This window comes from Musca autumnalis, unplaced genomic scaffold, assembly GCF_047663935.1.
Source record: "Musca autumnalis isolate F117 unplaced genomic scaffold, ASM4766393v1 scaffold_1, whole genome shotgun sequence".
NCBI classification, from domain to species: domain Eukaryota; kingdom Metazoa; phylum Arthropoda; class Insecta; order Diptera; family Muscidae; genus Musca; species Musca autumnalis.
In genome coordinates this window covers 299462803-299534891 of record NW_027411644.1, presented here as the reverse complement: position 1 = coordinate 299534891, position 72089 = coordinate 299462803, and the positions used below count along the sequence as shown (strand labels likewise).

Sequence of the window (72089 nt, the reverse complement as noted above, 5' to 3'; positions counted from 1 at the left end):
ATGTGTTGATTTACTTAAAAAATGTAAACAATCGCCTTGGAAGTGACTCCGAAGTGTCGGCATACGTGATAAAAGGTAATCCTAATAATGCTATGGAAATTGTTTATGCAATGAACTAACCATCTTCCTTGGCGGTTCTCCGGAGTGACGTTGTAGGTGAAGGAGTGTGAAACTCACTTCTAAATGCTTGCAGAGTCTCAGGGTTTCCGATGTTGCACAGTGACCGGTAACATAGAACATTAGTCCTATAAGTCGTACTATGAAAAACTTTCCATTCTTCTTTATTTTTTGTTTACTTCACTTTTGAATATAGTAAATATCTGGTCAATTGTAGATTTGCCTGGTTTAAAGCCACGTTAGTATGTTCCTATTATTTCAAAAGCCATCAGTTTGATGATTCAATCTTTGCTAAAAGTTTCGGACTTCTTTCTGGTTCCTGTACATTTCGATTTTTCACACTTGCGAAAAATAAACTTTTATACATATACTCCTCTTTTCACCCGATACCTCTCTCGTACGCTACACATTGCTACTGATTGTATTGTAGCCCTATATGGCACATTCTTCTTTTCGGTAGCAGCACGACATTCCTGGTCATACCTCGTGTTCCTTGATGAAGTCCTCTCGTATCCAAGTATGGATTTTACGGCTGTTTGCATGGGCGGACAATAGTTTGCAACCATGGTAATATGTTATTGGAGCGAGGAGTGTTTTCGCTAAGCAATTGGACCAGTTAAGTGAAATACGCTGCGGCTATCTGTTCTGAATGAAGCTTAACGATGTCCACTTACCGCGTTGTGTCTGTTCGTACTTTAGTTGCTACTTTTTTCCATTTAAGTAATAAAAAAGATCCCTCACAAAACATTTTAAATTGACATAACACCATTCTAGGTATAGGGCCCCAACTTACTTACTTACTTAGGTGGCCCATTACAGAACATTTGTTCCATAGATCGAACTAAGAAAAGATATCCATTCCTCTCTGTTTTTCGCTTGACTTTTTGGAATACCACGCCTTTCCATTTCTTCATCCACTTATATGCTCCATCGAATCTTAGGCCTGCCGATTCTGCGTGCACCGCCCCAACGCCTTCCAAAAATTTTGCGACAAACGTAGTATGCAATAGTTGCTTTGAAAGCACTATGATTCTAAGTATGGTTTTTGTAGTAAAAAGCAGCATCTCAGTACTTCCTGGGATCCCCCCTAAACCACTGCTTTGGATACAGCTCCCATATATATTTTCGCCCGATTTCACGTATTTGCTGCACCAAACACGCTATATATGTTTGATTTCAATGAAATATGGAATGTGTCACTACTGCATTCGGTCTAAAAATAAATGTGCCAAATTACATCAAAATCGGTTCAGATTTGATTATAGCTCCCATATATATTTTCGGTCGTTTTCATTTAATTTTGATGAAATTTGGAATGTGTGACGGAATTTTGTTCAAGTTAATATATATCTCCTATATATATTTTACATATTCACAGTGGTGTAGGGTATCATATAGTCGGCCCTGCCCGACTATGATCCTTTCCTTCCTGGTTTTCTATAACATTTAGCCAACATAGCAAGCGAAGGGGAAAAGAAACAAAATGGTACGAATTATTTTTGCAAGAAAGACAGACAGTATTTTTCTTCAGTTTCCCCAAGGCAGTCGTTGAGTAAAGACGATAAAGTGAGTGAATAAATAATTTTTTTGTGTTTTTAGAAAACACGGTTGGAAATTGGAAATTTTATAAATGAATCAAAAAGGTGAATGGAAATATTTTATTGGACAAGGAAGAAATCGGATTTAATATTGGTAATAACATTAACACATTTTTCATATACATGCATATATTTATAATAGGGATGTACATATTTATTACATTACATAATCATTTGATTTCAGATGCCGATTTCCCGTTGAGGATTTCAGTTTTGATGAGAATGTGCTTTATTTTACAATTAATGAGAAGCGTTCAACGATGTTTCAATATTTTATAATTAGTAGTTTTTATATGTTTTTCTTTCCAAAAGTGTGGCACTATGTCTTGTATTTGGAATTGTGTATGTATCTACGCGTCTGTTGTTAGTTTTGTGTTTGGTATTTCTATGCATTTAAAGAAAAGAAAAAAACACCACCATTTATAATGTGTTTGTTTTTGTGGATTTTGGGTTTGTATTTATTTATATTTCATCTAAAAAAATGTTTGTTTGCACCCAAACATATTTGTTGCAGGACCCAAACATATGTTATGTGAAATATGTTAGAGAGGCCTTTTTTTCCTCCGTTTATGGAGTTCGTCGATTTACGTGGCCTTGTGGCATTATTGTCTTTACTCTGCAGCATTGTCGGTATCCAGCTACTGATGAATGGTCCCACGCTGGAGTTATCTAGAGATCGTTATAATGCTGAGGTACTAACGTTGATGCCCTAAGAACTTGTCAATAGTCCTAATCAGAGCTCCGATTTGCTTAATTTTACTCGCTCGGTTTACTCCCTATTTCGGTGGTACATATTGCCGACAGCGATCTTCAACGTATTAGTTTTTATACCCTCCACCATAGGATGGGGGTATATTAAGTTTGTCACTACGTTTGTAACTACTCGAAATAATCATTGTAGAACCCACAAAGTATATATATTCTTGATCAGCGTGCAATTCTACATCGATATAGCCATGTCCGTCCGTCTGTCTGTCCGTCTGTGGAAATCACTCTAGCGTCCGAACGGATTGACGTAGGTTGATGAAATTTTGGGAAAATATGTTATATTTACGAAGGACTTTTAGTATTAAAAGCGGGCTATGTAGGTCTACGCTTTCGTATAGCCCCCATACAAAATGACGCGTGACGCGTCGTCGTTTTAAGGAATTTTTAAGATATTTGGCCCATTTTACCACCGAATTGGTTGTAATTTGGTACTTTGTGTCTCCAGAGGCCAAGACATATTCCTACCAAAGTTGAGTTATATAGGTCCACGTTTTGGTATAGCCCCCATATAAGGCCCCATATAAAGTACTCGTTATTTTAATATATTTTGAATGTATTAGACCCATTTGCAAACAGAATTGGTTGTAATTTGGTATTTTGTGTCTTCAGAGGCCAGAAAGCATTCCTACCAAAGTTGGGTTATATAGGTCCACGTTTTGGTATAGCCCCCACATAAGGCCCCTTATAAAGTACGCGCCATTTTAATATATTTTGAATGTATTAGTCCCATTTGACAACAGAATCGGTTGTTACTTTGTATTTTGTGTTTCCAGAGGCAAAGAAACATTTATACCATAAATTGTTTATATAGGTCCACGTTTTAATATAGCCCCATAGGACGATATCTCCCGATTTTCGGTATTTTGAAGGTTTTGGCCTCATTGTCACACCGAGATGGCTGAAATTTGGTACTATGTCTCCGTTGTGGGTATAAAACTTTCCCCCAGAAATTTGTAGGTATAGGTCCACGCCATCATATAGCCCCCATAGAACGGTACCTTCCGATTTTCGGTATTTTGAAGGTTGTGGCCACATTAATCCACCGAAATGGCTGAAATTTGTGGTGGAGGGTATAAAAAGTTCGGCCCGACCGAACTTAACGCTTTCCTACTTGTTTATGTTGCCTTCCCATCACTAGTTCAGCTTTCGACATGGACTCCAACACCACTCCATTAAAAATGTCCGTCTCGTGAATTACCGCAAAAATTTTCGCAACTTAAGTTGTTATTTCTTTATTTTATAACAAATTCTTCGAAATGTATACAGTCTTGTTTATCTTTTGAAGAAATGTGTAGGGATCAACCAACTGTTTTTTTGCTGTAGGGATCTCTACAGCAACTGGTTATAAAATGTATCGAACGGAGTGCATTGTTCATAACTCTGTTGGACTACATCGAAAGATGTTGTGAAATGATAACTCCAATTGCACAACTTCCAAAATTTTTTGCTGGGTATTGCATCTTTAGATTGACTAAAAATGCTGGGAATATACGGTGATCAACCGTACTCTATTATAGAGTACAGTACTGTATTATTAGTACAGTACTCTATTTCCGGCTAGGTACTCTATTTTCACAAATAGATGTGAATGCAATGGTAATCCAATGAAATCAGAGAACACTAGGCAGAACTGAAACAAAATTTTGTTTTGGTTTTGAATGAAATCACTGATTGGTCTGTTGATTTTAAAATATTGGAAGTTAAGTTTTTGATAAAGAAACAATAAAATTTCGTGAATTTTTTATTGAAGTATTACAAAATTCCCGTCCGCCTTTTTGGTTACGTACGACTATCTTTTAAACTTTTTAGAAATTTCTTGCAACAATCGACACGGAATCCAACGAGATCAAATCGTTTTTGCGGCCAGGTTTTTATGCAGTATCGAATCAAGATGCCTCTATCATGGCGATCTTGCATTATAACTTTACGCACGGCTTCAATATTTTCTGGCACAACTGCCGTTTTTGGACGACCTTCACTATCTTCGTCGTTGAGTGAGCGTCGGCCACCATTGAATTTATAAAACGAGTTTTTCATCGACATACAAAGATTTGAGTTCATCGATGCACGCTTGCCGTGATAATCAAGTTCCCAATGATAATGTGAAATGGCGCTTTGCAAACACGTATTGTTGCCTAGGCCTGAAACTTATATAGTAGACCTCGTATGTGTACTCTACTTTCATCAAAAAATATTGGTCACTGCAAGTATGTACCATGTCGTATGAACGGGTTAATTCGTATACGTAATTGTGAGAGCGAACAACGTACTGATATGAACATGGCATTAGCAGCGTGACCGTTGTGCCACTAAAGTATAAATTTTGATACTTTTTTCCGGCACTGATACCTCTGTGCCACTTTTTTATATTGATACCAAATGTACCACTTTGTTATATTTTGTGACACTTTTTCATACCTTGTGCCACCTTTTTTAAACTACATACATTGTAATGTAAACTTCCCGGCAAGCATCGATAGATGCGACAAACTGTCTGGTGTAAACGCCTAGTAACTAAGAACCAGTCAAGCATCAATGAATGCGATTGTCGAAATCTTATCCAAAATGATCAAGCCCACTGTGCCACTCATCTGATTGTGGCACAGTTCTTCCGGTGGGCTTGATCATTTAGGATAAGATTTTGACAATCGCATTCATTGATGCTTGACTGGTTCTTAGTTACTAGGCGTTTACACCAGACAGTTTGTCTTCAAATAAAACTCTGATTTACTAACACATACATACATTTGTCGGCTGTATTCCAGCTGTCCATCATTTCCTCACAGACAGTAGGGTTAACAAATTTTTGACATTTTGTGTGGAAATGTGTTAGATAATAATTGAAATGTATTAAAAAAAAGAACATGAACAAAAACAAAATATGTGAACGAAAAACAAAAAGAAATCGACGATTTTCATTCATAATTTTACAACTGTTTTTGCAGTTGTCTGGACGTCTACGTTACACAGGTAAGTTTTGGGTTTTTGACAATCAATACATGTACTCAACTGTCCTGTCATGTGTAAACGCAGGGTTAGGTAGGTAGTCTCTAATTGTGTGTTGTTGTATGTGTGTGCGTCGACTATTGGAATTTTTCGATTAAACGCCTTTTAGGCTATACACTTATACGACGATACATTATCCATTATCCTGATTTATTTGACATATATTGTATGAAAACAACAACTTAAATCGTTTGGATTTGCTAAATCCAGCATAGTCTTTGTCCACTGTAGCTTGAAAACAGATGGTTCGATCGTCATATCGAGTGACACATCTCGAAAAATCAAGTTTCGAGAAAAACGCGTTTTAAGTTGGCGATTGAAATTTGACTTCCCAACTTAAAAAGATTATTGCACTAAAACTAAAATAACTACTTGGACCATATTTGCAAACAGCTAGCCAGATATCAGTGCTAAATTTCTGTGCATGATCAATCATGATGTGAAGTGTTTTAGTGCTTCATAAACTCAAAAAACGTTTGTGTTGAATTATGCGAAACTCGTAGTAAGTGAGCTGTAACGCGTCGAGTTTTAGAGATATCAGCATGAAAATTTGACACAATACAAATTAGAAGTCGTAAAAAAATAGAAATTGCTAACTCATAAAACGCATTTTTTGAATTTTGTCAATCTGTGAGTAAATGAGCGATATGTTTTTGTGGGATTATTATTAACATAAAAATCGAGCGAGGGACTTTTATTAATTTTTTGACCCATTTATGACGAAATCGACATTTTCCGTTTCGCTTAAGGACAAGAAATTGATCCCACAAAATATGTGCTTATCGGTTTATTTGTTTTCGAACTACGCACAGAGGGGAAACATAGGCCTAAAGTTGCTCAAAACCCAAAATATGAAAATCGTTTTTTATAAAAAAATGTTGATAAACGGCAACCAGACTCTTTTCTACATTTGCTTCAACCATCCTCGATTTTGTAAGATTAACCAATCGAATGCAGCAGTCGATTGAACTCAGCCATACTGAAAACAAAAAGTAAATTTTCGAAAACTAAGAAATTAGGTGAACATTAAAATAACATTATTTTCGCGAAAATGTATAGTTTTCAAGATTTATTGTTTTTGTACAGTCTCCGAACAAGATTAGCATTTAAAATTTTCAGATTAATTTTACATCTTTGCTCTTTAATAATGGTTTTTAAGATTACTACAATTTCAATAGTGAAAAAGTCTATTTCCCCGTCGTTTCCCGACCATAGTTTATTCTAATGTTTTATGCGCTTGCGTCTCTAATATTAGATTCAATCATAAAAAATTGCGCATATTTGCGCCATTCCGAAAAAATCTAATTTTTCTCAACTAAAATATGAAATACTAGCAAAGTACCCGCTACTTCGTATGCGAAAAGGATATAACAACAAATAAACAATATATAATATGAAAATGGCGAATTTTTATCAATTTTTATTTTAGTACTGTTCGTCTCTTTTTAATTCGATTTTCAAAAAGATCAGCCGTATCTTACCCTTACACATTAACAGCGAGACAAACGTTGAATAGCAATACTCACCCTAACTCCAAAACATACAGATTCCAGCACAGTCTCTACACCCAACAAATTGAGTACCATTAAGTACTTTTCGTATACTCATGACACGTTTTCGACAACATATATCAATCCTACACTGACTTGAATACAAAATAAAAACAGTAATCGTAATTCTAAATCTCAAGATTCCAGGTGTATCCGTTCATCCAATTCCAAATTGTACCATTTCGTACTCTTCGTACCCATAAGTAAGGTTTTCGAAAACTACCTCAATCCTTCACTTTAACAGTAACATAAATTCCACATTTCAGGATTCCAGCTCTATCCGTTCATACAAATACAAATTGTACCAAATTAAGTACCATTTAGAATTTTTGTTCCCATAATTACAAATTTTCAAAACTACCTCAGTACTATGTTCAAACAATAAGCTTAATTCCGAATTTCAGGATTCCAGATATATCCGATCACTCAAATCCAAATTTGGTACCATTCAGTACTATTAGTATCCAAAGTACGAATTTCTAAACCTACATCTATCAACACTCCAACATCAATTTTATTTCCGAATTTCACGATTCCAAATGTATTCTATCACTGAAATCCAAATTGTACCAAATTTAGTACTTTTCCTACACATAACAAAAAATTTCCAAAACTTTATCAATCCTACATTCCAACTCCTTATTCCAAATCTCGGGATTCCAGCTGTATCCGTTCACCCAAATCCAAACTGTACCAAATTTGGTACCATTTAGTACTATTCGTACCCATGAGTACGAATTTCCACAACTACCTCAATCCTACACGCCAACAGTAATCTTAATTCCAAATTTCAGGATTACAGCTGCATTCGATCACCGTAATCCAAACTGTACCAAATTTGGTACCATTTAGTACTTTTCGTATCCAAAGTACGAATTTCTAAACCTACCTCTATCAACACTCCAACAGTAATCTTAATTCCGAATTTCAGGATTCCAAATGTATCCGATCACACAAATTGTACCAAATTTGGTACCATTTAGTACTTTCGTACCCATAACTAAAAATTTCAAAAACTTTATCAATCCTACACTCCAACAGTACTCCTTATTCCAAATCTCGGGGTTCCTGCAATATCCGTTCACCCAAATCCAAATTGTACCAGATTTGGTACCATTTAGTACTTTTCGTATCCGTAAGTACAAATTGTCTAAACTACCTCAGTGCTATGTTCAAAAACTAAGCTTAATTCCGAATTTCAGGATTCCAGATACATCCGATAACTCAAATCCAAATTTGGTACCATTTAGTACTATTCGTATCCAGAGTACGAATTTCCAACCCTACCTCTATCAACACTCCAACAGTAATCGTAATTCCGAATCTCACGATTCCAAATGTATCCCATCACTGAAATAAAAATTGTACCAAATTTAGTACCATTTAGTACTTTTCCTCCGATAACTAAAAATTTCCTAAACTTTATCAATCCTACACTCCAACAGTACTCCTTATTCCAAATCTCGGGGTTCCAGCTATATCCGTTCACCCAAATCCTAAATGTACCAAATTTGGTACTATTTAGTACTATTCGTACCCTTGAGTACGAATTTCCACAACTACCTCAATCCTACACGCCAACAGTAATCTTAATTCCAAATTTCAGGATTACAGCTGCATCCGATCACCATAATCCTAATTGTACTAAATTTAGTACCATTTAGTACTTTTGTTCCCATAGGTCCGAAGTTCCAAACCTACCTCTATCTAACACTCCAACAGTAATCTTAATTTCGAATTTCAGGATTACAGCTGCATCAGATCACCGTAATCCAAATTGTACCAAATTTAGTACCATTTAGTACTTTTTGTTCCATAGACCCTAAGTTCCAAACCTACATCTATTCAACACTCCAACAGTAATCTTAATTTCGAATTTCAGGATTACAAATGTATCCGATCACCCAAATCCAAATTGTACCAAATTTGGTACCATTTAGTACTTTTTGTAGCCATAAGTACGAATTTTTAAAAGTATCCCAATTCCACACTCCAATTGTAATCTTAATTCCAAATTTCACTATTCCAGGTCTATCCGATCACTTAAATTCAGATGGTACCAAATTTGGTACCATTTAGTACTTTTCGTACCCAAAAGTACGAATTTCCAAAATACCTCTATCCTACATTCCGACAGCAATCCTAATTCTACATTTCAGAATTCCAGCTCCATCCGTTCCCCCAAACCCAAATTGTACCTTATTTGGTACTATTTAGTACCTTTCTTACCCATATGTACGAATTTCGAAAACTACCTCCATATCTCAAACCTACACTCCAACAGTAATAGTAATTCCAAATTTCAGAATTCTAACTTTGTCGGTTCGCCTAAATTCAAATTGTACCAAATTTAGTACCATTTAGTACTATTCGTACACATGAGTACACATTTTCAAAACCACCTTCTTATATCAACTCATCTTCTAAACCTTGATTTTCATTCCAAATTTCAAGATTTTAGCTCTATCCGTTCACGTAATAACAAATAGTACTAAATTTAGTAACTTTTAGTACTTTTCGAACACTTATAGTTCGAATTTCCAAAAACTCTTTGGTACACCTTTCTAACTCTCCATCAGTGATCATTATTCCAAATTTCAGAATTCTAGCTCTTTGCGTTTGCCTAATACAAAGGGTACCATATTTAGTACCTTTTAGTACTTTTAGTACAGTTCTAGTTCGAATTTCCAAAAATCCAGCCTTATCTGACACCTTCGGCCCAAGAGTGACCCTCACCCAAAATTTCAAGATTCTAGCTTTAGCCGTTTAGTCTGGGCGTTGATTATCAGTCAGTCAGTCAGTGAGTCAGTGAATCAGTGAGTCAGTGAGTCATCATTACTGAACTCTTTTATAAGTATAGATTTGTATATGGAATTGCAAGGTTTACTCACACTAAATTTTGTTCCGCCTCATAACCGGGGCTCTTATTTATCAGACTAAACCAACACCTATCAAATATGTTTGCATTATTCAGAAATATTCACGACTTTTCTCATGTGAATTGAGAAAAATTTAGTTTAAGTGAGTTTCAAAAAATAAAATTTGGAATGAAATATATGTATATGGGACTATATATACTTCTGTACCGATTTGTTTGAAAATTGGCTCAATGTTTTTTTAGGCTAGTTCAGGTTGCATGTGTCAAATTTCAGTGATTTTGGTGCATTTTTATCTTATATCAGATGCGAATATATATGGAATCTGCATCCAAATCTGGACCGATTTTCATTATTTTCTATAGGATTAATCCTTGTACAGAAGATATGCTTTGTGCAAAATTTTATATCAATCCGACTATAAATGAGCTTTCTAGGGCTTTTGATCAACTTTTAACACAAATTTCCCCTCTGTGCTACGGTTGGCATCGCAAACAGTTTAATAAAAACAATGTTTCGTAGGCGGGCATTTGTCAGAAAAATATGCAATATAGAGCCACCAACGCTCTATTTAGATTTCTTTAAAAAAAATCATGAATAATAAATTTTTTGGTGCTTAATAAGTGCCTATAACCCCTTAACAATAGTAAAAAATGTGCCACTTTTTGAGCTACTTTTTCAAAAAAATTGTGCCACTTTTTTCCAGAAATGTACTTTTTGTGATACTTTTTCAAAATTCCCAGCGGTCACGCTGAGCATTAGACCAGAGTGAGGCAAAGAAATTTTTTGGATCTCCCTTGTGCTCTCAATGAGCGTAAATTTTTTGATGCTCACAACGTGTTAGCATCTACACAGGCTGTGAGCGATAACCAATTTACGCTCACTTAGAGCACATGGTCTCTCTTGTGAGTCACAATGCCTTCCCCTGTTTTAACCCATTACCATCCATTGTACTCGCTTGAGTACAGAAAAAAAGGTAAAATTTATACATTCACAATTTGTATATTAAACAGAATTACCGTTGCGTTTACTTTGTCCGTGTTTAGACACACAAATTTCTCGGGAAAGTAAATTCAGTTTTTAGGCAATAGGGGGTAGGAAAGAGTATTGAGGAGCTCTTTCCTCTCCGCTCTCTCCCAAAAAACTCAATTTACTTTCCCGAGAAATTTGTGTGTCTAAACACAGACTTTTGCATTCCATACAATGCATTAAATAGAGAAATGAAGATAAAGGTAGACAAAAATGCACCGTTATTGTGCATGTTGTTTTGTTTTTGTAGCACTTTGTCATTTTTGCAAATGTTCGATAGGAAAGTAATAACTGAGTTGCGTGGAGCAAAGACGGCTTTGATGAAACAAACGTTTTTATTACTTTTGTGAAGAAAAGTGCTTGTTCTTTTTACATAAAGTTACATAAATTTTTTTGGAAGAAAGTTATGTGAGTAGGAAAGTCGCTGTACCCAACGGAGTACAATGGGCTGATAGGTATTTTTTTAGAATTTTCTTAAAATGGAAGCCTTTACAAACTTGAACAGCGCTCTTGATTTTGTGGAAAGTGATTCTCACAGTAATTTCGGTATAGGTATTATTCTTCCAAATCCTCACTATATTACAGATGAGAGGGAGGGTAATCTTCGTATGTGTCTTGAGTGGAAGGTACACAGTCTTACATAAGTATACGTACGCCCCACAAATCTCGGGTTTTAGGATAAATAATGATATTTATGAAATTCCAAGTAAACAGTTATATTTCTTCTCACTAATAAACAATGTTCAATACAACAAAAGTATATTCCATAATATAAATAACGGTAAATTTTACAAAAACCAAAAAATGAAACTTACAAAAGTATACGTACGCCCCAAGGAAATATGAGTAGGTATTAACGTACAATTAATAGAATTAGCAGCAAAATTAATATACTTATTTTATTGTTTTGGCGAATGTGTATGGGTGTCTGAGATATAGTTTAGAGAAAAAAAAATTTTTTTGGGGGCTTAATACCTTTATATAAGGTCGGACTTCTTGTATAGCTCATTAAACCTGCCCTTGCTAAATTCTTTTCGCTTTTAGGTAATACACTTTATAAAAAGCACAGAATTAGTGCCAGATTGTAAATCTTGAGGCCCTAGAAAGCTTTGTAGGTGTTCTTGTGCAAAATATTCCTTCCTGGACGTCGATAAATGTACTTTTTTCCTCAGATTTCTCAGGAAGTTAATAGATTCAGCGGAATTCTAGGCCAAATTACATACAGAAGGTTTTGAATTGTCTTGTAATATGGTCTGATTCAATCCTTGGGCATCAATTGAAACAGAAATGTAAAATATTCTGTTACAAACCTGCTCCCAAAGCTTCCAAAGTATCAAAATATAAGCAGTACTAAAAAAGCATGAAATTTGTACCGTGAACAACGTCGTTTTCGTATTATGATCGTTACCGTCACTATAGGGGCGAAAAGTTTCGTATACTTGTTCATTTCTGAGTCAATTGATGTCCAAAGATTGTATCAGACCATATAAGAAGACATTTCAAAGCCTTCTGTATGTAATTTGCGCCTAGAATTCCGCTGAATCTATTAACTTCCTGAGAAATATGAGGAAAAACGTACATTTATCGACGTCCAGGAAGGAATATTTTGAACAAGAACAACTACAAAGCTTTCTAGGGTCTCAAGATTTGCAATATGACACTAATTATAAAGTACAACAACTAAAAACGCAAAGAATTTTGCAAGGGTCATCTTTAATGAGCTATACAAGAAGTCCGACCTTATATAACGGTATTAAGCCCCCCACAATTTTTTTTCTCTAAATATATCTCAGACACCCATACACATTCGCCAATACAAAAAAATGTATAAATTTTGCTGCTAATTCTATTAATTGTACGTTAATACTCATACATATTTCCTTGGGGCGTACGTATACTTTTGTAAGTATCATTTTTTGGTTTTTGTAAAATTGACCGTTATTTATATTATGGAATATACTTTTGTTCTATTGAACATTGTTTATTAGTGAGAAGAAATATAACTGTTTACTTGGAATTTCATAAATATCATTATTTATCCTAAAACCCGAGATTTGTGGGGCGTACGTATACTTATGTTATGCTAAGTTTACATTTACGAAATCCACTCGATTTCAACTGTCAATTCCATAGCTCAACGTCAAATGAAATCTCATCTGGATTTCATTTGACGTTTAACCTATGGATTTGACAGTTGAAATCGATTGGATTTCGTAAATGTAAACCAAGCATAAGACTGTGTATGTTATTTGAGTTATCCAAATTTTCTTGAACATGCTCAGCGATGAGTTTTTCCAGCGTTTTAAGCAGAAATTATGAAAGGCTTATGGGTCAACATTTTTTAGCATTTTCGTGACAACCTACCTCTCTCTATCTTGCTCGGTCATTTGCTAAAGCTCTTATTTGGTTTATTTTTAATTGAAAAGGAATCGAATCCATGTGCCAGACTTTCTATAGCCCTGTGGGTTCCTTTCTGGAGCTATGGTGTTGTTTCGTTTTGAAAGGCTGGCAGTATGCTAGCGAAAGTAGTTGGTTATTTGTAATCGAATTGGGCCAGAAACTACGTAGAGGTTGATTGGATTTTTATTCTGGAAAATTTGTAGTCTCCTTCTGGAAGTTTGGTTTGATCTTCCTTCCCTACAATATTATTGATTTTACAAAGACGTCAAATATTTGATGTTTAGTGTTGGTTGTGATGTTATTTCTGTGCAGGTCGTGAACGGAATTTCGGGCATTTTTTATAAGGGCAGTTATATCTGCATGTCAACTAGCCGATAGCATAATGCAGCAAATGCAGCAGGCAGAGCTCAGATAAGTACTGTACAGTCAAAAATTAGCTGAGAAATCAGCTCAAGAAAGAGTAGATTCATTGTGATTTCTATGTAACATCGATGTTTGAAAAGCGGCTTTCTCAAAATGGCATTTTGGAAAACGTATTATCCGATTTTCATATGTTTTTGTGGGATTATTATGCATATAAAAAGCTTGTACTTAAGCGAAAGACTTTAAAAAAATACTTTTTGGCGGATTTATGGCTAAAAAAATGTAGATTTTTTTAGTTAAAATCGATTTTTCGACTTTGACAGTTCACAATTTGTTTTAAATGGGTATTTTTTAATTCCGTTTCGCTTAAGTACAAGCGTAGTAGATATATGCTGATCGGTTCATTCGTTTTCGAGCTACAGTGGGTACCGCAAACTGCTTTAATAAATATAATGTAAAAACAAAATTCCGAAAATAGCTCAAGGTGTGATCTAACAAATGAAAACAAAATCTTCTGAAAAAATTTGGTAGATTTCTTGTAAAAAATTCATGAAATATGTAATTTTTCGTCCTCAATAAGTGGTCATAACCCCTTAAATCTTAAAGATGTGCTGTTGATTTCGCGTGTTAATATTTATAAACTGCGAAAGAAAAACAGATACATAATTTCTAAAAATCACAGAGTCCTTACAAAATATATAAAAAACACTGCACAAAAATATCCAACATCTCGACACAATGAAATGAATGAAACCTTTATAAATCCCCCTACAACTTACAGAATGCTTAGCATTGAAATTTTCCGCCATTTTGGAATTTTCTTAAAAATTAACAACAACAGCAATGCCGATAATAACGACGTCAACAACGGGGACTACGGACAGCATTTTACGACGCGAATAACTACAAAGCCATCAACGAATAGCAGCATTAAATTTTCAAAAGCCACAAAAGAATCCAAAGGATCTTAAAATGACAATGCCTGGCTGGCACTCTATTCAGACAAAATGAAGTGAAGAGAATCAAATTTGTGAACACACAAACAGACACAAGAGTAGTAGTACACAGACACACTACATGAACATTTTCATAAAACTCAATATAAATCCTTATGTGTTGTACATTGATGTATTTTAATGGATAAAGTTTTCATTTACACATGTGCACACACATGTATTTAATACTTTCATATGTATATAAGTGTGTGTAAAAATCACGTATCTTGCACCATCCATACACCTCCTTTAAAATCGTAAAAGTTTTCTATGTCCCAATGTAAAGAGAAAGCCAATGACAATGTTTCCTCGTTATACCCTACACCACTATGTGGTAAGGGGTATTATGTGTTAGTGCATTTGTATGTAACATACAAAAGGAAGCGAGATAGACCCATAGTTCCTTCTAGGGATATACATAGAATCACTTTCTGAGTCGATTTATGCATGTCCGTCCGTCCGTCCGTCCGTCCGTCCGTTCGCAACGTACAGGTCGCATTTGTTGACCGATTTCGCTGAAAATTGGGGAATACCATTTTTTTAGCCGTCGGAAGATCAAGTTCGAAGATGGGCTATATCGGTCCAAGTTTTGGTATAGCCCCCATATATATTTTCGGCCGATTTCACGTATTTTCTGTAACACACACGCTATATATGTCCGATTTCGATGAAATTTGGAATGTGTGACTGAATTTGGTCTAAAAATATATGTGCCAAATTATATCGAAATCGGTTCAGATTTGGATATAGCTCCCATATATATGTTCGCCCGATTTCTCGTATGTGATGTACCAATCACGCTATATACGTCCGATTTTAATGAAATTTGGAATGTTTGACTGAATTTGGTATAGAAATAAGTGTGCCAAATTATATCGAAATCGGTTCAGATTTGGACATAGCTCCCATATATATTTTCGGCCGATTTCACGTATTTTCTGTACCAAACACGCTATATATTTCCGATTTCGGTGAAATTTGGAATGTGTGACTGAATTCAGTCTAGAAATAAATGTGCCAAATTATATCGAAATCGGTTCAGATTTGGATATAGCACCGATATATATTTTCGGCCGATTTCGCGTATTTGCTGCTCCAAACACGCTATATAAGTCGGATTTCAATGATATTTGGAATGTGTGACTGAATTCGGTCTGGAAATAAATGGGCCAAATTATATCAAAATCGGTTTAGATCTGGATATATCTCCGATTTATATTTTACATATTCACAGTGGTGTAGGGTATCATATAGTCGGCCCCGCCCGACTTTGATCCTTTCCTTACTGGTTTTTAAAATATGAAAATAAAAAACGATGTAAAAGCTTCCCCATTTCAATGGAAATGTGGTAGAATTTTGCAATTGTGGATAAGACTGAAACGTCACATAAATGCATATGACGACCATTAGGATCACTACTCTACAGTTACTAGAAAAAGTATGCGACCTTAGCTTTTGGGGGTTACTCAGACTATGGATCTCTTATACGCGTACTTTGGGGGAAGAACAAGCTCTACACTATTTTTAGATGTAATTCGAAACATTTCACTTGTAATTTGAGATTTCCAGTTAAATTTTGAATTATTTAATTTATAATTTGAATTTCTCATTTGTAATTCGAATTATTTAATTTGTAATTGGAATTTGTCCATTTGTAATTTAAAATTTTCCATTTGTAAATCGAATTTTTCTATTTGCAATTTGAATTTTTGTATTTGAAATTACAAATGAAAAATTCGATTTAAAAATGAAAAAAAAAAAAACTAATTACAACTAATATAATTCGAATTACAAATGAAATAATTCGAATTTCAGATGAAAAAAACAAATTATAAATGAAATAATTCGAATTCCATTTGGAATTCTCAACTTATAAATAAAATAATTCGAAATTCAATTACACCTTTTGCACATGTAATTCGAAACATTCCAGTTGGAATTCGTAACATTTCATTTGTAGTTCGATTAATCTATTTGTAATTCCAATTGTTTTATTTGTAGATCGAATTATTCCATTAATAATACGAATTATTCTATGTGTAATTCGAATTATTTTTTTTGTAATTCGAATTATTCGATTTGTAATTCGTTTTAATCATTTGTAATTCGATTATTCTTTTTGTAATTCGTAACATTTTATTTGTAATTCGAGAATTCCGTTTGTAATACAAGTTATTCCTTTTGTTACAAGATCATGAAGTTCAGAAGACCCTGGCCGGTAGCACTTAGAATGCAGACAAAGAAATCATTTTGTGGTAAGCTATGCCAGAATGCCATTTTGAGGACTGCAACAGAGTTCCTTCTTACACCACCAGTGGACCAACTTCATGAGGAGACGAAGATTTTACCGGTACATAAGCACAACAAGATGTTGTCCATGATCATCACAATTTAGGGAGAGAAGTCCACGATCCAATTCAACGAATCTGTCATGAGTAGAATAAACAAGCATGATGTTTTTGCGCAGACAGTACAAAGGTACAGTGTGAATGCCGTACCCGGGACCGCCCCCACCCATCGCAGCAGAAGAACACCAGCTGCCAAGGCAAACACGAATGGTTTTAGTCCACTGCCGCCTCAATATGTATTGGACCCGAATTTATGGCACAACACCCAACACATGCCCACATGTAGTGCATGTTGAGACATCACGACTCTTTGTCGTACCCGGGACCGCCCCCACCCTTCGCAGCAGAAGAAAACCAGCTACCAACGCAAACACGAATGGTTTTAGTCCACTTGTATCCGGACGATGCTGCCGCATCAATATGTATTGAAGCCGAATTAAAAGCACGACACCCACCATATGCCCACATGCAGTGCATGTTAAGACAGCACGACCCTGTGCATATGTTTAATTGCCGAGATGAACCCATTCACCTGCCTCCTGATTCTTTATGGACGCAGTCAGTCTATTTTTGAATCTGAACACTTGGGAACCAGAACCATATAACTTAAAAAAGTCATACCAACGAACATATTTGCGTTGCTACAACAACAACTACTATCAACCGTGGACTATACCAGTACACTCCTTTGGGTACCTCGGGTACGAGTACACAAAAATTTCAAAAAATGTTCGCAAAAGTACAGATCTCAGATCTTGAATTCTTCCGCAATGATTTGTCCGCCAAGACCCCATTACGACGGTACAATTTCGGGGGCAAGACCATACTTCCTGAGATAATGATTCAAAGGCTGTAAACATAATGACTTACGAGCGGAGGAACATAATGACTTACCAGTTAGGGATCTCATTGGTCGAAACTTTGGTTATCGTAAACGCACAAAAAGTTTCAGGAGAACAACATTGGGAACATCGCTGACAAAATTTCAAATTTAAAAGTTGTTCGAGTATAGTTTTGACATTTTTACGGAAGCTACTAACGGTGGTCCTATTTAGAGATATATGTGTCTTTCGTGGACAAGTCCCTGCTTCCTGACATATTGAGCCAAAAATTCTAAAAAAAACACTAAATGGCTTGTAAGCACGATTACTATTGTAATACTTTTCTCAGGCATAAGTCGAGTTGGAAGATGGATTATATCGGACAACTTCTTAATATAGCTCCCTCACAAGAGGGTAAAATATCCGTTTTTAAGACTGTTCGAGGATTGTTTTGAAATTTTTATGGAAGGTAGTCCTGGTGATTCTGCTTACAATAATATAATTTATTCGTGGACATGTCCATGCTTCCTGACATTATGACACGATAATTAACCAAATACCCGCTTGCAAGATGAACTAGTTCGGCAACGGTAACTCGTCGATTCTTAGGGCTACTGTAACTAGTTCCACTTTAGACCCCTCACAGTGCAATCAACTGTAAACTTTAACATGGGGATGTCATAGGAGGTAACCTATTGACTCTTTATGCGTTACCTGTAGATAGTATTGTACTATTTCCAAGTTTACAGTCATATACCTGTATGTTGTTCAAAAAAGTGGTGGATTTAAAGTAAGAGTAAATACCCGCTTGGGCGATGGGCTAGTTCGGCATCGGAAACTCGTCGATTCTCAGCGTTACAGTAACTAGTTCCACTTCTGACCCCTCACAGTGCAATCAACTGTAAACTTTAACATGGGGATGTCATAGGAGGTAACCAATTGACACTCTATGCATTACCTGTAGGTGGTATTGTACTAGTTCCAGGTTTACAGTCATATACCAGTTTATTTATAAAAAAAGTGGTGGGAAATAGTCACACAACTGACGCTTCGTCGTTTACTTGGGGATATATAGGTGTTAATTGGTTCCCTTCGCATTACTTATGGGTCAATTGTGTACTAGTACCACTTACCTCTAGTTTAGGACTATTTAAATTGCGACTAGTGGGTAGAGAGAAGAAGAGGGCGATTTGCATATTTCCGTCGTATTCCTTTTTTTACCAGAACAATATGAATAATATGAACGAAGATATTCATTCCATCAACACTAGCTTCTGTTATTGGATGCTTCATTTATATTAAAGTTATGAAGAAAATGTAAATGTGAATTATTTATACAACTCGTCGTTTAAGTTAAGTTAATTAAGTCGCAACTGACGCCTCCTCGTTTACTTGGGGATAAAAAGGTGACAATTGGTTCCCTTCGCATTACTTAGGGGCCAATATTTGTACTAGTACTGATTAGAACTAGTTCTGGACTACTTAAATTGCGACAATTGGAATTTTCGTCCCCACAGGGTAGTCGCAACTGACGCCTCGTCGTTTACTTGGGGATAAAAAGGTGTCAATTGGTTCCCTTCGCATTACTTTCTGGAGATTTGGTACTAGTTCGGACTAATTGTGATAATTGGAATTTTTATTGGTAGTGGGTAGAGAGAAGAAGGTGGGCAAATTGTATATTTCCTTCGTATTTCTTTTTTTATAACAGAACAATGTGAATAATAGGTACGAATATGTTCAGTCCATCAGCACTAGCTTCTGTTATTAAATGCTGCATTTATATGTAACTTATTAAGAAAATGCAAAAGTGAATTATTTATACAACTCGTCGTTTAAGTTAAAAAAGGTGGATTTAATTTAGTCGCAACTGACACACTTTCGTTTACTTGGGGATAAAAAGGTGTCAATTGGTTCTCTTCGCATTACTTTGGGTCAATATTTGTACTAGTAGGGTTAGAACTAGTTCTGGACTAGTTAAATTGCGACAATTGGCATTTTCGTTGCTAGCGGGTAGCCAGGTTGAGATAAATACTCGTGTATTAACTCTATTTATACCCTCAGCATTTATGCTAACGAGGGTATATACACTTTCATACGGGCAAAATGTGCCTCATCGAAATAATGATTTTAGACCCCAAGTATGTTTGGACTAAATGTGTTTCAGACAATTTGGAGTCGATTGAGCAATGTCCGTCCGTCTGTCTGTCTGGCTGGCTGAAGCGCACGATAACTCTCGAATGGATCAACCGATTCGGTCCAAAATTTGGCTTTCGTAATATTTTGCCCAAACTTAGTTTAAGTTCGAAGATGGGCTATATCGGTCCACTCCTTCCGTTACCTCCCCCACAAAAGTTCGAAAATGTTCGGAAAATTTGTGCGCACGATAACTCTTGAAAGAAGTAACCGATTTGTTCCATACTTTGCACATCGTAAAATTTCTACCAGACTTAAATGAGGTTCTATGGACTCAATCGGTCCACTCCTTCGGGTACCTCCCACACAAAATTTCGGATAAGTTCAGATTAGGACCTGCTATCGTATCGCTTTGATTTTTGTTGCAACAACTTATGTTCACTGCCCCCATACGACGGTACAAGTTTCATAAGGGGCAAGTCCATACTTCCTGAGAAAATAGCCTGAAAGATGCAAAAAGCCCTTATGACACCGTGTGAAGTTGTTGGAGCCCAAGATAACTCTCGAACGGATCAGCCGATTCGGTCCAAAATTTCGCCTTCGTATTATTTTGTCCAAACAAAGTTTAAATTCGAAAATAAGCCATATTGGTCCACTCCTATAGTTACCTCTAGGTAATACGAACTCTGTAGAAAGTGTTCTTAAAAGTCAAAATAGCAAAACAAAAGTGATTTTTATCTAGTTATCTAGTAAATGTACCTAAGATTTCCAAAAAAAAAAAAAAACTTTCCAGAACATATGAACCTTCTCGAAATGACGGTTTAAGCTAAAATTCACAAAAAATCAATTATTGTAAACGTTTTCATTTTAACAAATAAAATTAAATAATGCATTACTGAATTTCAAGGCATTTGGTGCGGAAAATTTTTTCGCGATGGAGAAAAAATGACACCGTATTTCATAGTAGTTTTTCGTGTTCTATGCCGCTATACGGTGGTATTTTCGATATTTGCAAAAATTGCTAAAAAGTTATAACCCTAATGTTTATTGGTAGCTATTCTAACAACCACTGAATGCTGATACAAAATATGGAATATTTTGATACTTATTTTTGTCAATATATAAAATATTTTATCAGTTTAATATAAAAGAAATTGATAAATATTTTAGTCAATATGTGAAATATTTTATCAGTTGTATTTTTATATGACAATTTTTTTTTTCGCCGGAAAATCGATAATTTTTTTTCTGTGTAGACCACAATCCGAGAAAAAATTTTTAAAGAAATTTGATCTTGGCGATTTTGACCTTGCCAATAAAGTTTGACGGATTTTATGTGTTCCCAATTGTTGTTCTTTAAGACAAGAGCTACAACTTTGCCTCTAAGAGTAAATCAAATTTCTTAAAGGTTTGGTAGATATGATCCTGCCAAAATGATCCATTTTGGCATCAAAGCCTCAACCCTTTGGTGTCCTACACGTGTCTTCTCACGGTGCTCTTGAATCAAATTTAAATCGAAGGTGCTTACACCTGGGACGTTCGAAGATGGGCTATATCGGTCCAAGTTTTGGTATAGCCCCCATATATATTTTCGGCCGATTTCACGTATTTTCTGTAACACACACGCTATATATGTCCGATTTCGATGAAATTTGGAATGTGTGACTGAATTTGGTCTAAAAATATATGTGCCAAATTATATCGAAATCGGTTCAGATTTGGATATAGCTCCCATATATATGTTCGCCCGATTTCTCGTATGTGATGTACCAATCACGCTATATACGTCCGATTTTAATGAAATTTGGAATGTTTGACTGAATTTGGTATAGAAATAAGTGTGCCAAATTATATCGAAATCGGTTCAGATTTGGACATAGCTCCCATATATATTTTCGGCCGATTTCACGTATTTTCTGTACCAAACACGCTATATATTTCCGATTTCGGTGAAATTTGGAATGTGTGACTGAATTCAGTCTAGAAATAAATGTGCCAAATTATATCGAAATCGGTTCAGATTTGGATATAGCACCGATATATATTTTCGGCCGATTTCGCGTATTTGCTGCTCCAAACACGCTATATAAGTCGGATTTCAATGATATTTGGAATGTGTGACTGAATTCGGTCTGGAAATAAATGGGCCAAATTATATCAAAATCGGTTTAGATCTGGATATATCTCCGATTTATATTTTACATATTCACAGTGGTGTAGGGTATCATATAGTCGGCCCCGCCCGACTTTGATCCTTTCCTTACTGGTTTTTAAAATATGAAAATAAAAAACGATGTAAAAGCTTCCCCATTTCAATGGAAATGTGGTAGAATTTTGCAATTGTGGATAAGACTGAAACGTCACATAAATGCATATGACGACCATTAGGATCACTACTCTACAGTTACTAGAAAAAGTATGCGACCTTAGCTTTTGGGGGTTACTCAGACTATGGATCTCTTATACGCGTACTTTGGGGGAAGAACAAGCTCTACACTATTTTTAGATGTAATTCGAAACATTTCACTTGTAATTTGAGATTTCCAGTTAAATTTTGAATTATTTAATTTATAATTTGAATTTCTCATTTGTAATTCGAATTATTTAATTTGTAATTGGAATTTGTCCATTTGTAATTTAAAATTTTCCATTTGTAAATCGAATTTTTCTATTTGCAATTTGAATTTTTGTATTTGAAATTACAAATGAAAAATTCGATTTAAAAATGAAAAAAAAAAAAACTAATTACAACTAATATAATTCGAATTACAAATGAAATAATTCGAATTTCAGATGAAAAAAACAAATTATAAATGAAATAATTCGAATTCCATTTGGAATTCTCAACTTATAAATAAAATAATTCGAAATTCAATTACACCTTTTGCACATGTAATTCGAAACATTCCAGTTGGAATTCGTAACATTTCATTTGTAGTTCGATTAATCTATTTGTAATTCCAATTGTTTTATTTGTAGATCGAATTATTCCATTAATAATACGAATTATTCTATGTGTAATTCGAATTATTTTTTTTGTAATTCGAATTATTCGATTTGTAATTCGTTTTAATCATTTGTAATTCGATTATTCTTTTTGTAATTCGTAACATTTTATTTGTAATTCGAGAATTCCGTTTGTAATACAAGTTATTCCTTTTGTTACAAGATCATGAAGTTCAGAAGACCCTGGCCGGTAGCACTTAGAATGCAGACAAAGAAATCATTTTGTGGTAAGCTATGCCAGAATGCCATTTTGAGGACTGCAACAGAGTTCCTTCTTACACCACCAGTGGACCAACTTCATGAGGAGACGAAGATTTTACCGGTACATAAGCACAACAAGATGTTGTCCATGATCATCACAATTTAGGGAGAGAAGTCCACGATCCAATTCAACGAATCTGTCATGAGTAGAATAAACAAGCATGATGTTTTTGCGCAGACAGTACAAAGGTACAGTGTGAATGCCGTACCCGGGACCGCCCCCACCCATCGCAGCAGAAGAACACCAGCTGCCAAGGCAAACACGAATGGTTTTAGTCCACTGCCGCCTCAATATGTATTGGACCCGAATTTATGGCACAACACCCAACACATGCCCACATGTAGTGCATGTTGAGACATCACGACTCTTTGTCGTACCCGGGACCGCCCCCACCCTTCGCAGCAGAAGAAAACCAGCTACCAACGCAAACACGAATGGTTTTAGTCCACTTGTATCCGGACGATGCTGCCGCATCAATATGTATTGAAGCCGAATTAAAAGCACGACACCCACCATATGCCCACATGCAGTGCATGTTAAGACAGCACGACCCTGTGCATATGTTTAATTGCCGAGATGAACCCATTCACCTGCCTCCTGATTCTTTATGGACGCAGTCAGTCTATTTTTGAATCTGAACACTTGGGAACCAGAACCATATAACTTAAAAAAGTCATACCAACGAACATATTTGCGTTGCTACAACAACAACTACTATCAACCGTGGACTATACCAGTACACTCCTTTGGGTACCTCGGGTACGAGTACACAAAAATTTCAAAAAATGTTCGCAAAAGTACAGATCTCAGATCTTGAATTCTTCCGCAATGATTTGTCCGCCAAGACCCCATTACGACGGTACAATTTCGGGGGCAAGACCATACTTCCTGAGATAATGATTCAAAGGCTGTAAACATAATGACTTACGAGCGGAGGAACATAATGACTTACCAGTTAGGGATCTCATTGGTCGAAACTTTGGTTATCGTAAACGCACAAAAAGTTTCAGGAGAACAACATTGGGAACATCGCTGACAAAATTTCAAATTTAAAAGTTGTTCGAGTATAGTTTTGACATTTTTACGGAAGCTACTAACGGTGGTCCTATTTAGAGATATATGTGTCTTTCGTGGACAAGTCCCTGCTTCCTGACATATTGAGCCAAAAATTCTAAAAAAAACACTAAATGGCTTGTAAGCACGATTACTATTGTAATACTTTTCTCAGGCATAAGTCGAGTTGGAAGATGGATTATATCGGACAACTTCTTAATATAGCTCCCTCACAAGAGGGTAAAATATCCGTTTTTAAGACTGTTCGAGGATTGTTTTGAAATTTTTATGGAAGGTAGTCCTGGTGATTCTGCTTACAATAATATAATTTATTCGTGGACATGTCCATGCTTCCTGACATTATGACACGATAATTAACCAAATACCCGCTTGCAAGATGAACTAGTTCGGCAACGGTAACTCGTCGATTCTTAGGGCTACTGTAACTAGTTCCACTTTAGACCCCTCACAGTGCAATCAACTGTAAACTTTAACATGGGGATGTCATAGGAGGTAACCTATTGACTCTTTATGCGTTACCTGTAGATAGTATTGTACTATTTCCAAGTTTACAGTCATATACCTGTATGTTGTTCAAAAAAGTGGTGGATTTAAAGTAAGAGTAAATACCCGCTTGGGCGATGGGCTAGTTCGGCATCGGAAACTCGTCGATTCTCAGCGTTACAGTAACTAGTTCCACTTCTGACCCCTCACAGTGCAATCAACTGTAAACTTTAACATGGGGATGTCATAGGAGGTAACCAATTGACACTCTATGCATTACCTGTAGGTGGTATTGTACTAGTTCCAGGTTTACAGTCATATACCAGTTTATTTATAAAAAAAGTGGTGGGAAATAGTCACACAACTGACGCTTCGTCGTTTACTTGGGGATATATAGGTGTTAATTGGTTCCCTTCGCATTACTTATGGGTCAATTGTGTACTAGTACCACTTACCTCTAGTTTAGGACTATTTAAATTGCGACTAGTGGGTAGAGAGAAGAAGAGGGCGATTTGCATATTTCCGTCGTATTCCTTTTTTTACCAGAACAATATGAATAATATGAACGAAGATATTCATTCCATCAACACTAGCTTCTGTTATTGGATGCTTCATTTATATTAAAGTTATGAAGAAAATGTAAATGTGAATTATTTATACAACTCGTCGTTTAAGTTAAGTTAATTAAGTCGCAACTGACGCCTCCTCGTTTACTTGGGGATAAAAAGGTGACAATTGGTTCCCTTCGCATTACTTAGGGGCCAATATTTGTACTAGTACTGATTAGAACTAGTTCTGGACTACTTAAATTGCGACAATTGGAATTTTCGTCCCCACAGGGTAGTCGCAACTGACGCCTCGTCGTTTACTTGGGGATAAAAAGGTGTCAATTGGTTCCCTTCGCATTACTTTCTGGAGATTTGGTACTAGTTCGGACTAATTGTGATAATTGGAATTTTTATTGGTAGTGGGTAGAGAGAAGAAGGTGGGCAAATTGTATATTTCCTTCGTATTTCTTTTTTTATAACAGAACAATGTGAATAATAGGTACGAATATGTTCAGTCCATCAGCACTAGCTTCTGTTATTAAATGCTGCATTTATATGTAACTTATTAAGAAAATGCAAAAGTGAATTATTTATACAACTCGTCGTTTAAGTTAAAAAAGGTGGATTTAATTTAGTCGCAACTGACACACTTTCGTTTACTTGGGGATAAAAAGGTGTCAATTGGTTCTCTTCGCATTACTTTGGGTCAATATTTGTACTAGTAGGGTTAGAACTAGTTCTGGACTAGTTAAATTGCGACAATTGGCATTTTCGTTGCTAGCGGGTAGCCAGGTTGAGATAAATACTCGTGTATTAACTCTATTTATTACCCTCAGCATTTATGCTAACGAGGGTATATACACTTTCATACGGGCAAAATGTGCCTCATCGAAATAATGATTTTAGACCCCAAGTATGTTTGGACTAAATGTGTTTCAGACAATTTGGAGTCGATTGAGCAATGTCCGTCCGTCTGTCTGTCTGGCTGGCTGAAGCGCACGATAACTCTCGAATGGATCAACCGATTCGGTCCAAAATTTGGCTTTCGTAATATTTTGCCCAAACTTAGTTTAAGTTCGAAGATGGGCTATATCGGTCCACTCCTTCCGTTACCTCCCCCACAAAAGTTCGAAAATGTTCGGAAAATTTGTGCGCACGATAACTCTTGAAAGAAGTAACCGATTTGTTCCATACTTTGCACATCGTAAAATTTCTACCAGACTTAAATGAGGTTCTATGGACTCAATCGGTCCACTCCTTCGGGTACCTCCCACACAAAATTTCGGATAAGTTCAGATTAGGACCTGCTATCGTATCGCTTTGATTTTTGTTGCAACAACTTATGTTCACTGCCCCCATACGACGGTACAAGTTTCATAAGGGGCAAGTCCATACTTCCTGAGAAAATAGCCTGAAAGATGCAAAAAGCCCTTATGACACCGTGTGAAGTTGTTGGAGCCCAAGATAACTCTCGAACGGATCAGCCGATTCGGTCCAAAATTTCGCCTTCGTATTATTTTGTCCAAACAAAGTTTAAATTCGAAAATAAGCCATATTGGTCCACTCCTATAGTTACCTCTAGGTAATACGAACTCTGTAGAAAGTGTTCTTAAAAGTCAAAATAGCAAAACAAAAGTGATTTTTATCTAGTTATCTAGTAAATGTACCTAAGATTTCCAAAAAAAAAAAAAAAACTTTCCAGAACATATGAACCTTCTCGAAATGACGGTTTAAGCTAAAATTCACAAAAAATCAATTATTGTAAACGTTTTCATTTTAACAAATAAAATTAAATAATGCATTACTGAATTTCAAGGCATTTGGTGCGGAAAATTTTTTCGCGATGGAGAAAAAATGACACCGTATTTCATAGTAGTTTTTCGTGTTCTATGCCGCTATACGGTGGTATTTTCGATATTTGCAAAAATTGCTAAAAAGTTATAACCCTAATGTTTATTGGTAGCTATTCTAACAACCACTGAATGCTGATACAAAATATGGAATATTTTGATACTTATTTTTGTCAATATATAAAATATTTTATCAGTTTAATATAAAAGAAATTGATAAATATTTTAGTCAATATGTGAAATATTTTATCAGTTGTATTTTTATATGACAATTTTTTTTTTCGCCGGAAAATCGATAATTTTTTTTCTGTGTAGACCACAATCCGAGAAAAAATTTTTAAAGAAATTTGATCTTGGCGATTTTGACCTTGCCAATAAAGTTTGACGGATTTTATGTGTTCCCAATTGTTGTTCTTTAAGACAAGAGCTACAACTTTGCCTCTAAGAGTAAATCAAATTTCTTAAAGGTTTGGTAGATATGATCCTGCCAAAATGATCCATTTTGGCATCAAAGCCTCAACCCTTTGGTGTCCTACACGTGTCTTCTCACGGTGCTCTTGAATCAAATTTAAATCGAAGGTGCTTACACCTGGGGACGTTTTTGCGGATTCTGAAACTTCAATGTTCATAGATGAGAAAAATCAAAAACCAAAAAAAAAAAAAAAAAAACGCCGGAGCGTTTAGGTTTTCACGATTTTGCTTAGAAACCGCAAGTCCTATCAAAATGAGACTGAAGAAGATGTTGTATCTATGCAAATTCTCTACAAGATTACACTTTACGGTGTTTTCGTAGGTTTTACCATTTTTGAGATATTGAAGTTCAAATTGGGACAATGCGCTGGCTGTATCGCCCCCCTTATAAAAAATGTCATGAAGGGTGCGCCTTAACTAACTTTTAATGAAAACCGCTTACACAGGGGAAGTTTTTGTGAATTCTGAAACAGCAATGCTCATAGATGAGAAAAACCCAAAAACAAGAAAAAATCGCTGTAGGGATTTTAAAATAAATCGCGGTCTAAATTCACATTTTTAGGTGTTTTTTAGGTTTTCACGATTTTGTTTGGTTACCGCAAGTTTAATCCAAATGGAGCTAAAGAAAATGTTGTAGCTGTGAAAATTCTCTACAGGATTGACATTTATGATTTGTTCTCAGGCTGTACCATTTTTGAGATAAAGAAGCACAGTTTACATTTTTAGGTTTTTGTTAGGTTTTCGCGATTTTGCTTGAATACGGCAAGTCTTATCGGCATGGGACCTGAAAAAATCTTATGTAATTTTTTCTAGGTTGTACCATTTTTTAGATATATAAGTTTAAATTGAGAAATTGCAGTCATGACATTGTTTTATAAGGAGACGATATATAATTGAATTGAATTTGAATAGTCCCAATTTCAACTTCTATATCTCAAAAGTTGTAAAACCTAGAAAAATATCATTAAGATCAATCTTGTTGAGAATTTTGATAGCTACAACATTCTCTTTATTCTCATTTTCATAAGACTTGCGGTTTCCAAGCAAAATAGCAAAACCTTAAACAACCCCTAAAAATGTCAACTTGAATCGCGATTTATTTAAAAAGCGCTCCGGTGATTTTTTTGTTTTTTAATTTTTCTCATCTCCGAACATTGTAGTTTCAGAATCCGCAAAAACTTCCCAGGTGTGAGCACCTTCCATTTAAATTTGATTTAAGTCTTAAATTTTAAGAGCACCATGTTCTCTTTTTTGGTGTTCTATCACGCTACGTTGTCAGAATATGGTTAATAAAACATGACTCAAAAAATTACACGCAGTGTTATTCAAATCTTCTCCAATACCATCACATTACATCTCATAACTTTTAACGGGTGTTGTAACCCCTAGCAGCTTCCCACTAAGGTCAGTATCAACTATTCCTCCTCATTTTAAAATCAATAAAAAAACCATTAAAATTTCTAATAAAATCAAAAATAATTAATTTTCTGCTCACATCTGTAAATTCTTAAATGTACAAAACAATCCAAAATTACAATACATAAATATATGGATCAGTAGGGACATTGTGATCAAAGGGAAATTCATGTCACTGAAACTATGTGTCTATGTTAAATCAAAATATGGGCGGTCCTATGCATCATACACATCCTTCGTTCATTGGTATGAAATCAAAACAAAAACCAATGGCATACCCCTAGAAGCAGGATGCCAATGCATGATAAAATTTGTTTAGGTTTTCTTAAGCCCTGGAGTAAGTAAACAAAACACACAAAAATAAGCTCTGACACAAGATTGGTACACACAAATGGACATACATGTGTACATGAAGCGCTTCTGCCAATAGCAGTGGGCGGTAACGTTCATGCGCACTAAAGATTTCCCTTTACTTGCCCAAAGGGTGTTGTATTCGATGATAGGGGGATGATGTCCAGTAATGTCATGCAGCCAGTCAGGCAGGCAGCCATCCAGCAATCAAGCAATAACTCAACGGGCTTTTATGTGTTGTGGAGAAATGCAAAAACAAGGCATTCCAACGCAGCCACTGTACAACTGGTGACCCAAACAACAATCAAGCCCAGTGAATAGTTAGCAGAGTCTCCATGCAAGTATGTCTGTGTGTGTAACTACTGGGAAAGAGTAAGAGAGCGAATAGCAGCTCATCAATGCGTTCCGATAGTTTTCCATAAGAAGGATGAGTATGCGATGTCTTTATCCTGGCGGGTGGTGGTTGTTGATGAGCCCGCAGTGGGTGGATGGGCGGATGTCTTGTGGCCTTGTTTTGGTGGTTGTTGTTCATTGTCGTTTCTTGATAGGTTATATTGCATCAGTCTTTGGTATACTCCCCCTCTTCACATGTTATTGGCATTCAAATCTAATTTCCAAACAACAGCTACTGCGTCAGGTGTCCTAAAGCTACGCAATTTCTTATAGCTTTCAGTTCTTGGCGACGCGTCCAACAATACGGATTAAAATTGTCCGTGATACGGTAGTGCAACATTGTATACCTTAAAAGGAAAATAAAGAATAAGAAACAAGTTTCCAATTACAAATAATTGAAATTGTTTATGGAATATTAAGAATTTGATAAGTGTCTGTGGTGAATATTTGTAAATGTTAAATATTCGAAAGTACCGCGCGTGTTTAAAGCTAAAACTACTACGAAAGAAAACTTTACTAATTTGGTAATGATTTTAAATATCAGTTTAAAATTTTAACTATCTTCGATAATTTTATATTAAATGACACAGTAAAAACTGTTTTTTAATAAACTCATTATTCGATCTTCGAGAAGGACATCGAAACATTTGATTTAATTGGAGAAAAATATTGTTTAAATAAAATGAGTCAATTAACTATACAAATTTCTTTAAAAAAACAAGTAAAAAAGTATCTGTCAGCTTTGCCGACAGAGATATACCCTCAGCCTGTGTATATTGAAAAAAATTTTCCCAAAAACGCATGTATTTAGGGGGTTTTAAAAATGTTGGATGTATGAACCGGCAAAAATGTTGATTAGGATTAAAGATGAACAGTTTTGCGGAGGAGATACTTAAAGGAATTGATCGACATTGACAATTATAGAAGTGGATCTCCAGCCACTACAATGGTGCCATAGGTGGTTTTTACAGCCTTCGGGCTGTATGTTCAAGAAGTATGGACTTGCCCCTGAAAAAAATTTTACCGTCGTAATTGAGGCAGCGAATGCAAGTTGCTTCAACAAAAATCAAAGTGATTCGATACCAGGTCTTATAGTGAACTTATCCGAAATTTTGTGTGGGAGGTACCGGATGGAGTGCACAAATATAGTACATATTTTGAACCTGATCTATATCTGGTACATATATTAGGATGTGTAAAGTATGGACCAATTCGGCCACTCCCTTCAAGAGTTACCGTACGAACAATTTTTCCGAACATTTTTGAACTTTTGTGGGGGAGGTTCCGGAAGGAGTGGACCGATATGGTTTATCTTCAAACTTAAACTATGTTTGGACAAAATATTACTAAGACCAAATTTTGGACCGAATCGGCAGATCAGTTCGAGATTTATCTTTCGCTCCAACCACTACACACGGTGTCATGAGGGTTTTTGCAACTTTCAGGTTATTTTCTCAGGAAGTATGGACTTGCCACTAATGAAACTTGTACCGTCATAAAGGGGACAGTGAATAGAATTTGTTACAACAAAAGTCAAAGCGATTCGAGAGCCGTTCCTATACTGAACTTATCCCAAATTTTGTGTGGGAGGTACCCGAAGGAGTGGACCGATTGGGTCCATATTTGAACCTCATCTAAGTCAAGTATAAATATCACGATGTGCAAAGTAAGGACCAAACAGGTTACTCCCTTCAAGAGTTATCGTTGGCACAAATTTTCCGAACATTTCCGAAGTTTTGTGGGGGAGGTACCGGAAGTAGTGGACCGATATGGCTCATCTTCGAACTTAAACTGAGTTTGGACAAAATATTACGAAAGCCAAATTTTTGACCGAATCGGCTCATCCATTCGAGAGTTATCGTGCGCAGCAACGAGACGGACGGACATGGCTAAATCAACTCCAAATTGTCTGAAACACATTTCCTCCAAACATACTTGGGGTCTAAAACCATTATATCGATGAGGCACATTTTGCCCGTATGAAACTGTATATACCCTCGTTAGCATAAATGCTGAGGGTATACAAATTTTAAACTTTTGAGAGAGGAGAGAGAGAATTAACCGACAAAGGCCCGTTTTATATCTTTTCTGTAGTTAAATTTTGGCCAGTATCGGACAGAAAACCCATTTCATATTCTTACAAGTTTGTTTTAAAAATAAGTGTCAGATAAATTAAAAGGAACTTTGCGTTCCTTTTAAAAATTAAAGTGCGCCCAAGAGTAAGCTACCCAAAAAAACAAGAAAAAATTTGAAGGCAAAATAAAATCAACCAATCAGATCTGAGTAAATTTGATGTGCACAGGATTGTTTGCGGATATTGCCATATCTTTACAAAGTATAACATTTATTTTAAATGGAAGATGTAATAACAGATCCCTGGTAATACAAACTTTATTCCTTACTTTTCTTAAAGTAGGGTATAACAAATGCGCCACTATCGGGCGCCATCGTGGTGCAATGGTATGCACACCCGCCTTGCAAGTTGAAAGTCGTGGGTTGGATTCCCCGGCCAGGCAACATCAAAATTTTCAACGGTGACAAAATTCCCCTCAGTAATGTTGGAGACATTTCCTGAGTATTTTAGCCATGTAAAACTTCTCTACAAGTGGTGTCTTAAGACACGCCGTTCGGACTCGGCGATAAATAGTAGGTCCCATATCATTGAGCTAATATGAAGGTTGTGGCCTCAATATCCCTCCGAAAAGCCTGAAATTTGGTATTTAGTCTCCCTTAAGTGTATACAACTTTCCACCTGAAATTATCGGTATAGGTTCAGGTCTTCATATAGCCCCCATAGAACGGTACCTCCGGATTTCTGGTATTTTATTGGTTGTGGCCTCAATATTCCGCCGAAACGGCGGCCATTTTGGTATTAAGTCTTCCTTGGGGGTAAACAACTTTCCACCTAAAATTTGTCGGTTTAGGTTCAGGCCTTCATATAGCCATCATAGAACGATACCTCCGATTTTCGGTATTTTGAAGGTTGTGGGTGTGTTTATACATTTCTCTATTTTATTGACTTGTCTGAAGAGAATTTTAAACAGAATCATTTTACACACAAACATTTTTGTACCTATTATTGAAATATTTGTTGCATAAGAAAATATGTAAAATGTCATATGCTTCGATTGCAATTTAATCAGAAGCCAAACATATACACAGTCCCAAAATTTGACCTGAATCGGACGAAAAATAGGGGTTGCATAAAATTCCGCTGCCTACTTATGGACTATTGCACAGTGGTCCCACCCGAATGTTGAAAATTTTATCTACATTTTCGGCCCGAATTTTCTGTAATTTGGTATTTGGGGTTCCCAGTAATCAGAAAGCTTCTGCACTAAAAATTGTGGTCATAGGTTCCGGTGTTGGTATAGCCCTCGTAACGGTACCTCCCGATTTAAGGTATTTTGAAGTTTTTAATTACATTTTCAACCTGAATTGGCTGTAACATGGCATTTGGCGTTCGCAGTAATCAGAAACCTTCTGCACCAAAAAATGTACTCATAGGTCCAGGTTTTGGTATAGTCCCAATATGACAGTACCTCCCGATTTAAGGTATTTTGAAGTTGTTTCTATATTTTCGGCCCGAATTGGTTGTAATTTGCTATTTGGAGTGCTCAGTGCTTAAAAATCTTATGCTGCTAAAATTGTCGGTATAGGTCCTCGCCTTCATATGGCCCCATAGAACGGTACCTCCCAATTTTCGGTATTTTGAAGTTTGTGGCATCAATATTTCACTCAAATTGTTGAAATTTGGTATTAAGTCTTATAGTACGTTTATATATAACCGGATTTAACAAACCCACTGGGTTTCAAATGCCAATTCCTTTGCGTATACGTCAAATAAATCCTCATTAAGAAGGTTAACCCTGAAAAAGGCCATAATATAAACATGGCACATTGGGCCCAATGGCAGGTTTCTGAGGCAAAAAGTATATTTTTGAAGTCATATATTTGTATAAAATAGTAACGGGATTAGATTCTTAACACTTTGAGCCACTTAGAAACAAAATCATTTCAACCTGGCAACGCTTCATGGCCATGTACCGGGCTGTCAAAGATATTGCATCTTACATTGTAAAATTTTATAAAAATGTATCAAACGAAGAACAAATTTGTTTTGCTCGATACGTGTAAAGGTATGTAAATTAATATTCTGATTAAGAATTAAAGTAAGTTAGATCTGGTAAGGAATATTTGATGTAGACTTGTGGTGTATTTTTTGTGTAGTTTATATGGTTTTTGGAATAGAACTCTCGGTATTGCGACGTATTGTCGAAACTATATATATGTGATAGAAGGTAATAGTGAGTACTATATGTGTAGAAAATTTCATGTCCGTATGGATCCGAAAACTTATAGATAAATACTTACAGATAGCGTGGCACTTAAAAATTTTGATATTTTTAATTATTGGTCTAGGCTGGGAGTGGGACTTGTTCATATGACACAATCCGCCAAATTTGATAGTAATTTTTATCGAGTTGTACCAATCATTGAAATCGTTTTATCTTCAAGCTCTCTAAATTTAGTAACTGGGACTATAAACACCTACTAAATTTAAAAATCTTAACCTGTAATTATAAAGCTTTAAAAAATCGGACACGATCGCGGTATTCTACTTCAAAAACATCCATTAATGATAGATATCAGAATTACTCTTGTATTGAGTTCCAATACTTCTAATAATCTCAGAGATTTCGCGTTTGGCTATCACCCATTGTGGGGGTGGTCCTCCGTCCCCTACATTTTTCTTTATAAAATCTCCCTTCCAATATATTTTCAAACTTAACGAATCTACAAATGAAATTTTAGCCAAATCGGTCCACGCATTTCCGAGAAGTTCTATTTCGAACATCATGACAGACCTGAAGATTTTTTTTTGTATATATAGATATGTATATCTGAACCGATTAGAACCATATTTTCCAGACGTGATTCTAAATTGAACAGAAGTTACCAAATCAAATTTTAAAGCGATCGGATGCAAATTGTGACATTTGCGCGGCTTAAATGTAAAATCGGATAAAATCGGATGAAACATATATGTGAAAACTATATCTATATCTGAACCGATTCCCACCAAATTTTGCAGATGTGTTTTTATGCTCATTAAAAATATTGGAACGAAATTTGAAAGGTCCAGCTGCTTCCAGTGACTTCTTGCCTCAAAAACCTGTCATTGGGCCCAATGTGCATGGCCTTAATTTGTGGTATAAAACTTTCTATATGAAATTTGTCGGTATAGGTCCACCCACGCCTTTTTATAGCCCCCATAGAACAATCCTCCCGATTTTCAATATTTTGGAGGTTGTGGTCTCAATATTCCTCCGAAATGGCTGAAATTTTTTACTTAGTCATCCTTGGGGGTGTAATACTTTCCCCCAGAATTTTGTCGGTATAGGTCCACGACTTCTATAGCCCCCATAGAACGGTACCTCCCGATTTTAGGTATTTTGAAGTTTGTGGCCACAATAATCCATCGAAATTGCTATAATTTGCTATTTAGTCTTCGTTGGGGGTATAAAACTTTCCATTTGAAATTTGTCTGTATAGGTCCACACCTTCATATAGCCCTCATAGAACGATACATCCCAATTTTCCGTATTTTGAAGTTTGTGGCATCAATATTTCACTGAAATTGTTGAAATTTGATATTAGAAAGTCTTCATTTGTGATATAAAACTTTCCATATGAAATTTGTCGGTATAGGTCCATTTGTCGGTATAGCCCCCATAAAACAATACCTCCCGATTATCGGTATTTTGCAGGTTGCGGCCTCAATATTCCTCTAAAATGGCTGAAATTTGGTATTTAGTCTTCGTTGAGGGTATAGAACTTTCCCCCAGATTCCGATTTTCGGTGTTTTGAAGGTTGTGAAATTTGCTGAAATTTGGCATTAACCCCTGTTTTTGTAACTTTTTTGTTCGTTCGTCTGTATTCGTAATAATTTGGGCATCCATAGCTCAACCCCTGATGACATACAGACCTAATTCATTCATTCATTCATTAAAAAATCAGCGTTCCACATTTGCGCTAAGGCGAGTAAATCGATTTAAAAAATTTGATAATTCGTGTGAGAACAATAAATTTTTTTACAAAAACAGGGGGTTAGTCTTCATCATAAACGAAAGGAAACTAATTGTTCAATGTTACTTCAATACAACTCGTGGTGGAGGGTATAACAAGTTCGGCCCGGCCGAACTTAAAACAGTTTTTACTCATAAGTAGATCCCAAAGCAAAGATATCTAAATCTTGAACGAAATATGGCATATGCACTGAAACGACCAGAGACATCATTAATATTTTTAATGTCTCACGCGGAAGTGCAAATATATGCAGCTGGAACCATTTCTTTTGTAATCTTGACACTATTCTGAAGATTCTCCAAAAATATTGAGAGAGGCCTAGGATGGCATAGTTAGTAAAACTCAATTTCAATCTAGAGGTCTTGTAAAAAAAATCTACAGAAAAGTATTGCAGATTTTTACGTAAAAGTAATAAAAATAACTTTAAGTAAAATTTTCTTTCCAAAAAAATAAAAAATTATCATTTCAATTTTGAGGTATTTGCCTTGTAAAAAGTGAGTATCTTACTGACGCTTTTAAAGTCTTTAAGATATCATATGGAAATGTCAACTTCTTCAGTTCTGCTTTGTCAAATACAGGAATTTATACCGGGTTAAAATACCGCAGGGAGTGAAGCGACATGGGCCATCTTCGAAATTAAAATTGGACAAAGTATTAAGAGGACTAAATTGGTTGATCCGTTCGAGAGTTATCGTGCGCTCAAGCCGGCCAGACAGATACACGAACAGACATGACATAATCGACTCCAAATTATCTGAAACGGATTTCGTTCAACATCGACAGGAATAACGTGGAAAATATATGGAACAGTGTTAAGACCATAATCAATTCAATTGCACTTAAGACGATTGGAAACTACACAAAACCAAAAAGTAAAAGCTGGATGACTGAAGAGATACTTCAGCTGATGGATCTCCAGCCACAACATATGGTGCCATAGGAGGTTTTTACACTCTTCGTGCTGTTTGCTCAAGAAGTATGGACTTGCCCCTAAAAAACATTTACCATCGTAATTGAGGCAGAGAATGCAAGTTGCTTCAACAAAAATCAAAGTGATTCGATATTAGGTCTTAAAGTGAACTTATCCGAAATTTTGTGTGGGTGGTAGTGGATGGAGTGGACAAATATAGTCCATATTTGAACCTGATCTATATCTGGTAGATATATTAGGATTGTAAAGTATAGACCAATTCGGCCACTCCCTTCAAGATTTGCCTTACAAACAATTTTTCCGAACATTTTTGAACTTTTGTGGGGGAGGTACCTGAAGGAGTGAACCGATATGGCTTATCTTCAAACTTAAACTATGTTTGAACAAAATAGTACTAAGGCCATATTTTGGACAGAATCGGCAGATCCGTTCGAGAGTTATCTTGCGCTCCAACCACTTCACACGGTGTCATAGGGGTTTTTTGCCATTTTCATGCTATTTTCTCAGGAAGTATCGACTTGCCCCTGATGAAACTTGTACCGTCGTATGGAGGGCAGTGAATACAAGTTGCTAAAACAAAAATCAAAGTGATTCGAGAGATGGCCCTAAACTGAACTTTTCCGAAATTTTGTGTGGGAGGTACCCGAAGGAGTGGACCTATTGAGACCATATTGGAACCTCATATTACTCTGGTAGAAAGTTTACGCTATACAAATTATGGACAAAATCGGTCACTCCCTTCAAGAGTTATCGTGCGCACAAACTTTCCGAACATTTTCGAACTTTTGTGGGGGAGGTACCGGAAGGAGTGGACCGATGTAGCTCAACTTCGAACTTAAACTAAGTTTGGGCAAAATATTACGATAGCCAAAATTTGAACCGAGTCGGTTCATCCGTTCGAGAGTTATCGTGCGCTCCAGCCAGCAGGACAGACAGACGGACGGACATGGCTAGATCGACTCCAAATTGTCTAAAACACATTTCGTCCAAACATACTTGGGGCCTAAAACCATTATTTCGATGAGGCACATTTTCATCGTATCAGCCTAAAGGCTGAGGGTATAAAAATGATAAATGATAACAATATTGCGAATCTGCACCTTGAATGTTCGCACTCTTTATAGAGAAGGTGCAGTCTTAGCATTGGCAGACGTACATGAAAAGTACAAGCCCGATATTACTGCCATACAGGAAATACGATGGATTGGGAAAGGCGTCACAACAACACCTAAAGGTGACGCACTGTATTATAGCTGCCATGACGTAAAGCATGAGTTTGGTTGCGGATTTGTAGTTAGTCGGAGACTAAAACATCTGGTATCCAGCCTTCACTCCAGTGAATAAAAGACTTGCTGCAATTTGAATAAAAGCAAAATTCTTCAACATCAGCTTTATTTGCGCTCATGCTCCCACTAAAGAAAAGGACGAACAGACCAAAGATATATTTTACGAGCGCTTAGAAGAAACATATAACAGTTGCCCTGCATATGACATTAATATCATTCTAGGCGATTTTAATGCCAAAATTGGAAAGGAGAATATCTTTGGCCCAACAGTCGGGAAATTCAGCCTCCACAGAGAAACATCTGACAATGGTATGAGGCTGATAGACTTTGCAGCTGCAAAAAACATGGTAGTTAGCAGCACCAGATTTAATCATCTCGATATTCATAAGGGCACCTGGCTGCCTCCAGATCAGAAAACAAGAAATCAAATTGATCACGTTGTGATAGATGGAAGACATTCATCGAGCGTGTTGGATGTACGATCGTTCCGAGGCGCAAACATTGATTCGGACCACTACCTTGTTGCAGCAAAGGTACGCACCCGCTTAAACGTAGCAAATAAAGTACGAACAGACACAACACGAAAGTTAGACATCGGCAAGCTGCAATCACAATAGATAGCCACAGCATATTCCACTCAACTAGCCCAATTGCTCAATCAAAGCACTCCTCGTCCCGATAACGTATCAGCACAGTGGCAAAATATTGCACACTCCATGCAAACAGCCGCAAAAACAGTACTCGGATACCAGAGGCCTCCACCAAGGAATCCATGGTATGATCAGGAGTGTCGTGCTACCACCGAAGAGAAAAATGAGGCATATAGGGCTACTTTACAATCCGTAGCAACGCGTAGCGCACGAGAGAGATACACGGAGAAAAGGAGAGAGGAGAAACGTCTTTTCCGCAGGAAAAAGAGAGAGATGGAAAAGCGGGAGGCTGAAAAAATCGAGATGTACAGGAGCCAGAATGAAGTCCAAAAATTCTACCAAAGAGTCAAGCATCAAACTGATGGCTTTGTTACATTCATATCCTCCTGTAGAGACCAGCAAGGTAATTTGGTAACTGATACAGATAGTGTACTCAGGATATGGAAAGAACATTTTTCAAAACTGTTGGTATCTAATAGCAGCGAAGACGACGAAGATACCACAGACCCAATCCCAGTAGATGGTATTGAATGTATACCGTCCAGCCAAGATGAGGTAAAGACAGCAATAAATCGTCTGAAGAATAATAATGCAGCAGGAGCCGATGACTTACCAGCCGAGCTGTTCAAAACCGGAGGCGACACGCTGATAAGGTGTATTCATCAGCTAGTTAGCACCATCTGGCAGGAAGAACGAGTACCCGACGATTGGAACCTGAGTATCATAAGTCTACTCCCTATTGCCTACAAGTTCGTGTCAGGGATATTGTGCGAACGACTAAAGCCTATGGTCAACGAGATAATTGGACCATACCAATGCGGCTTTTGACCTGGCAAGTCCACCATTGACCAGATATTTACCCTGCGGAAAATCCTGGAGAAGACCCAAGAGATGCAGATCGACACCTACCGCCTTTTTGTCGATTATAAAGCAGCCTTCGACAGCCCGCTGCGTTCAAAGGTATTCCAAGCCATGTCTGAATTTGGTATCCCCGCAAAGCTCATCCGTCTTTGCAAAATGACTTTAACTGACACGAGGTCCTCAGGTAAAATAGGAAAGGACCTCTCCGAAGAGTTTGGTACCAAAAGAGGTTTCAGACAAGGAGACAGCCTTTCGTGTGATCTCTTTAACATCCTGCTGGAAAAGGTTATACGAGAGGCAAACGTCAAAAGAAGTGGCACAATCTACACCAATAGTCACATGTTACTTGCTTATGCTGATGATATAGACATCATAGGCCGATCAGTAAAAGAAGTAACTGATACCTTTATGAAGGTCGAAGGAGAATCTGCTAAAGTGGGTCTGGCGGTAAACGGTGAGAAGACCAAGTTGATGGCGTCGACGCGCAATGCGTCCATTGAGCTCGGACCGACTGTGGAAGTTGGTTCCTATGACATTGAGGTAGTAAAAGACTTCGTCTACATCGGCACCTCCGTAAACACAACAAACGACATCAGTTGTGAAATAAAAAGAAGAATTATACTGGCCAACAGATGCTACTTTGGTTTAAGTAAGCAGTTAAAAAACAAAGCCACATCTCGTCAAACAAAAATAACGCTCTACAAAACACTGATACTACCCGTGCTGATGTATGGCTCCGAAGCGTGGGTACTTGCGCAAGCAGACATGGCAGTGCTTGGTGTGTTGAGAGAAAAATTCTTCGAAAGATCTACGGACCAATCTGCGTTGACGGTGAATATCGACGTCGCATGAACCACTAGCTGTATCTGCTGTACAACGACATCAATATTGTTAAACGTATCGAGATGCAGCGATTGCGTTGGCTAGGCCATATCATAAGAATGAGCGATCATGACCCCGCTAAAAAGGTGTATAAACACGGGACCGCTTGGCGTGCACGCAGAATTGGCAGGCCAAGGAATAGATGACGCAAACAAGTGGATGATGAGATGAAAAGGCGCGGTATTCCAGAAAGCGAAGCAACAAATAGAGAGAATTGGAGATCTTTTCTTAGTTCGGCCTATAGAACAAATGTTCTGTAATGGGCCAGCTAAGTAAGATAACAATATTGGATCTGTTAACGAAACTATTTAACTATATTTATGACACCGGAAAATACCCCGAAGGATTGGCTGAAGTCCACATTTATAACCATTCCAAAGAAATCTCACCCCAAAGGATGCAACGACTACGACTTGATGAACCACGCCTTAAAAATTTTTCTGAAAATTATACATAGACGGATATACGAATTCTACAAGCCAGTATAGAAGGAAAACGTAGCAGAGAAAGACAAGAGATGTCCTGGCTCCAAAATATTAAACAGTGGAAAGAACTCCCAAATGCAAGAAATTTAATAAATGTCGCAAGAAATAGATAATTATTTTCTTATTTTGCCAATGAAATATAACATATTATACATGAAATGTAATATGGTCGCTAACATTCGAATTTCGAATATGCAATAAAGAAGAAGAGGTCTAAAAGCATTTCTTCGATGAAATCACATTTTTATCGTATCTAATGGTATGTTTCACTAAGACGATTCGAATTCAAGTTCGTTCGAACTACTACCAAACTTCTGTTTTTTGACAAATATTTCATTCATGTTTCTCATTCGAACAAATATTTATTACAATAACAGGAGTTTGGTCGAATTCGAACGAATTTGAATTCGAATCGTCTGGTCATAAGTGTATATACATTAGGGCAACAAAAAAACGTGTTTTTACCGTGGCGATTTTGACCTTGTAGTTTGATGGATTTTATGTGTTCGCAACTTTTGTTCTTTTAGACAAGAGCTACAACTTTGCCTCTGAGAGTAAATCAAATTTCTTTAGCGTTTTGGAAGACATGACCCTGTCAAAATTATCCCTTTTGACATAAAATCCACAAAAGTTTGGAAGCCTATAACCGCGAAAGTTGATGAGATAGGGAAAAACGGCGAGACACGTGTTTCTTTCTTTGGTATTCTTTCATGCTACGCTGTGAGAATATGGTTAATAATTTTCGTGTTGCATAGAAGGTCTATGAAATGAAAAAAAAAAACAATCTCAAAAAAGTATTTTGGGCAACTGGGAAATAGTATCTCATCATAGGGAGGAGTGACTCTTGAATATTCGCCACTGCGGTAGAACGAAAATCGACAGCTACGATTTCCGTTTCTTGGCATCCTTGCCTAGCTATAGTAACTAAATTTCAAGGCTTCTGGTACATTACCATCAACATTCCGCTTGGGCCCAATGTGCCCAATTTCGAGCTCATCGTGAATCTTCAGCTGATACCTCCTGACACTGACACGCCGTTTTCCGGATTCGAGAGCTTTTTCATTTTATCCAAAACATTATATATATATATATATATATATATATATATATATATATATATATATATATATATATATATGGTCCCAAATCCAAATTTTCTGGCCAAAACTATTTCAACGTCCATTTTGTATTGAAATTGATTATTATTATAATAAATGGTGTACAAACAGCAATTCTTACGTTTTATCGAAAAAATTACCAAAAACTGCCAAAATTTGTTGAACAGGGTGGTCCGGTTGTGTGGGGTCTAAACCAAAACATTGACCTATGTTAATAATTTTTGGTACGAAGGATTCATATCTTCCAAGAGGTCAAAATACTAAATTTCAGCCGAATCGGTCAGAAAGTGTCGCTAAAATCCACAAAATATCTAAAATCGGACGGTACTTTTATGTGGGGGCTATGATAAAAAATGGACCTATTTTCAAAAAAATTATACGTACTTGTTTTCTACACTCTGAAACCCTTAAATATGAATTTTAAGGAAAAATAGGTTGCTAGATGTGGGTATTACCGTTCTATTTCAATTGGATACTACGCACAGTCACAACTGGCATTTACAAAAAATTCTCCCATCTTAAAATAGAAAAATTCACTTTATTTTAACTGTGGCAAATTTGAGCACGATTTGACTTCTGAATTTATTAGTACAGACCCCCTGCTATCTTTCAAATTCGATTTGGAGGTGGACATATTTGGAAATTTTTTAAAAGTTTAAATATATATAAAAAATATTTGTAAAAAATTATTTTCAATATATATAAAAACATTGATTTTATTACGCTAATTTTACAAATTTCTTAGTTCTGTTTGTAAATATTATGAAAGTACTCACTAACAGCTTCCAGATTCATACTAATTTTGGTCTCACTTCTGTATATTTATGCAGCGACACAATACAACAAACAAAATTGTATATTTTACAGCACAAATTCTGTTTTATTTTTACATAAAAAAGTGTCAATTTTGGTACTGCGCCAATCAACGGAAACTAGCGGTATTTACAAAAACTGATTATTTTCGGTTGACTTGATGTGTTTTTTATTATTCTGCGCAAAAACCAATTAAGATTTTGAAACTTCAAAAATAGGGTTTTGGCCAAAAATTTCCTGATTGAAACCTATGTGCAATGTCAACATTTAAAGAAATAATTATAAGGTTGTTAACATATATTCGTAAAAGCATGAAGAAAATATGGAAAACTTTTCACAATCATTTCGCTCACTGTTTCACTTATAATTTTATTGATAGAAACGCGCATAAAATTAACAAAATTCCTGACACTTTTTTTCTCATTTACAGTAACAATTGAAAATGATGAACGAAGCATTTGCGGAATGCCGTGTATTACCTGCAATTAATGAAACATTTCCCCAATTCAGTGCCAGACCACCAATTCTAGAGCATCAACAACATCAACACCTGCCGCCAGCAACATCTCTCCAGCCACCATTAGTGCCACTGCCTCAGACAATTTCACATCAACAAAGGCAAATAACACCAGTCAACAATTTAATAATTTCTCCATTAGATCTCTCGCTAAGGGCAGGAGTTAATATTGTGCCCATTACTCCGCCTTCGACACCATCGCCACCTAGGAAACGGTCAAGATTTATGACAGAGGAACAGCAGCATTTTTTGTGGCGACCGCATGTCATGGGAACCACAACACCACAAACACAAGAGGGCACATCGACAACAAATAACCCAACGAGAAGTCCGAAGAGAGGCATGGCAACGGCAGAGAGTCACAACTATTTTACCTCCACCTATACAAGAGGACGTGAGGAATTACCGTCATTCACAATGCAGGACGACAATGAAGGATATGAAACATTAACACAACAAACTTTTGCTGAAAGGAACAATGCCAATACATTGCCGGGCACTGGAGACGGAGAAGCTGGAAACACTTTTGCGGAAATATCCAAAAGTCAACGAAGTGTAATGATTCGAATGGACGAATATCGCCAACAGCCACAACAACTTCCTAGTATGCCAACAATTTATGTTGATGATGAGACAATTGTCCTAACCGAAGATGAGGATGATGATGAAGACAACGATAACAACAGAGAGGAAGATGAGGTCAATAATGTTGCCGAAGAAGTCAAAGAAAACGACGATGATGAAGAAATTGATGAAGAAAATGAAACACTTGTCAGTTCTCAAGAGCTCAACGAAGATGTTGAAACTAATGAGGTGCAACACAATCATTCACACGCCACCCTCTCTTCGCCAAACAGTTCGCACCACAGTAGTTCAGAGCCAAGGTATTCCCAGCGAAACCAAACAAATGGCACGGAAGAGGATGAAGATGAGGAATATGTTGACATTCTAAGTAACGATGACGACGACATAAATCCCTTGTCCAACAAAGCCATCACCATGCTGCGACTACAAAGCCAAGCCGAATTGGAACAAGAATTGGCCAAGTCCGGCCAAGTATTGACACGCAACAAATTGGTCTACGAAAATGAAGAATTACACAATCGTGCTGTCGATGGTCTGGCGAAATTATTTGACAGGGATTTTCAAAAGGAAAGAAATTCCAACAACGATTCCTCCGCTAACAATGCGAAAACCTACATTGATTTGACAAATTGTACAAAGCCCACAACGGAGAATCCTTATGCGACGGTGACACACATGGATGCAGCAGCAGCAACACAAGACAAACAAGAAATTATGATAACCCCAAACCATGTACCTAATTCCAATAGCAGCCACATTAGACCACCCTATAAGACACACAAAACAGAACGCAAACGTATGAAACTACGCAAACACATGTCACTGGACGAGGAGACCATCAGTCCAGTTTCCGGCACTATTATACGCAAACTACGTGACGATGAGGAGTTGGTGGTGCGCAAAGGTGACATTGATCCAGCTTTCAATGTTGTCGAAGTCACCGAAGAAGCTAAAGCGATTTTGGCCAGCATCGATAATAAGATTGGAGCATATTTGTGCCAGTTGTGTCGTACCCTGTATGATGATGCCTTCAAATTGGCACAACATCGTTGTCCACGCATTGTTCACATTGAATACAAATGTTCGGAATGTGAAAAGGTAAGTGTGGAGTAATTTAATGGGATTTATGTGAAAAGTTATAGAAAAGTAAAATCTTTAATATAAATGTGGGTTTTAAGGAATAGGCAATAAAAGGGTATACAGAACGTAAAAAAATATCGAACATTTTCTTGTATAACTTCAACAACATCCAGATAAACAAAAAACATATCACAGAATTGAAACTTTTCTCATATCAATTATTTGTTTCATATTTGTTCGATGATATGGAAGTGAATTCGAACGTTGTGGCTGAAGACACCACTTGCAAAGCAGTTTTACATGATCAAAATTCTCAGGAAGTGTCATCTACATTAGGCTGAGGTGTATTCTTGCCACCGTTGAAAACGTCATATTGCCTGAGAATAGGTATAATAAATAGTAGGCTAAATAATTCCACTGACAGATCCAATCAACACAGTCGACACGAAAAAATCCTTAGTCATTCCAACTTGGGCGAGGTTTTTGGAACTTTCGGACCATTATCGAAGAAAGTATATAACATATACCTATAAAATTATAACATTGTTATAGAGATCACAAATACTATCTGCAGTAAAGCCTGGACTTACCTGTTTATTTGTGCTGGTTATTTATGAAGGAGTGGACCTAAATATTGGGACATTTCGGGACCCATATATGGGAAATATTGGTTTCCCCCAGAAAAACACTGCCATGATTACAAGATCTATTAAAAATTCAAAATAAAAGTGGTCTGTCATTGCCAAAGCAATACTCGGGTTTAAACTGCACTGAAGCCACGGAACGCATTTCTGATCCTACCCTAATGTTACGGCAAAAGTGCGATTTAACACAGGACGAAAATTCGAGAAGCTGCAAACACAACATATAGCACAAGCCTACTGAGTTCAATTTATCCACTTAAAAGACCGCACTCTTTGTCCCGGTTTTGTAAAAGCGGAATGGCAAAGAATAACCGACTCTGTTCAAAATTATGCCAAATCTATACTGGGTACCAAAAACCGATATCTTAAAATCCATGGTAGGATCAGAAGAATTGTTAGGCTACTGAAGAGAAGAACGCGGCAGTCAGTAGCAACACGGGTGAAGAGGAGAGAGGAGAAGAACAAGTGAACAACGTGAGACTGAGAAACTCGTAATGTACAGGAGCCAGAGTGTAAAATACCAGACTTAGGGCAGGCATATTCTTCTGCAAAGATGATGAATTAAATCTGGTTACTGATACAGTTAGCGTACTGAAGATCTGACCATTTTATTGGAAGTGGCGACAAGCTGATAAGACACGGTGCGGCTTAACTAACTTTAAATGGAAGGAGCTTACACCTGGGAAGTTTTTGCGGATTCTAAATGTTCATAGATGATAAAAATGAAAAAAACAAACAAATCGCCGGAGGGATTTTCAAATAAATCGCGATCAAAGTTTGCATTTTTAGTATTTTTAAATGGTTTTATTTAGCTCACCCCGTTTGTTTTATTTATTCTTGGGTCAAATTTAGTAATTCAAATTTCACCCTCTTCCTGTCAACCGATTAATCTGAAATTTTGTATACACTTTGGATTTTGGTGACAATACAATTATGTTTATTCATTATCATTATAAATTCAAGATGGCCGCCGCTACAAAATGGCGGATAACGTAGGTTTTATCAATCCCATCAATATGGGTATCAAATGAAAGCGCTCAACAAACAGAATACAATATACTATAAAAAATTTAAATCCAAGATGGCGGCCGCTACAAAATGGCGGATAACGTAGGTTTTATCAATCCCATCAATTTGGGAATCATATGAAAGGGCTCAACAAGCAGAATACAATATACTATAAAAAATTTAAATCCAAGATGGCGGCCGCTACAAAATGGCGGATAACGTAGGTTTTATCAATCCCATCAATATGGGTATCAAATGAAAGTGCTCAACCAGTAGAATACAATGTACTACACGCAGAGAAAAAAATATGTTTGATCCAACAATATTCCAAGAGCAAAATATGTATTGTTAACATATTGTTGGATTCCTCATGTAGTATTGTAAATCCAAAAATAGTTTGTGTCAACTGAACAATATTTCTCTCTTTTCTTCGAAAATTTGTTTCTCTTCTCTCGCTATTCGATGCCGTGTTGAAAAAACAATTTTGGTGAGTTGTGGTGTGTTTGTATGACATGCTGCCTTTACCTTTGTTTTTGTGTGTATGTACTTGTGAGACTCTTGTTTTTATTTGTTTCTGTTTTGTTTCATTCTTCTTTCCTTTTCATGTTTGTTATGGTGTTCAATTATTCCTTATGTTGTGGTGGGTTCTTGTGGCTTTTTGTTTGGCTTTGTTGTCAGCCAATGCAGCAAACCATGTATTGTGTTCATCAATGATTGCAATATTATACGCGACATTTATATCCAAGTTATGCGAAAAGTGTATATGAGAAGTATGTGCACTCAAATCAAAAATTTCTGGGCTGGTTTTCTGTATTGACAATACTTTTTGTAAACAAAATTAGATTATGATAGTTCCTACAATCGGTATTGTTAACGATTTTAACAATATTGCGGAAATTCGAAAGTTGTTTTTGTTTTCTATGTTTGGAACAAAAGATGGTATTTTTGGATTTGGATTACAATGTTTGAACAAAACAAATACATTTTTGGAACCAAAACATATATTTTTGTTCCAACAAAAGCGAAAAATATTTTTTCTCTGCGTGTATATAAAATTAAAATCCAAGATGGCGGCCTCTACAAAATGGCGGATAACTTAGATTTTATCAATCCCATCAACATGGGTATCAAATGAAAGGTCTCAACAAGTAGAATACAATTTACTATGCAAAATTGAAATCTAAGATTGCCGCCGCTACCAAATGGCTGATAATAATTTTTTTTATCAATCCCACCAATATGGGTATCAAATAAAAGAGCTTGACAAGAAGAATGCAGTGCACTATACAGTACATCTTATACACCCGAAAGCCATACAGTTTCCAGCTAAGTACAATTACAGGACGGCTGAAAGAAGAATGTTGCCTTTAATACTATCATGGGCTTTTACAATACATAAAATGCAGGGCAGCACTGTGAATCACGCAGTCGTATACTTAGGTGCGAAACTGTTTGAAGAAGGTCAAACCTACGTGGCTCTTAGTAGAGTAAGATCTTTGCAGGGACTACGTATAGAGGAGTTGGACTGCAATAAACTAACGGGCGAGAAACCTTGCAATAATGAAGCACTAAATGAATTAAACAGAATGCGAAATAAAAACTAAAAACTAGAAAATAAAAATAGGTAAAAAAACTTTTTAAGTTAAACGGTTTTATGTTAAACATACATTGCAATGTTTAAGATAAATGTACTAAAAACCAAAAAATAATAAAATAGATACAGTCGTGGGAATTATAAACATATGCATAGACTAGACTAAAATAAAACCGTGGGGCACGTCAATTGTCTACAAATTATCGACATAATGTGTGATAGAAGAATCGTTTAATTCGTCGTTAGGCAGTTGACCCGCAGACGATGAGGAAATTACTTAACCTAGGAACAATCTCGTAGATAATTATCACAGCTACAACATTTTCTTTAGTCCCATTTAGATAGGACTTGCGGTTTCAAAGCAAAATCGTGAAAACCTAAAAACAACCTAAAAATGAGAACTTTAACCACGATTTATTTAAAAATCCCTCCTGCGATTTTTTCTTATTTTTGGGTTTTTTCATCTATTAACATTGCTGTTTCAGAATCCGCAAAAATGTTGCAGGTGTAAGCGGTTATCATTAAAAGGTAGTTAAGGCGCCCCTACATGACATTATTTTATAAGGAGGCAATACAGTCAGTGCATTTTCTCAATTTGAAGTGCTATATCTCAAAAATATCTTGAAGGTTAATTTTGTTGAGAATTTCCACTGCCACAACATTTTCTTTAGTCTCATTTCGATATGACTTGCGGTTTCCAAGCAAAATCGTGAAAACCTAAAAAACCCTAAAAATTCGAACTTTAAACGCGACTTACAGTGACTGTCACTAAAATGATGCAACCTGAAATAAAAAATGTAAACGTTGATAACTTGGAAACGAGTTGAGATTTTTTAACTATTCAAAAACAATTTTGTAGGCCAAAGAGTTGTCTTTAAGATGGCATACAAAAATATTCCGTTTACAGTACGATTATACTAAAATTTAACCGGAAAATAAAAATGGTCCTTTTTAAGGTAAGCATTAAAAATGATGCACCACAATAGCCTATTAATAATTTCCAAATTTTTCGCTTTTCATGCAATTTTAGTAATCAGAATAGTGGAATTATTGGTTCCGATAGAAAAAATTATATTTTTGACGTGATATAGGCATGATTGTAATTAATGCCCCTTTGTAGGCAATTTGGCTAGAAATTTCTAGTTTTTGAAGTTATTTTCCAAAAAATGACCATGAAAAATCATTAAGGGCTATGTCCAGAGTACGTACAAACAATCTAATGATATATGAAAATTCCTGTATTAGGCAGTTTTGTCCTATATTATACTAGTCTTTAACGGCGTTGCCTAATAGAGGTAAAAATTTGAGCATAAAACAAAATTTTTGCCACTTTTCTTTGAAAATAGTTTTCAGAAATATTCTTAACCCTTTCGACCCCAATGTTGCTTATAAGCAACTTCGATTTTTAGCATGATTTAATTTGAAACTGATAAGATTTTCTCATCAAAACTCGCATTGGTTTGGTTAATTGAAGTTCTCAGAATAAAAAAACAACAGCAAAAATATCAGTTATGTGACGATCGACCTATTTATTATGCATTATTCACTATGAAGTCTTCCTTGTCTCTATGGGATGTTGTGAAACAAATATATATATTCACTATGAAGTCTAGCAAATCGCGCTCTCTAAAAAAATAGTGCATAAAGTAAAGTTAAACAAAAAATATATTTAAATAATAATTTTAAAAAACAAATACGCATTGTTATTACTAACAGGTATAGTTATAAAACAAAAATAGCATTTTCAAAAAATGTGGCATTGTTCCTTTACAATATTTTTTTTCTTTTTTGAAGTTGCTTATAAGCAACTTTGGTCCACGGTGATAGTGAAAACCATTGAAATCGAAAATATGAACAAACCACCTAAACGGCTCTGGAAACAAATATACATGCCATTCTGGAGTTCGGCTGAAACAAGTCTTCTGATGAAGAGTGCGAATATGAAGAGTTTATGTAGAATGGTTTGAACGAAATTTTGGAGAGAGGTGAAGAAATAGAGATCAATTTGCTAGAAGATAGCACCATTGAACTACGTGTTGTAAAGTATCCAGAGAGAGTCGAGCGTCATGTTCCAGTTCCAAGCGCCGTACAGTTACTTACGACCTGCCAAATTCGTCATTGGGTGGTATGGGAGAAAAAGGTCGACGTCGTTTTAGCAAGACAGGAACACTTGTGTCAAAGTGTGGTGTTCATCTATGTTCAAATACAAGTAAAAATTGTTTTCTTGCCTATCATACTAAGGTATTATTGATATAATATATAATATTATATATTCTTTTTTATTATTTAGTTCGACCTTTATTTTGATTATTATAAATATATGTTTAAATAAAACCGAGCTCGAGGTCTTTGTTTTTGTTGTTTTTATTTATTATTTAAATCGATATTTCGTCTTTCTTCGAAAGATATCATCAGGATAAATAATACTTAAAGCTATTACAACAATAACAATAACATCGCCAAGCACCAACGTCGACCTTGTATCGTTGTCATCAGTAACAAAACAAATTATTGCAAATTATTAACCGATTATTGTGATGCATCATTTTTAATGGTCACATTAAAAAGCACAATTTTTTTTATTTTCGTATTGACTTTAATATAATTTTCGTAGGTTTTACCATTTTTGAAATATAGAAGTTCAAATTGGGACAATGTACTGACTGCATTGTCTCCTTATAAAACAATGTCATGAAGGGTACACCTTAACTAACTTTAAATGAAAACCGCTTACACCTGGGAAGTTTTTGCGGATTCTGAAACAGCAATATTCATAGATGAGAAAAATAAAAAGAAAACAAGAAAAATCTTTGGAGGGCCTATTTTCGGTTTTCATGATGTTACTTGGAAACCGCAAGTCCTATCGAAATAGAGCTAAAGAAAATGTTGTAGCTGTGAAAATTCTCTAGAGGATTCGCCTTTATGATTTGTTCCCAGGTTGAACCATTTTTGAGATAAAGAAGCTCAGGTTATATTTTTAGGTTTTTTTGTAAGGGTTTCGCGATTTTGCTTGAGTACGGCAAGTCTTATCGGTATGGGACCTTAGAAAATCTTATAGCTGTAAAAATTCTCTACAAGACTGGCTTGTGTATTTTTTCTAGGTTGTACCATTTTTTTTAGATATTTAAGTTTAAGTTGGGAAATTGCAGTAATGGCATTGTTTCATAAGGAGGATACAGTCAGTGCATTGTCCCAATTTGAACTTCTATATCTCAAAAATGGTAAAACCTACAAAAATAACATTAAGGTCAATCTTGTAGAGAATTTTCACTGCTACAACAGTTGCTCTAATCCCATTTCGATAGGGATTGCGGTTTCCGAGCAAAATCGTGCAAACCTAATAAAGCCCTAAAAAATTGAACTTTGAACTCGATTTATTTGAAAATCCCTCCGGCGATTTTTTTCGTTTTTTGATTTTTCTCATCTATGAACATTGTAGTTTCAGAATCCACAAAACTTCTCAGGCACCTTTAATTTAAAATTATTTAGGGCGCACCGTGGCATCTGTTGAACAATGCAATTCTTGTTCCTATTTCACAACATACGTGCGATATGTATGTTTTGAAATTAGGGAGGGTAGTTACTCAAATTTCTAATATTTTCACATTTTATAAGAAAAACGATCCCAATGTAAAAATCCGATTATTTTGTATACTTTTTCGTCACAAAATACCGATATGTTACTCTTCATGTCTTCAGAGTGACGACTGATGTATCAACAGATGTTTGTCTCTACTGAAAAAATAAGAAATTTTGAGATACTACCCTATCGTTATGTTGTGTTTGTGACGTTGCCGAGGTAGACGGAGCCTTTAACTACTTGAGAATAGTAGGTGCCAACATCCACAGTTTGCCCGAGTTTTTTGACGCATTGCGCGCTGATACCATCAACTTGGTCTTATCACCGTTTACTGTTGGACCCACATTAGCAGACCCTTCGACTTTTTTAAAGATATCAGTAACTCCTTTTATTGATCGACTCGTGATATCAATGCCGTCGGAATAAGAAAGTTTGTACTGTGAAATTTATTTTACCATTTAAATCTCGAATGACATTTTCGATGATATGTGGAAAGGCTGTCTGAAACCTCTTATAACTACTAAACTGTTCGGAGAGGTTCTTTCCTATTTTACTGCAACCAGGTATCAGTTAATGCCATCATGCAATACCAAATGATTCGATATAGAGATATCGAAAAAAGATTTATATTTGATTCTGTCCTTCTGTTTTTTCCAGGGGTACAACCGCATAGATATTCCCCAATTATTTCATTGACTGTAGGGTTTAGCCGTTCACACAATATCCCAGAGCACACTTATACTTATACCCACATTCAATTTATTGGGTTTGCGTTCCTCCTCCTTCCAGCTGGTGGTACAGAGCTAATGCATACACCTTATCAGCGTGCCATCGGTTCCTGCGGCCTTAATATTCTTCAAATCGTCTCTTGCTGCATTTACCTCATACTATGTAGTTGGGCGGTATACACTTAATTCCATCTTTTTTATTGGATCTGTTCATCGTCTTCTGTTCTATCTATATAAATAAAAATTATAAAACGGCTGGACCATTTTGGATAATTCTTTCTGTAAAATGTGCGCCATAACCCGACTTGGGTTTTTATGCAAAGAAAATTTGACCACGCCCACTTATACGCCCTCTGTTTTCAATTTTTATCATTTGTACGAAAAATTACTGAACCGATTTTCCTGAAGTTGCCAGGGAAAGTACAGTGAATTTGCGTTGCGTAGTCTACCAGCCTCATTTCGATGTCAGATGTTTCATTATGGAGACTAAAATGCAGTGATCCCATTTGGGTGTTGTTGTGACGTCTTTCCTGCATGACAGAAATATAGGCCTTGATCTTTGCAAGTGCATCTCACAGTGAATAAACTATAGAGGAGATTTTTTTTTTTGCAACTATAGAGGACTTTTTTTCAACGTTGTATCATTCTGGTTGTTGTTGCTGTTGTTGTTGTAACAGTGTTTTATTATTATGTTTGTATGTTCGTTCTCCTGTTCAATCTGGCTCTGAGTTAGGGCGGGGCGATTTGAAAACCTTCCTGGGCCCTTCGCGTTTCTTATTCCTGGGATTGAACTGAGCAAAAAAGTCCACTGGACCATATATCTACCGTGAAAATCGAGCCTCCCGATTTTGACTTTAAGTTTTTTATTGACGTTTTTTGGATATTTTGGCATATAACAGCAAAACCATTGAGATTTTAGATCCAACAAAAAGACAAACATTGTAGCCAAGATAGTAATTGAAAACTCTCTAATACATCGCAAAAGCATTGGAACGCTCCTTCAGGCAGTTTTGGCCTTAAGAATGTGCAAACTTTTCGGAAAATGTGGATAAAATACATTGTGCTACAAAATTTGACCCGAAAAATATTCAAGTGTTCTGATGCAAAATTATATCGTGTTGGGATCCATGGACAACGACAATGCCTTTAGTTCGTTTGGGTCACTTCGTTTTATTTTTTTTATAACGGTAAAAGTAGTGAAAATCTGGGTTTCTTACATTTTCAAATTTAAACGGACATATCTTCATTTATCGACATTTTCCGAAAAGTTTGCATATTCTTAAGGCCAAAACTGCCTGAAGGGGCGTTCCAATGCTTTTGCGATGTATTAGAGAGTTTTCAATTACTGTATTGGCTACAATGTTTGTCTTTGTGTTGGATCGAAAATCTCAATGGTTTGGCTGTTATATGCCAAAATATCCAAAAAACGTCAATAAAAAACTTAAAGTCAAAATCGGGAGGCTCGATTTTCACGGTAGATATATGGTCCAGTGGACTTTTTTGCTCAGTTCAATCCCAGCAATCAGAAACGCGAAGGGCTCATTAAGGTTTTTTTCCTTCCACACAAATCGCCCCACCCTACTCTGGGTCTATCTCCAGTTCCAGGAAAGTGGCTACTTCGATGGAATGTAACCACAGATCCACTGGGGTTAGATGCGTAGGTTTGGCGGGGCAGTTGAAAAGGTGTTTTGTGTCGTGCAATCCCATGCCGCATACTGGGCAGATGTCTTGCACGGTGCGATCGAATTCCGCCCAATAGGAATTTAGGCGACTGCAATATCCCCAGCGTAATTGAGCCAAAACTACACTGGTCTGTCGTGGCAGCTGACGCTCTTCAGCTGCGATAGATGGGGGATGTACTCCGATGACTGCATTCATACAATTATTGCTTATGGCCTTAGCAGCTGTGTCCGTGTGAATGCTGTTCAAACCCGCCTGATATGCCTGTTGATCTAGAGGTTCTCTCCTATATTGTGGAACCTCCGTATCTAGAGCATTAGTATCCTTTTTGATGTGCCTGGGTGTATCGGTGGCCAGCAGATGGTGATTGGGATGGCTCTCACGGTAACACCCGAGCAAGTACTGCAACGATAGCATCTCATTATGTCGTCGTTCTGGAAGAATTTTTGCCTCCTCATGTAGATGGTCCACTGTAGATTTGAGGAGGCACCCTGTTGCTGTTCTCAAGTCGGCGTTCTGACAAATTTGAATCTTATCCCCCTGCGTGTCACATAAATTCGGGGACCAAACCGGCGACTCACAGCTAACCACAGACCGACCTATCGCTTTATACGTGGTCAACAAGGGTTCTTTATCTGCATCCCAAGTGCTGCCGGCTAGGAACTTGAGGACCTTGTTCCTACATTTCAGTTTATTGCAGATAGCTGTGGCAAGCGAGGACGATGTGAAAGTGGTGTCGAATGTGATCCCTAGAATTTTGGGAATTCGGAATTCTGCTACCATCGACCCTGATATTCAACTCTCTTCCATGTGGTTAACAGAGTGGCCGTCGATTTCGTGGCGGATATCTGGATATTCCTTGCGTGGAAAAAAGTGGTAAGATCGATTAAATAGGAGTTCAGTCTCTCACAGATGTCATCAGGGTAGGTACCTGACTCCAGGATCGTACAAATCATCCGCATACGTTACGATCTCAATGCCGTCTGGAGGGGGCGGAATACAGGAAAGGTAGAGGATATCACCTCTCCTTGGGGAACTCCCTGTTTCACTCTACGGGGCTTGGATTTCTTGTTCCTGAATTCCACATACGACTAGCGACCACATATGGTGTATTATCTAACGTTTCAGACAGCGAGGAGTGCTTGACAGTATCAAAGGCTTTTGATAAGTTAAGCGCCACCATCACTGTTCTATCACACGGCCGGATCCTGGTTAAGTCCTCGAAAAATATGTTTGGAGATGGCGTGCAGCGCTGTTGTCGTGCTGTGCTGCTTTCGGAATCCATGCTGATGATCGGCAACTTGATAGCTATTTTTAATGCTTGGGAGGACTAAGGCCTCAAGGGTCTTCGCTACAGGTGACAAAAAGAAATCGGCCTGTACGATTCACCTTTGCTGGCATCCTTGCCTGGCTTCAGTAGCAGGACCACCCTGCCCATTTTTCAGCAACAGGTTGAGAACTTTAGTGAGATACTCCACTCCAGGCTCATCCAGCTATTTCAACATTACCATGGAAATTGGATGATTGATCCTGGTAGGCATACACGCTGCACATATTAGCTGACTACTTTTAACGGGTGTTAAAGGCAGCTCCTTTGGTGAGACCACGGGGAGGTCAGTGTGCACTTGGTATCTTTCATGTTCTACGTCACCTACCAGAAAGCTATGTAGAAGAACGAAGAAACTAATATAGATGTAATCATAATTGCAAAGACTACATTTGGTAAACATTTGGAAAACTACTTTGCATTTTTATTCTAAAGAAGTCAACTAACCAAACATTCTCTACCGTACATAATAGAGAAAATAAAAAGTTCGAAAGTTTTATTAACTTAAGACATTTTCAACCTGCTATTTGTAATTTTCTTTAAATTACGTATGTACCTCTGTACTGTGTTATGTTACATTTCCGGCCTTTTCTTCGTTAAGGCTGTATGAAATGTTTGTGTATTCAGATTTGTAACGGTATTTAATATTCGACACATGTTTTTTAATTATTCTTAAATTGATATCATGAATTCAATAATAAGACAAAATCGATGTATTTTTTAGGTTTTCAATTGTCCTGCAAATTTGGCTTCGCATCGACGATGGCATAAACCCAAATCTGAGCTCTTGGCCAATAGTCAAGCTAAAAAACGGCAACATGCTGAAAGATTACCATCGTCTGTTCGACATTCACCAGATAAAAATCTCAATGACGATGGCATCGATGGCATATATCCTTGTAATCAATGTGGCAAAACATTCCGACGGTAAGTTGAATAAAAAATATTCCACAAAAATTTTACAAACAAACACCAACAATATATTTGTTTCACCATTTTAGACAAGCCTACTTAAAGAAACATCAAACCTCTCACCAGATGTTGGAAAATCTAAAATCTCTGGACATATTTAAACATTCGGCAACAAATTCAGGCAATCTTCATCACCCACCAGTGGGTTCACATTTAAATGCAGCGCTGCATCCACCCTCACGTCTACCCAATACACCTCTGTATCCTCCCATGATACCACCTCGTCCCTATACTGCAACACGATTCGGTACATTTCCGTTTGGCGCCCCCTTTGATCATAGACGTTTTTACACCTTAGGAGAATTTTATTTATCTCAGCAGCTGGAACGTTCATCGGCCTTTCAATATGTTCAGGCGAATCATTTGCGTAATTTAAGTAACGTTGCTGCAGGGAATTTCGGAAATCGACCGACACCTTTGGTTCCACTCCCAGTTAAATGACAAAATATTTTACGTCCTGTGCCGCGTATAGCTGCAGCTGTGACCTCAACAATAACCGCAACAACAACGATTAGTCAAGAGCTGTCGGGAAACGCAGTACCGCCACCACCGTCATCATCTTCAAGCTCAGGACGACCAGTAATATTAAATCATTCTAGTCCTCCTTTATCGACTGCAAATCACCCACCCATGAAACCTTTTAACTTAATGACATCCCATTTGTATGGTTCCAGTAATTCTAGTTCACGTTCTGAATTTGATGATGTATAAATAAGTATTTTTTTTATTAAAGTAATTATTTTATTGTTAGCCAAATATATTGTGAAAACAAAGATAAAGATAAAGAATTTACAATCAAATAAATGCAATTGAATTCCACTGTTAAGTATCGCTGTGGTGTTTTAGAGTTTTTTCTTTGATTTCTTTGGTTTGAATGGTCCAATCTCTAGGGAATATGAAATCACATGGGCCATATACGTCTCATCGTGTATACTGTGAAATAAATGGGAATTTGGTCCTTTGGCAAATAGCAAAATATCCTCGGACGAAATCTGATCGCTCGACGATTGTGTGAAGTCCATAAATCCAACAAGTACCAATGTTGTTTCTGGGAAAAATCTGTAAAACAAGGAATTTAATTGTAATACAGTTTTTTTATTTTATAGAAGAGAAGCAACATAAAAGGTGAATTAAAATTAGGAGCTACATAGTACAAACGGTACAATATGTATCTTTCATTAAGCGTTCAATAATTTATAAATAATATACATATGTATATACGAGTATATATACTTGAAGTATGTGGTGCGATGTTTATACCCTATACCAGACGTGGTAAGGGCTATTAAACCTTTGTGGATTTGTATATAACATGGAAAAGGAAGTGAGATAGACACTCAGTTCCATTTAGGGATATACATACATAGACCCAGGTTCTGAGTTGAGTATGCATATCCGCCAGTTCATGTATTTTTGTGATCGACGCACAGTGTTGCCGCTTCCATACAAAAGTGGACAAAAATATAAGGCGTTGACCTAGGTTGATGAATTTTTGCTTATTTACTTATGAGGGCACAGGAATGAAAAATATCTACTTTGGTCCATATCGGTTCAGATTTAGATATAGCGCCCATATATATCTTTCCTCGATTTTGCTATAACTCGGTAAATTTTAATCGAATAACCTTCAAATTTGTATGTGATATTTTCTTAGGCCCCTGAGTTTATACACCAAAACGTGGTGTGAAGATTTTTCATCTGTTAAAACCCCGAAGATGAAGATTTTTCATCTGTTAAAACCCCGAAAAACAAATTTACAGCCATTTCCGTTTCGGGAGGTACCTATAGAATGGCACTATATCAGAACGTGGGTCTACATCGAACATTTTTGGTACGGAGGTTTTGTGTGTACTTAGAAAAATTAACAGTGAAATGTGGCTCATATATCCAAATGCTGTTCATATAATCAAATTTTTTTACTATCGAATCCCATATAGAAATTATAATCGTTAATATAAAATAATTAAAAATAAAACAAATTTGAACTGTGGGGATATTTCTCCCTTCGACGGTTTTCTTACGTACTACCTACCCTATGTAGTTGGTACCGGCAGGCTTTTTCTGAGATTTTGGGCCTTTACCTCAGGAAGAGTGGACTTGACCTCCCAAAAAAGTTGCGCCGTCGTAACTCGGCCTTCAAGTAGAGCTTTTGGAAATAATTTCAAAATGATTTGAGATGAACTGTTAAACTGCACTTTTCCAAAAATTTTGTGTTGGAGGTACTCGAAGGGCTGGGCCGTTATATTCCATATTTCAACCTGATACATGACTAGATGAAATAATACAATGTGCAAAATTTGGACCAATTAGAAACTTCCTGCGGGAGTTATCTTTCCAGTTTTCCATTTTAGGTGTTGCCGTCAAGGTTTCTTGGAGCTTTTCAGACATTATCTCAGGAAGTGCGGACTTGCCCCCCTAAAAAATTTGTACCGTCGTAAAGGGGGCCGTAAAGACAAACTGCTAAAAAAATTTCAAATCGATCCGAGAGGAGCTCTTAAACTTCACCTTTTACGAATTTGGTATGGAACCCGTTCTATGCCTGGAACTAATATTACCATATGCAAAATTATGACCGATTTGGTTACTCCCTTCGAGAGTTGCGTACGAAACGCACCACTTTAGTGATAATTGTTGAACTTTTGTGGGGAAGGTACCGGAAGTAGTCTACTTCTTTAGCCCAATGACTGAGGGTATAAAAATGGGACTTCAAAATAGAAAATATTCTTTCGCACTTAAATGGAACAGAATAAAAATCCGTCGTTATAGTCCATGTTTTTGGTGCGGCTCTTATAACTTTTTCCCTGAAAACACTTTTGTAGATTAAAGTTTTTTCCAAATCTTTTGTAATTTATTGTTCTGTAAAATCTAATCGAATGCTGATTCTATGATATAAAAGTGACGGGCATAGTTTAGTCATTCATTCAATATTAGTTGCGAAAAAATGTTAAAAGACATTTCCCGATTTCCCGGGAAATATGATTTTGTTTCCCGGGAAAATCCCGTAACCAAAAAACCGAGAATTCCCGGGAATTCCCGGGGCGGGATTTCCATATCCAAAACCCTATCGGTAATACATCCAATTTTTTTAATTTTTTTGTAATCACGCTACATGTCGCAATTTTTTTTTTTTTTTTTTTTGTTGGATCGTCACGAAATTTTGTTTGTTAATGGACCCCCACAGAGGAAAAAACCTATTGGTTTTTGGTAATGGTCGTATATTATTCAGGGTCGGAATGTGAAAAAAAACTTCATTGGAGAAAATACTCACTTACTTAGTTGGCCCATTACAGAACATTTGTTCCATAGACCGAACTAAGAAAAGATCTCCATTCCTCTCTGTTTTTCGCTTGACTTTTTATAATGCCGCGCCTTTTTGGGGAAAATGCCCACGTTTTATTTCAAAGCAGTTATGTATATCTCTCTTCTGTAAGAGGTATATCGAAAGCAAAATCTGGCAAGGAAAGTAGAAAATATCACCTTCACAACGATGTGAAGTAGGTTATCATAGGTGGTCAAACAACAAAGATAAGAGGGCAGTTCGGAAACTTCTTTGCCTAGCACAAAAAGCGCGGTATAAACAGAAAAAAGTTAAGTGTTTTGGAAACTTCCATCTCTGTTATGAACACATGTTAAATTTTGTTTCGATTTGGCAATGAACCACGTAGTGGACGTCCAAAAACAGCAACAACAACAGAAATTGTAGCAAAAGTGCATGATATGGTATTAAATGATCGACGAATAAAAGTGCGTGAAATTGCTAATATCATGGGCATCTCAAGTGATCGAGTCCATTTAATTTTGCATGAAGAACTACAGATGAAAAAGCTTTCTGCAAGATGGGTGCCGCATTTGTTAACAGTCGATCAAAAACGCATAAGAATGAACAAGCTTGTTTGGATTGTTTTAAGCGAAATAAAATGGATTTTAAGCGTCGTGTCATAACTGTTGATGAGACATGGATCCACCACTATACTCCAGAGACAAAAGAACAATCCAAACAATGGACTGAAGCTGGAGGAAGTGCCCCAAAGAAGGCAAAAACAATTCAATTGGCAGGTAAGGTTATGGCAACGGTTTTTTGGGACTTCAAAGGTATTTTATTGACTGACTATCTGCAAAAGGGTAAAACAATAAATTCAGAGTACTATTGCAACCTTTTGGATCAATTAAATGTAAAAAAATAATTTTTCATCAAGACAACGCACCAGCGCACAAGAGTGTTTTAACAATGGCTAAAATCAACGAATTAAAGTACGAGTTGCGTGACCACCCACCTTATTCTCCTGATTTAGCTCCCAGTGACTTTTACTTGTTCCCAAATCTAAAAAAATTCCTTGCTGGCAAGCGTTTTACCTCAAATGAAGATGCAATTACAGTTGTAAACCACTATTTTGAAGACCTTTAGGAAAACTATTTTAATCAAGGGATAGAATTGCTAGAAAAGCGTTGGACTAAGTGTATTGAAGTTTCAGGAGATTATATTGAAAAATAAAAATATTTTTGAAAAACTAACTATTCTCTTTCATTGATAGGCTAAGAAGTTTCCGAACTGCCCTCGTATCGCAATAGTCGGTAATTCATCCAATTTTCCATTTTTTGTGCAATCACACTACAGGTCGGAATTTTGATCGGATCCTCATAAAATGTTAGGAGTTGATGGGGGTCTCATAGAGAAAGAAGCCTATTGATGGTTGGCCTACATCCCACTTTTTCATTTTTATACCCTCCACCCTATTATGGAGGGTATAATTAAATTTGTCATTCCGTTTGTAACACATCGAAATATTCATCGGAGACCCTATAAAGTATATATATTCTTGATCAGGGTAAAAGTCGATCTAACCATCTCCGTCTGTCCGTCCGTCTGTCTGTTGAAATCAAGATACAGCTCACAATTTTTACGATAGAGCTTTGTAATTTGGTATAGAAGTTTCTATAACTCCTAGGATGTTTGGTATTGCAAATGGGCTATATCGCTCCACGATTTCATATAGCCCCCATAGAACGGTACCACCCGATTTTCGGTACTTTGAAGGTTTTGGCACCGGTTTATCACACCGAAAAGGCTGACATTTTGAAGGTTGTGGCCTCAATGTTCCACCGAAATGGCGGAAATTTGATGTATAACCTTTGTTGTGGGTATAAAATTTCCCCCTTTAAATTTGTCGGTATAGGCCCACGCCTTCATGTAGCCCCCATACAACGGTACCTCCCAATTTTCGGTATTTTGAAGGTTGTAGCCTAGATATTACTCTGAAATAGCTGAAATTTGGTATTTAGACTTCGTTGGGGGTACTAAACTTTCCACTTAAAATTTGTCGGTATAGGTCCACGCCTTCATATAGCCCCCATGGAAAGGTACCTCCCGATTTTCGGTATTTTGAAGGTTGTGACTTTAATATTCCACCAAAATGGCTGCAACTTCGTATTAAGTCTTCGTGATCGGTGATATAAAACTGTTACCCAGGAATTTGTCTTCATATTGCCCCCATTTTGGACAAAACTTCGTCGGTATAGGTCCACGTTTAGATATTGTCCCTAAGAACGGTACCTCCCGATTTTCGTAATACTGAAGGTTGTGACGTCAATATCCCACCGAAATGACTGAAATTCATTATTTAGTCTTCCAAGGGATTATAAAATATTCCAGAAGAGTATTATCAGTATATATCCACGTATTCCTATATCCCCATAGAAGCGTACTTTTTGATTTTCGGTATTTTTTTAAGTTTTAGCTACATTCTCTTACCGAAATATAGGAAGTTTGGTATTTAGTCTTCTTTGAGTCTAAAAACTTTCCGCCAGAAATTTGTCGGTATAAATCGACGTTTTGAAATAGCCTCCATAGAACGGTGCCTCACATTGTTTTACTGAAATTGTTGAAATTAAATATTAAGTCTTCTTCATACAGTAAAGAAACTAATTATTGCATTTTACTTCAAAACAACTCGTGTTGGAAGGGTATAACAAGTTCGGCCCAGCCGAACTTAACGCCGTTCTTACTTGTTTTATTTGAGTTGAACTGACGATGTACTTAAATGCGTTTCAACAAAATTGACCTGTAATAATGAAGATATTCTGAGCAAAGGCGCTAAGCTATCCCAATTTTTATATTTTGAATTTTACCAGTCAAAAGCTTATGTACAGGGGTAGTGGTGTAGTGTATCACATAGTCGGCCCCGACCCGACTATAGCCTTGTCTTACTCTTTTAATATTTAATTAGTCCCAATTTACATTAGGCGAGTTTACTTGCGGCAATTGTCAGTTTGTGGGTGAGAGAGGGTGTTGAGAGGCAAAGGGTTACCATATACCTCGCCTCTCTCTCCATCAAACTGACAATTGCCGCAAGTAAACTCGCTTAATGTAAATTGGGACTTACATACTCCGAGGTACCTACTCCAAAAATTTCGTCTGTATTTTTTTGCCTTTTGTCGTGTTATCAACAATTTTATAAATCCATTTTTACATGAAAATACGTTATTTAAAGTAGAGCATTTGTGTGGAAGATATACCAAAACGTGATGTTTTGTCTGTTAAAATCCCGAAAACCAAATTTACAGCCATTTTCGTTGGAAAATGTTTCTAAACCTTCTTAATTATGGAAATCAGGAGATACCTATATAATGGCAATATATCAGAACGTGGATCTACGTCGAACATTTTTGGTACGGAGGTTTTGTGCGTACTTAGAAAAATTAACAGTGAAATGGGGTTCATATACTCAATTTTTTTTACTATCGAATCCCATATAGATATTATCAATCGGTGAGAACAAAAAATTAGGGTTGTGGCCAGGAAAATCGATTTCTGAACCACTGTACGTCGGGAAGAAACTTATGCACGGTGCTCTTGAAATAAATTGAAATAGAAGGTGCTTACACCTGGGAAGTTTTTGCGGATTCTGAAACTACAATGTCCATAGATGAGAAAAATCGAAAAACAAAAAAAAAAAATTGCCGGAGCGCCTTTTAAATAAATCGCGATTCAACTTGACATTTTGAAGGTTTTCACGATTCGGCTTGGAAACCGCAAGTCCCATCGAAATGGTACTAAAGAACATTTTATAGCTACGAAAATTCTCTACAAGATCGACTTCGTAGTTTTTTCGGTTATTGAGATATTCAAATTAGGACAATGGATTGACTGTATCGCCTCCTTATATTACAAAGTTTTGCGCAGTGCACCTTAACTAATTTTAAATCCTGTAGAGAATTTTCATAGCTAAAACATTTTCATTTATTCAATTTCGATAGGACTTACGGTTTCCAAGCGAAATCGTGAAAACCTAAAAAACCCTTAAAAATGTGAACTTGAATCGCGATTTATTTAAAAAGCGCTCCGGCGTTTTTTGATTTTTTGATTTTTCTCATCTTGAACATTGTAGTTTCAGAATCCGCAAAAACTTCCCAGGTTTAAGCACCTTCCATTTAAATTTGGTTCAAGAGCACGGTGTATGTAGACGGGGCAATTTCCGCCATTTCTAGTTTTTTACGAAATATTCGAGTTAAAATATCTTTCCTTGCATTTTAGGTATATATTTGACAACGCTTGGGCTGCTTCTACATGATTACACCCGTTTGACAGCAATCGATATTTCCAAAAAATATACAGTCAAAACTGATAATCTCTTGATGACAACAAATACATATGCATTTTGTTGATCAAGGAATGTAAGCTAGTGCCACCGCATGGTTCGCCACACGCTTTGAAAATATAAGGTTTTGGGTTGCATTCTTAATTCTCTCAACTCAATACTCACCCTGAATTCGTCATAGTATCCGCAATAGTTTGATTTAATTCCAATAGAGTTTCACGAAAATCTCCAACATTCTCACCCTGTACATTTGTTTCAGCCACAAAAACATAGCCAACATCAGATCTCAGCATAACACCCAACGATTTTGAAACCATATCCCTGAAAGCAGGATTTTTCTTGGCCACATTTCCAGTGGCATAGATGCCCAAAACATAATTACGTGATGTTCCATTAAATTTCAGCAAATCTTTCGTGCTTTCCAATAATTTAAATTTTACATTCTCCTCCAGCTTGAGGGTTTTCCAATCTTGTATAAGATTACGTTTATCTTTGGAATCGCAGGCATTTACATCAACATCTGTGTCATTTGGTAAGCGTGACACCAGGGTTTGTTTGCCACCACCCATTATGACATTGAGCTGTTGCCCCGTTTCTCCAGTCATTAATTGTTCCGCCACATCCAAACAATCGGCCGTTAAACGTTTTTCTCTTGGCATCGATGTATCACATTCCCATTTTGTATCAGCTGTGTGGGCATAAAGGGCTGCCAGAGGAGGACTTGTGACACGTTTGGTAGTTATAAAACCGGTGCGCAAGTGTGAGGCTTGGGCCTGTTCCATTATACTTTGAACACGATATGTGGCCATATTGGCTTGAGTACAATTCTCCAACTCCGCCCTTCTATCTAAACCACCCAAACCCATGCGGGTTTTGACACCACCAAACAGGGCTGTACCCATGGAGAAAATATCACAATTGGCCGTAAAACCACAGCTGCTCTGAAATGCCCAAAGGTAATTACATGAATTTCGTAATAAGCGAGATTTACCGTGTACCTTCAAAACACCAAAGTGAGGAAACGAATCCCACAGAAAATCCGTCACATTACCTTGGTCTCCAAAACGGGTCCTTGCCAACATATCTGTGGTCACACCATCCGCCAAAAACACAATAACATTTTTCACTTTACCATTATCACGTTGGGTACCCTTTGAAGTAAGTCGTAAGTCTTCTAGACCCTTAGTAAACCATTCCTCTTGCTCCGGTGGTAAATTCATGGTCCAATATCCAATGCTACCAGCATCCACAGTATCGGTATCCACCTCATAGCGCACCGTCAAACCAATGCAAACCAACGATATAACCATTGCCATTAGCACCGTTCCGGCCACAATGAAAATTTGCGTTGACTTTAATCTAAGTCGACTTGCCACCGAACTTTTGCTGTTATCCATTGCCAGACGAGATGAGAGTCAATTCAAGACTAATGCCAGCCGCTTCAAATGTTCATCCACAACCAATGAGAATAAAATGCAATTTAAGTTTATCTGCTGCAGCTGCGTCGTCATTGTCCCATTATGTTCTCATAAAGATTACGCCGGACAAGTTCATTGTAAAGTTTTCACTTCACGTCTTATGTATTGACACTTGTTTGTTTATTTATATTTGTATGAATGATTTATCTCATCTCTCGCGCGATTAGGTTATAAACAAAATAAACAAACGCTAACGTTTTGAGGAACGCAATTCGTTAATAGTTATGTGTGTCACTTGAATAATTTTATTCAGTTCTATTCGGTATATTTTTGTTTCGTGAGAACGTGATTTTTTATGTATATCCCCTATTCTAGGGGAATCTATATATATAAAAATGGTGTAAAAAATGTATAGTAATTCATAAAATGAGAACGGCTAGGCCGATTTCTGTAAAAATTTTTTGCCAGTTATTCGTATTTTCGAGGAGAAGGTCTTTACGGAAGAAAATTTTGCAAAATCTCTCTGGAAAAGTCGGAAAATTGAAAAAATCATAAGTTGAGTTTTTGTATGGAATGTTATTCCTTAATAGCGAGACGAAGTTCGCCGGGTCCGCTAGTTTTAAATAAAAAAAAAATTAAAAATAATTAATTTGTGTGGAAAACTTTAACAATCTTAATAACAACATGGTCATATTGAGCTCACTGCCCTTTTCACGGCGGTACATTTTTGTTCGGTATATCGGCCCACTCCTTCGGTACAGCAAAGGTTCGATGGAGAGTCGACTTAGTTGGTGGACGTAAGATTTCGTGCTCATCAATCATTTGCGTTGGTGCAGACAGGGTTATTAAGAGCGTTTTGGACATTATCTGAGGAAGTATGGACTTTCCCCAGAAAAAAGTGGTACCGTCGTGAAAGGGGCGGCGAGCACAATATGCTACAAAGAGTCCCTAAACTACACTTGTGTACTCGAAGGAGGGGTGCTATATAGCCCATATCAGAAGCTGATTTATGTACGGGCACATTCGGTTACTTCTTTAGCGGAAAATGTTGAACTTTTGTGGTAGAGGTACCCGAAGGAGTGGACAGATATGGCCCATCTTCGAACTTGATCTAAGTTTGAACAAAATATTACGATAACCATATTTTGGACCAAATCGGTTGATCTGTTCGTAAGTTATCGTGAGCCCCAGCCAGCCAGGCAGACAGATATGCAGACGGACGGACATGACTCCAAATTGCCCTAAAAGGATTTCGGAGTCCTCGGTACTTTCTAATCGGTCTACCAAACATAGGTCAAATTCGAAGATGGACTAAATCGGACCACTTCTTCTGGTACCTCCTCCACAAAAGTTTCAAGATATGGGATTCAGATTGAGACCTGTTCGAAAATACATTTTAAACTTTTTTCGGATAGTTCTCGCAGTATTTATTACAACAGCAATGTTTTGGAAAAACAACCCATAAAAGACCCATAAAGGAGTATGCCACAGGCTTTAACTTTCCATTTGAAGTTCCTAGAGGTCACATTACTTATCTACCAAAAATACTAAAATTTTTAATACCTCCCGATTTGGTGTATTTTGAGGATTTTAGCAGCAATTTTCAACCGAAATATCTGTTATTTGACATTTGAGGTTCTACACCTTTTTCAGATGCAATTCGAAACATTTTAGTTGTAATTCGTAACATTTCATTTATAATTCGAGAATTCTATTTTTAATTCGTAACATTCCATTTGTAATTTGATTTATTCTATTTGTAATTCGAATTATTCTATTTGAAATTCGAATCATTCTATATGTAGTTCGAATTATTCCATTTAAAATTCGAATTATTCCATTTGTAATTCGAATTATTTCATTTGAAATTACAAAGGAAATCATTCGAATTACAAATGGAATAATTCGAATTTCAAATGGAATTCTCGAATTATAAATGAAATGTTACGAATTACAAATAGAATTCTCGAATTACAATTAAAATAATTCGAATAACACCTGAAAAAGGTGTACATAGTGGTTACAAAACTTCTCCACAAAAACTGTCAACTGACGAATAAAGATATATTACGTAACCTGTTTCGGGTTTCAGGTATAAGAATAAACATAAGAAGAGCAAGGACGAAGACGGAAGACACGGCGCACAGTGTTGCCGCTTCCATACAAAAGTGGACAAAAATAGAAGGAGTTGACCTAGGTTGATGAATTTTTGCACAAGTACTTATAAGGGCATAAGAATGAAAAAGGTCAACTTTGGTCCATATCGGTTCAGGATTGGGTATAGCCCCCATATATATCTTTCCCCGATTTTGCTATAACTTGGTCAATTTTAATCGAATAGCCTTCAAATGTTATATGTAATATTTTCTTATGTCCCCGAGTAGTTTCACCGATTTTCGTAAAAATCGGTTCAGATTTGGATATAGCTCCCATATATATCTTTCCCCGATTTTGCTATAAATCCCTCAATTTTTGATGAATAGCCTTCAAATTTAACATGGTATGTTTCCTCAGGCCACTGTTCAGTTTTACCGATTTTGATTTAATTTTGCAAAAATCGGTACGTATTAGGATATATGCTCGATATATATCTTTCACAGATTTTGCTATAAATCGATCAATTTTTGAAACATAGCCTTCAAATTAAACATGGGATGGTTTCTTAAGGCCTTTTTAAGTTTCACCGATTTTGACAAAAATCGGTTTAGATTTGGATATAGCTCTCATATATATTTTCACTAAACACGCAATGCATGTGAGATATTGGTTAAAATGACGTAATTATCCGTACTTGAGTGACATCGGGCGAAATTATATATCGAAGCCATGTTCAAACCTGAACCGATATGGACCAAATTTGATTTTTTTCATTCCTTTGCCCTCATAAGTGCTTGTGCAAACATTCATCAACCTCGGTCAAAGGTAAAACTGAACAGTGGCCTGAAGAACATCCCATTTTAAATTTGAAGGCTATTCATCAAAAACTGAGCTAATTATAGCTAAATCGTGGGAAGATATATATGGGGGCTAAATCGGTGTAGCTATTCAGGGGCCTAAGAAAATAATACGTACTAAATTTGAAGGCTATCCTTTTCATCAGTTGTAGCTAAATCGGGAAAAGATATATATGGGGGTTATATAAAATCTGCAGGGATGGGCAGAAAGTTTTTGCATATTTTTATTTGGAAGAGATGTCCAATTAACGGAAAACAAGAGCGGAGGTGGCAATAGGTGGCAATCAAAACATCTGCTCTACTAAATAATTAGAATTTGAATTTTTTTTATCAAATTTAAAGTTTGATTTCTTGATAACGGTACATGGCGCACGTGCAGTCGATGTCAACTTTTTGTACTAAAATTTTATATTTATAGGCCACCCATCAAATCCCCATCCAAAACTTTTAATTTTATCAACAAACTTTTCAGAAAATGTTATTTTAAAAATTGTCTAATTTTCATATGATTACCTGGGAAATATGTATGTTTCATATTTCAAGGGCTATAACTTCATTATGGATGCACATATCGAAAAAATTCTTTCAGATTCGTTGTATGGGATGTGTTTACTGTAAGAAAAAATCATAAACCTATGTAAAAGTTAACATCACAATTTTTGATTTTTGTCCACGAGGCAACACTGTGCGGCGGCGGGTTCTTGGATAACGGATTGACCAGGAACAACACTCAGCTGTAACAGCGGTTGCCACCTCAGTGTACAGTGTACACATATTTGTTGTTGTATTGATTTTCTGTGTTAAGAGCAGCATATCACGGAATGCCCGCTCCGGGTTCTTTTGGTCCGTTTCTGTACGGAGGAAAACCAGAAGCAATAGGGGTGCTCAGCTTATCACATCCGCATCAACTACACTTAAACTTCTGTGAGATGCAAGTGATGCCGAGAGTGGGTGCATCTCAGGGGCTATTCCGGACTCTGGATCGATTTCATTACCTCTGAACGCCGTACTTTCATCAATAATGAGAAAGGTAGTTGGCCTAGTTTCATAGCCCATAACACCTCTGAAGTTCAGGTAGCAGAAAGCACGCTCCGAGACATCATCACAGGTTGATCGGTATTCATAAGCGGAACAAGAGTTTAAATGATCTGAAGAGTTGCAACATTGAAGCCGCAATAAGTGAACAGTGAGCTACAGTTAAGTCACTCTCGAATCCTGGAAAGAATGAAGATATGACCTCATTCACGTTTGGCGACGTTACGCTGACTGATCCGAACAGGTGTACAAGTTATTTTAATCAACAGTTTGTCGAGCACCCAGGTCGTGATAGGGCTAAGAGTACTACGTCACATTAGATCTTTTCCTGCCGAGGATGAGCCACCACAATGTTGCGAATTATAATTAGGAACGCTAAATTATCCAAAGCGTTGGTCCATGATGGAATGTCCGTAGTAATGCTGAAACAACTGGATGTGCCGTAAGTCGAGTATCTCACTAGAGTTTTCAAGCAGTCGCTAGCCACCCACATCGTTCCAAAAGTCTGGAACATGGGCAGGGTGGACCCGCTACTGAAGCCAGGTAAGGATGCCACTGAGCACTGAGTTCAATGTCATGGTCGATGATAGCATAGTTTCGACCACAAACTACCCAAACATTCTAGCATGTTGATGTTGGCCGCGCATGCCACAGTTATCTGCAACAAGCTGAGATGTAGGAACAAGGTCCTTAAGTTCCTAGCCGCCTGCAATTCTTGGGGTGCAGATAAATAAACCTTTTTGTCCAGTATGGTCTACGAATATAAACGCAACGTGAGAGCTATCCTAATCACCATATGGTGGATAGGAACACCCCTAAGTTTTTCAATTGAGTATAAATGCTAACCAAATCCTGTACAAAGAAGTGTTCGATGTGTGGTTATTTATTCAACCCATTCAGCTCATCGTCCATGACAACGCGAAGACGCGATACCGCACATGGCGCTCTTCAGACATTTGACGCAGTTATTACTCTGTGGGACGACAGATTTGACGCTTTGTAACAAAGCGTCTGCTTTATTATGTTCCGTTTGTTCATTGATGTTGCATTATCATCCTTTCTACTACTTTCGGGACAACTATGTATCACTGAGTAAACAAGTGTGGACACAGTCGCTTCTAATGTCCTCCTTTGCTTGGATGGGTGGATGGTATAGGCAACAACAGGTTTGCCGCTGTAGTAACCAAAGCGTATCCCTTGCTCTCAATTTGCAGGTTGAAAAGGTTCTTATTCTCTTTGTACATCCATTCGCCCTTTATTTGAAAATGATGTCAATCAGTTTCTTCAATGAATCATTTTTTTGTTTTGCGCCGCTCGTAATCTTTTAGAAGTTTTGTTAGTTTTGCATAAGTTGACTGATTAGATATTTGCGCATGTTCAGTATTTTGCTTCATAGGGTATATGACGTATTTTAGGCTATATATCCATTGCCTGAACACAAACATCAACATAATTGACATCAATGGAAAGGTCAAGAGTTCCCGTTCCATATAATACTAGCATGGTCGGAATGTATTGTCCTTAAATAAGGATATATAAAATTTGTTCCACAAACATCTCAGAGGGGACAAGGGAGACTTCTCTCATATCAACGAGTGCACTCCGATTCATTTGCATTTGGACCTACTGTTTATCGCCGAGTCCGAACCGCGTGTCTTAAGACACCACTTTCAGAGAAGTTTTAAGTAAAAAAAATACTAATTAATTATTTTTCGAGTTGAGCTGTTATGACCTAAGAGGTACTGTAAAAAAATTAGGAATCCCCCGAAGCCCCACACATTCAACCATTATGCTACGTTGCACGGGTGGTTAGACCGATCATCAAGCATTTTAGAATGTCATTTTCATCATTCATTTATACCACAAATCATTCTAAAATTTTGTATTCGAATTATTTATTTATTTACTTTAATGATAGTTATTTAATTCCAAACCTCACCTATAGTCCGACTTGGCTGGTACCCCTATTTTTCAATGCTTTATTACAAATACTAAGGTAGCATTTTCCACCTGTATTTATATTTGTCCTTCTGTATCAGAATATTTTTTGATTATCAATATTTGTCATCGGAATTTTTGACAAGTTGATGGTGGCATACACCGCTAAGAAGGTTGCCCGCGGACAAATATAAATAAAGGTGGAAAAAGCTGCCTTGCTATTTGTAATAAAGCATTCAAAAATATGGTTACCAGCCAAGGCGGACTACAGGAAAGGTTTGGAATTAAATAACTAGCATTAAAATAAATAAATAAGTAATTCAAATATAAAATTTTCGACTGATTTTTGGTATAAATGCTAGTTCCCAAGCTTAGCCTTCGTCCACCCACTAAAATAACAATGTAATATGCCTGATGATCGGTCTAACCAAGTCTAGCATTTTCCGACAATCTTGCATCG

At 36.7% G+C, this 72089-nt stretch overlaps 2 protein-coding genes across 2 annotated transcripts; one reads left to right on the top strand and one right to left on the bottom strand.

The window, feature by feature from the left end:
- The first annotated feature begins 30133 nt into the window (after positions 1-30133).
- On the top strand, positions 30134-57515 carry nerfin-2 (nervous fingers 2). Its single transcript, XM_073961948.1, has 4 exons — positions 30134-30382; positions 43405-45174; positions 56442-56644; positions 56719-57515. Exons 2-4 carry the CDS (start codon positions 43417-43419, stop codon positions 57128-57130), a joined length of 2373 nt encoding a protein of 790 aa, XP_073818049.1. The 5' UTR covers positions 30134-30382; positions 43405-43416; the 3' UTR covers positions 57131-57515.
- Alp13 (Alkaline phosphatase 13) lies at positions 57408-65861 on the bottom strand. Its single transcript, XM_073961949.1, has 3 exons — positions 65283-65861; positions 64450-65225; positions 57408-57748 (listed from the first exon to the last, which is right to left on the bottom strand). Exons 1-3 carry the CDS (start codon positions 65679-65681, stop codon positions 57532-57534), a joined length of 1392 nt encoding a protein of 463 aa, XP_073818050.1. The 5' UTR covers positions 65682-65861; the 3' UTR covers positions 57408-57531.
- Positions 65862-72089: the final 6228 nt, after the last annotated feature.

What these genes read in the sequence shown, in the direction of transcription:
- nerfin-2 (XM_073961948.1), top strand. Translation starts at nt 43,417, where the DNA reads ATGATGAACGAAGCATTTGCGGAATGCCGTGTATTACCTGCAATTAAT. An exon ending in AATGTTCGGAATGTGAAAAG is followed by an intron (nt 45,175 to 56,441) that starts GTAAGTGTGGAG and finishes TGTATTTTTTAG; the next exon opens with GTTTTCAATTGTCCTGCAAA. An exon ending in TGTGGCAAAACATTCCGACG is followed by an intron (nt 56,645 to 56,718) that starts GTAAGTTGAATA and finishes TCACCATTTTAG; the next exon opens with ACAAGCCTACTTAAAGAAAC.
- Alp13 (XM_073961949.1), bottom strand. Translation starts at nt 65,681, where the DNA reads ATGGATAACAGCAAAAGTTCGGTGGCAAGTCGACTTAGATTAAAGTCA. An exon ending in CTCACTTTGGTGTTTTGAAG is followed by an intron (nt 65,226 to 65,282) that starts GTACACGGTAAA and finishes TGGGCATTTCAG; the next exon opens with AGCAGCTGTGGTTTTACGGC. An exon ending in GATACTATGACGAATTCAGG is followed by an intron (nt 57,749 to 64,449) that starts GTGAGTATTGAG and finishes CTTGTTTTACAG; the next exon opens with ATTTTTCCCAGAAACAACAT.